The sequence below is a fragment of the Trichoplax adhaerens genome, genomic scaffold, assembly GCF_000150275.1.
Source record: "Trichoplax adhaerens TRIADscaffold_5 genomic scaffold, whole genome shotgun sequence".
Lineage (NCBI taxonomy): Eukaryota > Metazoa > Placozoa > Uniplacotomia > Trichoplacea > Trichoplacidae > Trichoplax > Trichoplax adhaerens.
Window position 1 is genome coordinate 6,675,839 of NW_002060947.1, and position 72,089 is coordinate 6,747,927.

Genomic DNA, 72,089 nt, shown 5'->3' on the forward strand with positions numbered 1-72,089 from the left:
TCAAAGCTAACTTAAAGTACAAAGGAAACTGAATAACACAGTGCCATCTAGCACCTTAAAAACGCGAATTGGCACTCAAAATGAATGATTCTATTTAACACTATGCAATAGGCTGCAAAGAATGGATTAGTTGATGATTTGGAAAGAGGGTTGAAATCCCGATATCATCAAGACAGGATTAATTATCCGGATGAAAATGGATTAACGTTAATGCATATAGCAGCTATCCACAACCATGGCGATATTATCGACTGTTTAGTCATACATGGAGGAGGTAAACTATCACAAATAGCAGTACTAACTAAGGGCGATGAACAAAGAATTTTAAATATAGAATTAATTAGTATCTTGTTAAATTGTTAGCCTATATCACATCCAATATCATTTACTGTAATGCTGAAATTTCGATCATAATTTTATACCTTCATTTGATATCTAATCTAGAAACAAATATTAAAATTGGTGATGGTGAAGAATCACCGCTTCATGTAGCTGCTAAACATAATTCCTGCGATGCTATACGTACTCTTATCCAAAATGATGCTAGTATTGACAGTGTCGACAGAAAAGGTCGTACTCCATTGCATATCTGCTGCAAGAATGGTTGTAATGAAGCAATTGAGGTAAGCTTTTACCCTTAATCTTTAAGCTAAGATAAATAAGATGTCGTATTTATCCCTTAGTCAGGTCTTCTCCCTAATACTAAATTGCCGTCCTAACAGTTTTAGTTACTTTGCATTTTATATAGTGGTTGTTGCCCATTATTATTCCTACTCATTTTACATCTTTCAGGTTATCATGGGTGAATCTAATCCCAACTCAACCATTCCACATATAATAAACTGTCACGATAAAGAACGAACTGTGCCATTGCACTTGGCTGCAATATCATGCACAGTTCGATCGGTAGAATTATTGGTAAGTAGAATGGATTTAAAGTGATTCCAATTTGATTTTTCTAGCAAACCCTAACCTATTTCTTTAATGTAAAATTTCTAATTTTTGTAATACTAATGGAAAATACATTCATCAGCTACATCACGGAGCTAATATTTATAGAAAGGATATCGGAGGACATACTGCACTACATCTTGCAATTAAACGGAAGAGAACTGACATCATACAACTTCTATTGCGTTATGGTATGTTGATAGGCTTGTCAAAATTAAACTCTTAGGTAACGGCACGATAGACACGATTATTTCCATTACTATAGCAATAAAATACGAAATATCGGCTGAATTTTATGTTTAGAAATGCAGTATTAGTCCATATATGTATACTCATATACATGTTAATTACTTATTATTTGCTTTGATCATCTATAATTTAGTGTTTTGGTACATGGAGAAATAGATAAAGGCATCATTAACTATTATATCTTTAACATATGTGTTTATAGAAACTAAATTACTTATCGTATAGCTTATCTATTGAAGAAAAGATTGCAATATTCGACTTTTATTCTATTTTGCGTCGAATTATATAAGTTACTATAATATATTAATCATTACAGCCAAATCGAAGGGGAATAACGATTATGTTAGTATCGCTAACGAAATGGGGTTGACTGCTATTCACTTTGCAGTAGATTCTGGTTCGATTAAGGTAGTAAAAATTTTTATTCTAGGATCAAAGTATAATAGATTTAAAATACTATACATATTTGACATAATGTACCGTAATGTTAATTTATTCTATTCTTTTTCCTTCCTGCTTAAACTGTGGTGATTTAATATATACTTGATTTATATTATACTAGAATACAGAGCTATGTTTGCAATATGATGCCGATATTGAAAATCAATCGGTAAGTTTTTATATTTGCTTCTATCCTTTTAGTTTAATTAATTCATGGTTACAGTCTCAATAAATATTTGAAGCGAATTGGGTTTTAATGAGCTATTTTACTTTAACTGCATTCTAATTTGAGTAACGATATTTTTAAAATTATGCAATTGAAGATATTTTCCATGTTTGCTATTAAACAGAATGATCTCTTGACACCCCTTCACGTGGCTGCATTAAATGGATTCTACGATATTGTAAATCAATTAATTAAACGAGGATCTAAAGTTAATACACCTGATTCCGCATCAAGAACAGGATTACATTATGCCGCTATTAGCAATAATGTGAAAATAATGAAATTACTGCTAGATAACGTAAGATGTTCAATTTTGAATTTTAAAAGTATCTTACTCAAGCTGATCGATTATTAATTGGTCTACCAAGGACGCATATCTAGAAGCAATGGATGGTAGTTTGCAAACACCCCTTATGGTTGCAGTAAGTCATGACTGTAGCGATGCTATAGCCTTTCTGTTGGAACAAAAGGCAGCTATTTCAGGTCAAGATATTCAAGGTAGAACCATCCTGCACATTGTTGCCGATAAAGGCACTTCAAAATCGTTTAAACTTATCATGCAAGTAAGTAGATCTAAAATGAAATATCTACTTCGATTAATATCATTGCATTGCAGTGGCTTTAATTCTGTTATATTTTATCTAACTGTAAATTCGAATATTTAAGAACTCTCATCTCCTTCTAAATATTCAGTCTTTGAATGATATGCTGTAATCACAACAAGAACAATATTAATCTCATCCATTTAAGCATGTTTCGGATATTAAACTTGGAATATTTTAATTTTATTTTGTAATTAATTATTATATAACACTTTTAAGCGAAAATGGTTAATTCTTTGCATCATGCAAGGCATAATTGTAGATTTTGATGGCAGATAATGATAATAATCTTAATTTACTTCGAACATAAACTGATTTTTATCCAACATAACTCGATAGCAATGACTGTAATTTTACATTTCAATTACCGTAATGGCTACTGAAAACGAAATAAAAATTCCTATCTTCGTAATTCAAACTTCTAATAAGAGATTGTAATAACGATATAAATTTTCTTGGATACCATTTTTAAATTTTAGTCATTCTAACATTATTGCAATTGATTCGATTTATTTAAATACACCCGTGTACGTGTTACCTTTTGATAAAAATTAATCGTACTTATCGCAAATATCGAGTAATTTCATCCCATAACTGCTAGCTTTTAAGAGAAACAAACCGCGTCTGCCAGTCTAACTGTAGTCTTCTAGCATACCTATCACAGTAATAACATAAATCTTCTGTAATTTAAGTTTGTTTCATTTGCTGAATATGTAATTTCACCTAAAATGTATTTTTACCCTAGCAAATGGCTTGTAGAATCACCTGTTTACTCGTTTGAATACATACACGATACGATTGTAACAATTAGCGAATATTCATAATACCATGCAGTGTATTAGCATTTTATCAGAGGAGATATTGTGTAGATATTTTAGTAACAAGATTTTGCATCTATTTCTTGCCAGAACGGTGGTATAGAGCTCCTCAATGTTCCTGACAATGGTGGTTTAACTCCACTCTTGCTTGCTGCAGAATCAGGAGCCCTTACAGTTAGTATTAATAGACATCGATCGATACTATATCAAGTTTGAGACCGTATTATGTCTTATAAATATAGTAATTTTATAGCTAGTTAGGCTCATTTATGTTTTAATATTTTGAAATACATCCTAGATACTTTATCAAATTTTAACCATGTATGGCGATCAAATCAAAGTTCACGAAGATAGTAATGGCAATAATATCTATCATTTGGCGGCTAAAAATAATCATCGTGATACCATTAAAGCTCTCACTGTCGAGGGTGAATCGTTTGCAAATGTTAATGCTCGAAATATCTTAGGACAGCGAGCAGTTCATCTTGCCGCTGTTAATGGAAATAATCGTGTCATTATAATGCTAACTAAACGAGGAGCAGATATTAACTGTAGGTAAGTACTTTAAAGGATGCTCTGATGCTACTGGAATCAAAAAAGGATTACATTAAATTTTGTCCGAGTATCGTACTGTATAGAATATGTAGATTTAAAGTATTTTAAATCATAAACATTAATACATGTTTGACTCCTATTGGAAATGTTTTAAAGGGATAACCGCGGTTTTCATCCAATTCATTACGCTGCTAAGTATGGCTATTCAGCGACTGTCAAGTTGTTACTATCGCTCGATGACAAAGTGGATATTTATAATGATGCAAAAGTAAGTTAAGTATCTTTTGGACAATGAAGATTAAGTCTTTGGAATTGACAAGCTACCACTATTTGCCAGAATCTAATTCAAATCCATTCCTTTCTAAAAAGAGTTTCCTATTATGTAATTACCTACCTAAGCACTGTATTGCGACTTTATTATCACGGTTTAGAACAGATAAGAATTTATTTTCAACATTAATATTAAGCCTAAAAATTCAATTCTAGCAGGAATTTTGATTAGACCAATGTCAAGTTTAAGGAATTTTAAGGTGTCTACTTCGCCGAATTAGCTGAAAGCAGCAGTACACTTCTGTCCTTTGTTAGTACTCCAGTAAATGTTAGAATATTAGATTTAGTACGTTGTTATACTGACATAAGTACAGTACATTAGAAAGGATATGAACATCTGTATTTCTAACTTTTAACAGTTAGTAATTCAAAGATAACTTAAATTGATCATAGGGTTAAATATTAGTTATGGATTTATTCAAACCGTACTTGATAGTTTACTTTCATTTCTAATTCTACTAGAAAATTTTATGACAATTTTTATGGCCTAATAATCTTTATGATATAAAACCTATTTTATTCTAACAATCAGCAGCAAATAACGCTCATATCCTCGTGAAGATAATCCCACCAACTTGCCATTAAATCTCCGAGCATATCATTATTCTTTCTCGCTCTTAATAGTGTAATAATAAATACTTATATAGACATAACCAATAAATTACAAATGATTACAGTAATTATTGGTTATTAAATTTAGTTTAATAATCTCGACTCCCGCTATACTATCTATTTTACGTAACTAACATCCGGTACTTTCAAAATAAAATAGAAAACCCCACTACTCATTGCTTGCGAGATGGGGTTTAGTGAAGTGGTTCAGATCTTACTAGATCATGGTGCTGATCCAACTTTACTGAACGACAAAGGGCAAAATTGTCTAGATATAGCTTGCGAATACCGAAGCGAGGACATTGGCCTAAAAATTATTAAAACTAAATTGTAAGTCAAACAGTAAAACTGCTTACTTAGGACATGTTGCGTACTGATTCAATAATGTAACACTCAGCATACTTGGGTAATATGCAAATCTGTAGCGTCAATATAATTTTCATTTACATTTGCTTAAATTTTTGGATCATGTGCTACTAATTAATCAATGATTACGAGTCTAAGGATACTTTAAATATAAGTGTTTTGCTGCTTAATATAACCATTTTTCGTACAGTCACTAAATGCAATTTAAATAAGCACCATAAAGGAATTATCAATGTAGCTCACTAATTTGAGCCTATTTCTATCCATACAGTTGGCAAAGAGTGATGGAAAATAGAGCCTATGATGGCTATAACCCTATGAAAAGGCTAATTGAAAGATTACCTAAAGTGGCTGAGGTAGCTAGGAACAATTATGCTCGAATAAGTAATCGCCATGATAAAATCGAAATTTCAGCTATTATAAATCATAATCAAATTGAAATAGGACTACTTCAAGAGTAACCATAAAGCATTACAATCATCATGTGAATATAAATCTTAAATCCAATAATATCTAGTACTAACTACTTTTGCTAGGCTGTCATGGATAAATCTTTTACTTTTACGAAGAGTAAATACGGAAGAGAAGAATGGAAACAGGTAAGGAAATGTCGCATCGATACAGTATACACACATTCTGGACAGGTAGAAGAAAGAAAATAATGCGGACATACCTCAATATGTGCTTCATCGCACCTATTAAATATAAACAGTTCGGATAAAGCGATATTTTATTCTAATAAAAATAATAGCTAAAATATCTAACTTATGTCGACCAGGTTAATTTTGACCTCAAATTTATCGAATCACCACCTGAAGATGTCCATTTACAAGATGTTCATGATAAATATATAGCAGTTAATGTAAGTAAACTAGGGTTAAAGATTATCTAGAATTAATTTCTGAAACTTTAGCACCCTAATCTGCTCGGTATTTATGTAATTGCGAAAATTTGAAATCTGCTTAGAGTATTAGCCAATATAAAAGGACACGATTAATGAAACATCCTTTAATAAAGGCGTTTATATTCTGGAAATGGTACGCAAACACTTTAAAACTTTCTTTTAAAGTTGAGTTAAAATTAGTTTGCTTCGAATTTTTATAAAGCATGGAAGACTAGTTTTTAGTAAATATCATCGTAAGCTAGACATTAAAGTAACGTTAGATAATTATAATCGATCGTTTGATTTCTATGGATCTATAACCCATGAACTGACCGAAACGGAATGGCATAGCATTAATCTGTAAACTTTTATTGCTATCTTTTTAGGAAATCTGTATTAAATTATTTGTATTTCCTGAAAATATTTACCGACATAATTTATTTATTTGGCTTATCTATCCCAATTGGTTTAAATGCTATAGAATTTCTTAACGCAACGTCTTATAATGGTTCTACAAATAGATATGATATGATTGTAAGAGATTATAATTGTATTTAATAGCATTAGTAAATTTCTGATATTAGTAAGCTTGATAAATATAGAGAAAATTAGCGGTATACTTTACGAACTTTACTCCAGTAAGTCGTTGCTTACAGTTAGCAAGTATAAACCGATAGAGTATTTAGTGCAGTAGAGCGGTTATTTATCACACTCATGTATATTAACAAAATAGAGTTAAAATATTAGCAGAATTACTTCACGGAATAATGTACAAATTTGACTGGAGTTAACTTTACAGTTGATCTCGTAGGCAAATGGCATAGTTAATATGGTTAACAGGTATTTGATAGACTGTTTCTTGAATATTAACGCAATATATACAGGTAGTTTACTAGTCTTTAATTTTAAGATTCGTACCCTCTGTTTTAAACTCTATTCTTCTTTTTGGCTTTAGCAACTTCCTGGATCTTTTGGTAGAAATTTAGCTGTATTTATAACCGTTACAGCGATGCTGACATCACTTCTTTATTACCTTTTTGCTGGAGTAAGTTGATGCAACATGAATGATAAATTTTAGATGATATCTAGTGTCTGCTATTAATAAAGTGCAACCTATTAAAGGAACTATTCAAGCTTTGCTACTATACAAACATACGTGCTTTGAACTGATATTACATAAAATTCACTCAGCCAGCAATATCTAGGCTATAAAAATTAAGAACTTCAGCTAGAATTTTTACTTCCTGGTTAAATAACTTCAATCTAATTTTATTATTGATAATATCATAACACTCCATCAGACATTCAATCAGCTTTAATTTATACTAATTTAAGAAATAGCTACTTGCTTGACTTGTAGTTAATCAATCCAGAATAGTATTATTTTAAGTTTTTCCCTTTTTAAATTATAACAGAAAAGAGTCTTTCTAGATTTAATGAAGCAGAACCTTTTTGAAGTTCTTATTGCCGCTGTGGGTTATGTTTACTGCTTGCCGTTCAATAAGCCAATCGATTATTCTGTAATACGTGTTGGCGCTATTCTGGTGTTTTTACTTTTTGTAAACATTATCCTTGTTCTACGCAAGTAAATTAATCGTTTTAAAATAATGTCGATGATTAATTTTATTTTAGTTCTAATAATAGTGGGAATGAAAGAACGCCAGATTGAAAATTTAAAGCATAATCCTAGAAATAGCCTTGCATAATATAAGAAACAAGTTTAGGAAACTTAAACCTGCTAGAAAATTTCTTATGACCGAATTTTTCTTCTCATTGATTTTAGTTTATACGGCATTGGGCTGTATATTGCCATGTTCCTCAATATCATAAAAACAATCTTTATGACTTCCTTCGTGTTCATGTTATTCGTTGTTGCCTTTGCCCTTTCATTCACCATGATCCTAAACGATTTGGTAATTTCGAAATCGACAGCATAATACGATAAAGGCGATATTGAATTTCAAATTGACTGCGGAACTTCTAATAATTTATCTTTGAAAGAGCTCTTATCTTAGTGTAATATTCAGAAATTGCTTTCATATTTGCTTCTATAGCCATTTTTTAGTAGCCTTGATTATTCGGTTGTCACGGTTATGACGATGATGGTAGGAGAATTAGGCTATTACGAGGCTTTTGAAAGATTAAAAAGTACAGGGCGATTGCAGGGTTTCAAGATTGAGTTACTACTATTTGTTGCCATGATCATCGTTATTAATATAGCGTTCGCCAACTTATTGGTTAGTATTTTTCCTTAAGAAATTTTATGATTTTATTGTAACCAGAAATTATGGTCTAGAACTATGTTATAACAGATTGCATTAGTTTCTGATATTTATGTGTTGAAATACGGTAAATAGTCAATATCCGAATACAAATGGCGATTTTTAAGTGCAGTTAAAGAAGCTAAACTCTTTTTCATTGTGGCATAATTTTTTGATTTTAAGGTGGGTTTAGCTGTGGGTGATATCCATGAAGTTAGAGAAAGTGCAAATTTAGACCAATTAGATGGTCAATTACAAGTTATTATCGGGTCTTATGAAGCCTTTCCATTATTTCTGAAAAAAAAAATGTACAAGTCCACACTTATATTTAGGATAGACCAGAATACTGGCCTATTTAAAAGGGTTAGTCAACTTTGTAATTTAATATTCTTAATATTTCTTGCGTGATTAAAATAATAATATATAAAGGAAACAGCTATAGCTAAAAATACTTTGTAAAGTCAAATTTGAATTGCAAATAAAGTGTTACCTAATTTATACATTTGTATATGTCATATCTATAACGAGACTAGATCACTTCATATGGATTAAAAATAATCATTACAATTTTTATTTAACATGTAGCGGCAATGGAATTTCCTCACCGCTTACATTAAGCCAGTTAAAGAGGATAGTGGAGACACTTGTCAAGAATCGGAACTTACAGAGCTGAAAAATCGTGTAGCTGCGCAGGAAATTGAGTGAGTTTAGATTATCTTATAGATTATTAATTTAGTAATTTCTAACAAGATTTTGACGACACAAAGTATTAAAAGGGAAAAGTGAACTTAGAATTTACAGAGTCTGATAACATATATTGCCTGGTTTATCTTCAGAATGATCAGAATGAAAGAGCTATTAGAGGATGTGAAATCCGACGTCAACTTTCAGGGTACCGTTGCCAGATTTGAAAATAAAGAAATTATGGAGCAACTACAAAAAATTTCTAAATTGCAGAATCAAAATATTACATAGATCTTACATGTTGATTCGGTCATATATTCTTAATGTAAATAAGTTTAATTTGCAGAAATTTTAGCGTAAAACTACCGTAACCTATCCTTTGATGCCATAGCAATGAGATAATAATTAATATTAATACAGATATGCCAAGAATATTTCTATTTAATTTCCGACATAGATTTTGTACTGTTATTCATTTAAAAAAGATTACTTTTCTAAAGACAAAATCCACTTGCGTCATCTAGAGATTACTTTTCCAAAGACAAAATCTGCCTAAGCTACTTAGAAGGTTACTTTTATTCTAAAGATAAAATCTACCTAGGTGACTGCTACATTGCAGTATAGTTTAACAGCTATCGAGCCACTGTAGTTACTAGTATTTCTAACTTAACTTGATTTATTTCTCTTCCCTACCTATACAATTTACGAGGCCCAGTATTAGGTTGCTGATAATGCAAAAATAAAATAGTGGCTAAGAAACGACCGATAATTTAATCTTATAGTATTTGGAAATGGAATTATCTCACGTCGTTGGTATGAGTAGCTCATAGTATTTTAATTAATGCAAGTTGGCGTACAAGTAAATCATTCGATTAAAGGCTTTTCATCTCTACTTAACTTGCAAATATGATTAAAGATCCAAGAACTACAGAAAAAATATATCGATATAACTTTGTATGACACACTATGATTCAGAATTGTTTTACCGCTGGCCAATACGTAAATATAGCATATTAATTTTTGCCATATCTCAGTACAAACGGTTAGATAAAAATAAAGCCTTTTGCTGGAGATCCAATTATACAAAATAAACCATTAATATATTACTGCTCGAAATTTTTCACCAACAAACCATTTCAACCGTGCTCTAGATTCTTCCTTTTCTACTCCAATAACTATATATATCTTCACCTATAAGAATTTTTAGAAAACTAAATAGAGTTTGCCTAAATATTCCATTCGAGAAAGTTTGAGTTATTAATTAAGCACGAGTAAATCTTAATGATTGCTAGAAACTAAGTTAATAAACTTTAAAGTTAATGATTCCTTACTTGTACGTTTATATATATATTATAGCTTAAAAGTATTTTTCTAAAAATTCTATATAGTTCGCTCAAACAGTCAATTCAAGCTAGTCTGAGTTATTAATATGGTGCAAGTAAACCGTAATGATTGTTGTTCCACTTATAATTAATTGTCTTTCACCAACTATATCAGATCTACTAGAGTAATGCTCATAGGCAGGTTACAGAAATTGCTACAGCAAATTTGTGAACTTCTATACTTTAAATTTGCATAATTTTATTTTCAATAGCTATTAAAAATGGATTTGCACATCATTGATGAACAATTAAAAAATAATTATGACATCAATTAGCAGTTAATGGAGTCATAATCATTACAAAAATTAAATTACTAGTCTGGTATGATTATTTCGTTTCCTTTATTAATCGTCAAAATTGTATTTGGATCTGATGCTGGGCAATTATTTTAAATCGTTTTAGTCAGTACTAGTAAGTAGTCCACGTATCTCTATACTATAAGGCTTGAGAATTGCTTGCCAATTTTATCAAGATTTATCGGATCCATATTTACTTACAGGTCACTAAAATCACTGGAACAAAGTCAAGAATTCCTATACAGCAACTCGTTGCTCATCGTTCTCATTTCATTAGACATATCTCTTTCTATTTGTAGCACATTGTGACGGAGTAATTAGCTGTAGAGTTGACGATTGACCGAGTAGTGTACGCGTGTAGTTAGAGTAGCCTTGGATGTCAAGACTACCTTGGTTTAATAAACTATTTTAAAAGACCCAGGTTTCCTTGTCGTGGGCTGATCACGACACACATATAAACTAAGACAATCTGCAAATAGTTTTTATAAACTTCTATTATATTTCTTGCTATTCAGAACAAATTTATGTGACAAACTATGATGAATCCAAAAGTGTATTTATGATAGCGGTTACATGCTAATTAATGCAATATGCCACAGTTCATTTAGTAAGTCTTGGGCGTATTCTATGCGTCGTAAATTTTGCATTATTCTTGTCGATAATGATTTCTTATTTATTAGCCATCTCCCTTTCTATTTCTAGTATACACAAACACTGACAAGCTGCAAATGGTATTTATAAATTTTTGAGCTATTGCTTGCTATTCAGAACGAGTTGATGATATAAACCACGACGAATGAATAAACATATTCATGATGACGATAACATGATAATTTATGCAATATGCTGATGTCACAAACCAGCTTCGTGACAAGGATAACGTAAAACAAATCTCTAAATTACTATAGTCTCCGGGATTCAGTATCCATACTCACAAGAATTTAGACGCCTTTGATTCTACGTTAAACTCAACTAGACAATTGAGAACTGCTTTATTCAACTATCTGACGGGCTTATATACACTTCTACAGCAGCTAACATTCACAAGTCATCTTATAAAAATACTTAGGTGAGATAACTAGTTTTTCACAGTCGGACTACAATATGTCCATTCACAGAATCAGTGCACATTACAGCACAGCATTAAATTTACTGTAACACATTTATAATTAGAGTAATTCCTATAGTAAGTAACTAGTTGTAATATAATATCACTATATTATATTAACCAAATTTAGATAGCTATTTCTTCACGGTAGTTCGTACCGTGACAGCTGAAGTTTATTCGGTACGTCTTGGGCGCGTTATGTTCGTCATAAACTTTACATTATTCTTTGCTGAATACACTCTGCAGGCGTTAATTGTTCTTGATATAAAGAAATTCAATTTCATCCTTGAAGAAATGTTCAAAAAGTGAAGATTTCTGTCAGACAATATGACATGGTATCCATAGCAACCATTGAACTTATTCATCGAGTGATTAGCTCTTTCTTTTCAAATTTAGCCGGAAATAGTTGTTAATCAGTTGCGATTCAATGGAGTAAATGGAGTAAATAGTCAGATGTTGTTTAGAATAGTTTTAAAATAATGTATCATATCTGATGGCAATAGAATTAATAATGACTATTAACTTAATGATAGGATAGGCCAGTTATTTTTTATCCTATTTTTAGTTATAGTATCACTTAATTGTACAGACTTGGATCTATCCGTCACTCAAGTCTAGAAAGCTTCCTTGTTCATCATCAATCAAGTTACTAGTGGATTTATGCTTAGGCTGTAATAGAAATTTTCATTTATTATAATGGCGAAAGTAAATAGGATCAGTATTATGCCTGGTAGTACCGATAATAGTAGTGATGTCGAGGAAGGAACGACCGTATGTTTTCCGCCTTTTAGGAAGAAAAAGACGAATCATGCGAATAAGTTAAATTCAACATCGGAGAAAGTGCATGGAAGGAAAATGTCTGATTTAGTTGCAGGATCTTTCGTAAGCCTTAGCTTAGCTATTGCAAAAATGGGTGGAATAGACGTTTATGATGTAAGTTAAGATATGTACGAGCTTAAACTATGAATAAATGGTAAGGCCTTCTTTTAATGTACAACGTTACTTTACATTGAAAGATAGACAAGGATTTAAAACGTTATGTATTTTTGATAATATTTATTTTGCTATCGATGAAGTTAAATGGTATTAATTACCTATCTTAAATGAAAAGGCCACCTTTCCCTAAGTGATAACATTAGTACTAGAAGCATTATTAATTAAAGAGTTAAAATTTTTTGTTTGGTTTACATGATTGAGGATAAAATTATAAATACGTAGATAGTTTGACAGTCAGAAACAGCCCTTTTTAGTGTATCTGTAGGATTTTCGTATTAGAAATACGACGACAACTTTTCTATTTCTACGCGCTATAGCTTGAAAATTTTCGCCAGAGCCATTACAGAAAAAAATAGTATAAGGAAAATCTTTTCAATTAAAATAAAAATAACAATGCTAATAATGAACTGGCAATTGGAATCGTAATTACAATAATTATGTATCGGGTAGAAATATCAAAATTGTTGTAACCTTACAAGATTAAAAATCGCCAGATGGCCTTCCATTTTCACTTATAAAGTATAAGAATTAGTAATTCTGCTAAATAATCAGGAAAAAATCTAGATGTGATAAACTTTTTAACATATTAGTGAATATGGGTACAGGTAACGTGTGATTAATTCTTCGCCAGTTCGTTCTTGGTATAATTAGCTAAAATTTTACTAAGTATTATTCTATTTCTTATCCCTCTATGTTGTTTATTCTTCATTAAAACTTTGCATTGAGTATAATGTGAAGTGTTTGCTATCTTCTTCCACATATCAGCCGATACATCGGGTTAAAATTTCTATTTGATTATAGTAGCCACTAACACTACTATTAGACCGTCTATCGTTACTCCTAAAGAAACTCTAACTGGTAGATTCGGGTAATAGTAATGTTTATTACATACATCAAAAGGCTTGCACGTAGATCTAAATAAAACAGAAGCAATAAAGCAGGTAATAGACTACTGTCTTAATGTATCATTACACTGGCTCCGAATTTTCTCTCTACATCACATCAAATCATCTAATCTTGCATTATATACCTGTACTGTTCACACCATTGCCATGTAAATATCTCCTGACACGGCAGGCATTTGTCTTCATATTATTTCTACAAAATCGGCTTAGTACTATAATCCAATATAAATCATTGAGTTTTCTATACTATCTCATCTAACTTTAATAGTGATTCCTACATTTATTCAACAATGTCCGATTCTGATTAATTAGTCAACCAAATTTATTTCAGGCAAGTACCATCCAAAGAATGATCTGTAGCTACTTCAAGTATATATGCATTGCACATTGATTTCATACTACATTTAAGCCTATTATAAAAACGCCGCAAATATACTATCACGGATATTTCAAATAAAGTAAATTCATGCAAGATTTGATTGAAAAGCAATCAAGCAGTAGACTGGTTCAATGAATTTCAATAAGAATATAACTTTCCGGTTAAAAGCTTATCCAATGCCAAAGTCTGATTTATTGATTGATGATGACAATCCTTAATTAAACTATTTTCCAGCATGAAACATAACAAATCGCTTACCGGATACCACCTTTCCGGTCTATTAGAAAAAAAAAGCGCTAGCACGTATTTCAGCAAGCTTATTGTACTTTGTGAATCAATCAATATTGACGATCCTGATGAGATATACTGCTAGGCCTAAAAATGTCCCGCATTGCTTTATCTTAATTCTAAAAATTGCCTTGCTAACTTTATTTAAGTTATATTAAATTATTAAATAGCTATTAATATTATTCTATATTACGGATCAATTCGTTACTTTTTTCTTTCATATCTAGGCAGTTAAAAAGGGAAATTTAGATGACTTAAAAAGGGCATTTAAGTCACGATTTTACTTGGATAGAATCAATTATCCAGACGAAAATAGCTTAACTCTTATGCATCATGCAGCTATCCATAATCGCGGTGAAATTATTAACTGCCTAGCAAAACACGAAGCAGGTGCTATTAGCAATCATTACTTCTTAATCGCTGTATCCAATTTATTTTCTATTGCAATCACCGTCATATTGTAAGAAATTAGCTTCTTTTAAAGATCTCTACCTAAACTAAGCGTTTTTACTATTACCTAGCTATTGATGTTACCATCGGAAACGCCGAAGTATCACCATTACATCTAGCTGCAAAACATAATTCATGTGCAGCAGTCAAAGCTCTACTCCAAAATGATGCCATGCTTGATGTCGTCGATAGTACTCTAAGAACACCTTTGCATTATGCCTGCGAAAATGGTAGTAATGAAGCTGTGGAGGTAATATTCAATTTGATATTTCAGAAAGATCTAGGCATAATTTATGGAATCATTCCGCTTTTCTTATTCAAATAAATCATAAAATAATGTAATATTTAACTGTATCTATTTAGACTATTTTATATGAGGCCGACCTCAAGAAAGTGACCCGAACCATTATTAACGCCTATGATAAAGAGCGAGAAACATCGCTACATTTAGCAGTAGCAGCTTGTTCTAAAAATATCGTGCAAAAGCTGGTAAGTGAAATTAGAGTTTATTTAATCTTTAAACTGGAGCCAATAGATATTTTTAGCTGTAAATTTAGCTATAGCGTACTGCATGCAAACATATATATATATATATATATACATATATACATATATATATATACATATATATGTTATACATATATATTCGATTAGACAAGCAAGCAAGATTACTTAAGAATTGTTTTAAATCTTGATTTTTGCATAAAAATATAAAAATATGCAGAATAAATTTACTAATATAGGTGGTAGTCTTCCTTGAGCTGTTAGATATATTTAGCTTTAAATTTAGTTATTACGTACAAGCATAAGTCGATAAGAATTGTTATTAATCTTGATTTGTGCATGAAAATATAAAAATAAGCAAAACGGAGTACTAGTGTATGTAGGTGGTAATCTTCCTTGAGCTGCTAGATAATTTAGCTTTAAACTTAGTTATAGATTACAGCTTAATAATTTAACAGACAAATATGAATCTATGTTGATAATTGCTGTTAATCTTGATCAGTGTATGAAAATATAAAAAAAACGCAGAGTAAATTATCAGTTTCGGTAGTAGTCTTTTTACTAACTATTCTAATAATTAATAATCTCTGAACATCGCCTTAAATTCTGCTAATTTGATCTCTAATTTTGTTAAATCTATAATATTATGCTAAAAATGCTGTATTTAATGTTAGCTTCGAAGTGGAGCAAATATTTATAGAAAAGATGTGCCTGGTCATACAGCATTGCTGTTAGCAGCCAAGCGAAAGAAAACTGAAATAATGAAAATAATACTAGAATTTGGTAAATGCTTAAGCTTTAACCTAACTTACTTTGAGTTGTTTCTGCTAGCCCATACCTTCAGATTGACATACAGGAAGTATTTTACATATATTTTCATTGCTAACTGTCGCGCAAGTCTGGATCTAATTATCAATATAGTTTTACTACTAAATCATAATATTTGATAGATTGTGCAGTTGTTAAATTCTATAAAGGAATGAAACTCTACTTATTTTTTATCTGCCTTGATTAGCCGCTACACAGGGAAAACATGATTATGTACTCGTTCCAAATGAACTTGGAATGACAGCTATTCATTTATCAGTTGATTCAGGATCTGTCGAGGTATCTCTCGCCTTAAAATGTTTCGATATAAAATAGTTTTACTGCTTTAGGCTTAGTTATGTAAGCGGGGCCGTAATAAGATTCTTTTTATAATAATTTTAATAATTAATTGCTTTCATAAATGTGAAATACTAGAAATCATAATATTGGCTATTGCTCAGAATATTTGACATTTCTATCTTTCATCAGAATACAAAATTATGCATTGCTTTTGGAGCAGATATAGAAAGCCAATCGGTAAGTATATAAGAGCTTAAACACAAAATTAAGCCACGATCGGAATAAAATCTTCACTAAAATAGAGTAATACCGTTAATCTTGCATTGCAATGCTAAGGTTATTATATTTTCGTCAAATAACTTGCATAGTCTGAACTTCTAACTCCCTTACATTTGGCTGCATTGAATGGATATTACGAAATTACAGAAGTTTTAATTGCAAGAGGTGCTAAAGTTAATACTCCTGATTCGAAATCCAGAACGGCTTTACATTATGCTGCTTTAAGTAATAATGTCAAATTGATGAATTTCTTAATGAATAATGTAAGATCAAGAAATATTGTGAAGTTAGGCCAAGCCAAATAAATTAAGTTAGAAAAATTAATTATAGTGATCACGCTTTTAATAGGGAGCCTTAGTCGAAGTCAGAGATGCTAAATTGCAAACTCCGTTAATGGCAGCAGCCTATCATGATGCCGCTGATGCAATCGAATTTCTATTACAAAATGGTGCAAGCACTGAAGGACGAGATCAAGAGGGCAGGAACTGCCTTCATTTAATCGCAGAAAAATATTGTAAAGGTGCATTGACGGCTGTTATAGAAGTAAGTTTGGAGATTTTAGATTTATAGCATTATCGATACGTTGCGCAACAAAATTGTAAATATTTTTTTACATTGTAACATTTAGCACAGTAGCATCGATCTCATCAACGTTCGTGATAAACTTGGGCTTACTCCACCACTAACAGCTGCATCCTCTGGATCTGTAGCTGTAAGAGGATAATAATAATTGTAGCTAACATAAGTTCTTGAATATATACTATCAAAATCTATGTTAAAGTTCTTCTGTTAGAGAATACCTGAATGAATGAAATATAAATGATTCGACAGCATCAACTAAGAAACTAAGAATCTTGCAATTATATTTTAAATAATGTACAGATATTATTGCAAATGGCTCAGCGATTTCAAGAATTTGTTATGCAACATGAAGACAGCAATAGCAATAACATCTTGCATTTAGCTGCATTAAATAACCATCGCGACACGGTTAAAATTATCACCGATCACATGCCGTTTATTAATGTTAATTCACGCAACGCAACTGGGCAGAGACCTTTACATTTAGCTGCAAAGAACGGCAATAATCGAGTTATACAATATTTAATTAAACATGGAGCTGATGTTAATACTAGGTAACTGTACATTAAAATAATATGTGTATGATAGCTCATTCAAAGTAGGATATTTGACTAACTGTATGTAATATGTTATTTGGATACGTATTGAATGTGTAATATAAAGCTAAAATTAACGCTTATGAACTTACTTGATTTTAAAACTATGGCAATAGAGGTAGCACTTTGAGGCATCTTATTTTACTTTACTAGGGATAATTGCGGTTGGACTCCTTTGCACTATACTGCAAAATATGGTTTTGCCAGCAGTGTTCAACTGTTACTATCAAAGGAAGCAATTGTTGATGCTTTTAATGAAGGAAAGGTGAGGATTGAATAATTCTGGATTGCGGTACCAATGCAGACCAGATTAATATAATATCAATTAATAATGATAACCAAGAAAGTTATGCTAAATTAAATTATCTAAAATAAGGCAATTCTTTAAGTAATCCAGCACAAGATGAGAAATTCCCACTATAATTCAGTAGAGCAATACTGACTCAATTGTTTTAAATAAGCTATTGCAGGAAATATTTATTAAATTCTATTTACTAAAGTAGTAGTCAGGTGATTACAAAGCTTATTATTCTTATATACTCATATGCAGCTTATAAATTACATTATATCAATTTACAATTTAACTGAACGAAGTTTATTACACAAGAGGGTAGTAATTACTTTAATGTGTTAGTCTGCAATCCTGCTTGAAGAACTCCACATCAACTTTAAATCAAAATTACAGCACAGCTCGAAAAAATAATGTATCAACCATAGCATTATCACATTTATACTTCCTGTTTATCGTTAATTAAATAAAAGTACAGCTTGAAAGAATGCGTCAGTAACAGTATTATCACACTTACATTCCCGTTTTCTTGTTCATTAAAATGATTTCTATACCTTAGAAAACGCCGTTGGTGCTTTCATGCGAGTCAGGGCATATAGAAGCGGCTAAATTGTTGCTGGAAAAAGGTGCAGATCCTTCTGTTAGAAATGATAAGGACCAGAACTGTTTAGATATAGCTTGTGAATTTCGCTACAGTGATATTGGCCTAGCTATAATTGAAACAAGATTGTAAGTTCTCGATTTCTTACACTTATTGAACTATATTATTCTACTCCCAATATATGAACTGTTTTAAAGCTGAAACAATAAATTTCATTTTCTTTAGCTATATGGATATATTTAAAATTAAGAATCATTTCTAAGTTTGTTAATATAACTTCCTTATGAAATGTTAGCTGGGATAGGGTTATGGATAATAGATCATTTGACGGCTATAATCCAATGAAACGATTAATAGAACGATTACCCCTTGTTGCAGAGGTAAGTAACAAACAGTGCTATATCGAGTATACGGTCTATCTTCTAGTGGTGTTGTAGGGTATAAATTTGAGATGCTCCGAAAATGATGTATGAAATTAATCATTTTATTTTCACAATTATGAATTTAAGACCAGTAATCAGCAAAAGATATAAATATTAAGCTATATTAGGAGTCAAGACAAAATAATTAAATCGATTATATCAATACATTAATACTTTTACTTGTGGTTGTTTCCTATGGCTCTACTTCCCATTAATTTCATTTTCTGGTTTATTTATATTCAGGCCGTTATGGACAAATCAATAACATATACGAAAAGCAAATATGGTAAAGATGAATGGAAACAGGTAGAAAGTATTTTCTGAAACGTACTCGTATGATTGTTATATACGAGTATATACCATCTAGTTGCTATTATCACAAGCTAGAAGGATCAGATCAACCGTTTATTTAATTAATTTCTCTGCATTAGTTCTAAATAATAGCGTTTAGATAGCTGTAAATTAGCTACATATAAATTTAGATTTGATGTCAAGCTATTTTATATTCTTAAGGTCGATAAATTGACTTGCATAATTTTAATGGTAAAGATGACAACAATTATTTTAAATTCCTATTTTTCTAAATTTAGGTAGCTTTTGATTTTACACACCTTGAATCATCACCTGAAGATACTCATTTACAAGATGTTAAGGAAAAATATATTGCACTGAATGTAAGAATCTCTTTAAAGGCATTCTACTTTAGATAGACATAATATTATAGAGTTATATTCTGTCACATTGATGAGCTCTTGTCTACCAAACTTAAGTATCTGTTGCACCTCATGAGATATTTTTAGCTTTCAGTTGTGAAACTTGTAGCAGGTAGAGAAAAATCTGTCATTATCTTTAACAATCTTCTCATTGTCTATTGCAGAGTATTTGCGCTCTTGATCGTGTTAGACTGATGAAACATCCTTTAATTAACGCTTATGCATATGCAAAATGGTACATAAGAACATTAACGTTTCATAAAAGAGCTATCTATTCGTATGATATAGTATTTTGAGATAAATCATAAAAATGATACAAAATCTTCTTTATTGCCAGTAATACGAATTAATTAGATTAAACTTCGAGCAGACCTATTTAAATTATTAAATTTAAGTATGATAATCGTTTACGTAGTACAAAAAGAAACATTGATCATTTGTCATTCCTCTGCAATCATAGGAAGGCAGCTCTTCAACTTATATACGTGTGTAAAATAGCGTTAGATATTCTCTATTTATTTGGATTGGGTATTCCTATTAGCATGAATACTATAGATTTCGTGAATTTTGTGCAAAATTCAAGTGTTCCAAATTCCTACGTTTCAATAGTAAGTTTGCGGTAAAATCGGTGATAATCTTTGTAATAAAATGGAAACTTGTTTTATATTCATTTTTCCCCAATTCGATATATAAATTGTCGATATATCTTACCTTAATGATGAGGAAATCAGTTGCATACTAGTCAGTATATTACATCTATTGCGTTTTTTTTTTGTATTAGGCCAAACCCGGAGTTCCTATTCGAAACATTATTGTATTTATTACAGTGATGGTAATTTTATCAACCTTAAGCTACTTTTTCTTGGCTGGAGTGAGTATTGATATCTTCAGGCTAATTCTAACTCTAATAATAACGTTAGGCTTCTTTTCCCATATCAACATTAGCGCTTAGAGTTGTCATGAAAGTCCCAAATAAAACTTGAATTAAAAAGCATTTACGAAGAATTAAAGTGTTTTAATTATAGCATTTTCTTGACAATTTCTTATTTTCAGCGGCGAATTTTCCTCTATTTCTTGAAACAAACTTTATTTGAAGTGCTTATATCAATCTTTGGTCTGCTTTACGCTCTACCATTCGATAAGCCGATTAATTATGGGAGTATTCGTATTGGAACGCTTCTTGTTCTTTGCTTATTTGTCAACATCATATACATATTGAGAAAGTAAGGCTGACTTAGAATTCATATTCTTTATAATACAAATCATTAAAATAGCTTTATGAAAGTAAAGCTATTGTTCAGTGGATGTAAAAAAGTACCTTTACTACAACAGATGCCAGTTAACTTTACTTATTAAAGTACGTATGAAGTGATAGTTTGCTAAATGCACTGTTATGAGACAAATTACTCTACCAATAGAGAAAAAACTGTTTTAAGTGTACTAATAACCATAAAGATATATAGAATATGACGGTTTATTTATTTCTTCAAGTAATGTTTTTCCAATTCTGTATTAAATAGATACATACAGCTGTAATACAGCTTCGTGTATATATACGAGTAGTGTGTACATTTAATTAACGGATGATATTAAGGATTACAATAAAGCAATGATTAGATTGTTACTGTATAGGTTTAATGATGTTAATCTTGCATTCTAGTCTTCCTGGTGTAGGCCTATACATATCAATGTTTTTTGCCACCATGATGACCATTCTTAAAGCTTCAGTGGTCTTTGTACTATTTCTGGTCGCATTTGCTGTTGCTTTTTCAATGATATTAAGCGATATGGTAAGAAAATTGTTAACACGCATTCTCAGCCATGTTTTCCTGTTATAGTAATAGATGCAATATATAAAAGATACCGCTAGCTCAATACATTGAGAAATCAAAACACACTATTGTAGCAGTTTTACTTATTAAATGAATTCTTTATTACTGATACAGACAATATTCCGTGGGTTTGATATCGCAATAGTTACAGTATTAACCATGATGACTGGAGAGATTAATTATGCCGATACCTTCAGCCATTTAAGTAGTACAGGAAGATTGACTGGGTTTAAAGTTGAATTATTACTTTTTGGAATTATGGTTATTGTTATTAACATTGCATTTGCAAACTTGCTGGTGAGATGTAGAAAGATTATATATTCTTTAAAATTATTACCAATGCTAATGGAGCAATTCTATTGATAGAAATAAGAAATTCAGATATTATGCGCGGGTTAATTATCATGTAATTGATTAGATTTAATCTTAAATTTCATAATCATTTTGTATGAGGATATAATATATCCTAGATAACTCTATAGTCTAGTTTATTAGACTTCTATAGGATTATATCAGTATCTATTTTGATATATATGATTTGTTACTAGCAGCCTTTCTTTTAGATAGTCGTAAAGCCGTAATGAGTTATATCCTTTTAGTATTAAGGATTATTTCTTAGATTATAATGTTTGAAAACCTAACAAATTATAAATAAGCTAGCCATTATAAATGCTAATTTCATCGAAAAATGAGTAAGATGTAATACTAATGTGTCGTTGAGCATACTAGTTCATTATAGTAGCTGAATTAACTGAGAAATATGCCCTAAAATCCAATATATAGATTGGTCTTGCCGTCGGTGATATAAATGAAGTCAAAGAAACAGCTAGCTTAAACCAAGCTAAAAATCATTTTCAGTTAATTATTGGATCATACGAATCATATCCGATGTTCATTAAAAAGATTATGCATAGTCCAGGATTAACTATCAGGAAAGATAAACACTCGAGCTATTCGCAAAAGGTAGACATTTTACAGCTTATGTCTTAAAAAAGTTAACAAAATCTTTTAATGTTATCCTTTCTTAAACAATGTAATTTAGCAAATTTGGCATAATTTAACTGCCAAATTAAAATTCATTCAAGAAGATAAAAATGAAGCTGATCAGGAAACTAATTTGAAAGACTTGAAAGCTCTCGTTTTAAGGCAACAAACGGAGTAAGAATTATTATGTTTTAAGCACTTTCAGTAAATCATAATTAATGAAATATAATTTTTTATAATTATCTTCAGAATAAGTCGGTTAAAAGATTTAATTGAAGACGCAAAATCAGATATTAACTTTCATGGCAATATCAACCGCACTGAAACCAAAAAACTGATTGATCAAGTCTTACAAGCAGTTAAAGCCGATGGAAGTGAAAAATATTCCTTCGGCTAATGCTATCTGAAACAGTAATACTTTTATTTTAATCTGCATTAGGGTATGCCTTATAACTTTTTTTACGTAGAGAGAATAAAGATTATTCTAACCGATTTTAATTTAAAATAAGCTGTAAGTATTCTGAGATGGATCAGTTGATCAAAATGTAAAGGTGACTATTAATTTACAAAATGTATAAATATCTGCAACATGCGTGTATACTGGCACAATATATAACATTTATGGAATATATTCAACAAATACATTATTAATGCTGCTAAATACCAGTTTAAATCAATTCTTATTATAACCATCTTTGTAAAATAGATTATCATGCTCTTATTTTAGTATTTCTTTAATACAATATGTGATATTGATCAATATTTCATTTACAACCTATTCTCTCTCAACCACATAATATTAAGTTTCAAATATCATTGTGTTCCGAAATCATCCACTGCAGTGTTATTTTTTTCACATATTGTTATAAACTATCATTTTATCCATTACTATCATGTTTACAAAGTATATAGTCTTGTTACCATGCTGTAGCTCACATTGAACTAATCACGAAGATTCTGGATTAATATTTTGCTTAGTATCACCAAAAGATTAGTCTTACGTTTGATTATTACAGTAAATTTTCGCATATCGCAACCATTTCACCACTAGTGTTTCGATATTGTGTTTGTTTATAATATCTAAAATGTATTCGAAATATGCACGGGTATTGAAACAATAATCTCCTTAACTATAATGCAGCTCGTCTTGTGATGACTTGAGATTCTTTGCCGTAAAATGTCACTGGTTTATATCTATATGCGAATACGTTATAAGAATATTGCTGTTTATTTAAGATGATTTTTCCGAGTAATTATTCTGACTTGTATCAGCCAATGTTAGTAATCAATTTATCTGCATTGCAATTTACTTGAATAAAATGCCATCATATCTAAAAACTATCGTAAATTTTTCTTGTTTCTAAAACACATATAGCAAATAGAAATGATCATTCACCAACGTTATCTAAAGCTTATTTACTAATATTCTGTTGCCGTTAATCGCTAAGCCGAATTTAAAAATTTATATGCAATCACTAATATCTCGTACTTTCCCATTTACAAACTACTCTACAAAATAAAATTCATATAGTTCTATCTGATAAATTAATAAACCAGATACAGGAAACTTAGAGATAGAAGAGCATTTAAAGGCCTTGCAAGTATTTTTTTAACCAGTCGCTAAAAGTGATTCTTTTCGAAATTATCAAATCGAAATTGAGAATTTTAATACAATTTCCAGCAGGGCAAGAGTTTAAAAATATTTTAAATCTTCCTTGCTCGGCTAGTTGATTAAAATAAACAGAACTTCCACTACAACTGTGAAATAATACAGTACCGTCTGTTGCTAGATGGTGCTTAACCTACAATAACTATCTTACACGTCTTCTACAATTTGCAGGGCGTATACTCGAATTATTCCTCGAGAAGGTGTCTTAGTAAGTTGATCGCTCTGAAGGTCTATTTCTGTCACTTTATTGAACCTCCGATCGTAATAACCTCTTATGAATGCTTAAGAACAAACTTGCGAAAGAAAAGTAAGATTTTTCAATATAATTATCAATCGTTAGAAATAACCAATTGCAAACTATTCTCATCATACTTAAGAGAGTCACATACAAGATTTTTCTAATATAGTCCTAAATATGATAGTAAATTCACGGAAGGTATATTACCAATAAACGTTTTTAATATCCACTACGATAGTCAAACAGCTAATTGGCAATAATGAATAATCTCATAATTGCTACAAATAGCTATTAGAATCAAAGTTTGCACGAAATGTAGCAATTAATTGGCTCTATTTCGACTATTTTCACTTCTATTGATTTCTTTGTTTTTTACAGAAAAGCATCATTGTTAGCCGCTGGATAGCTATTTGTAATTATTATAGTTAGTGTTAAGTAATCCATTTGTCTTAATTCTAGTCAGCCTGAGCTTTACATGCCAAATGTATCTAGATCTATGTAAGTAATACCAATTTGCAGCTATCCAAAATCATCAACGCAAAGTCAACGATTTTTATAGTATGCAATGTTTCTTATGTTTTATGCACTAGATAACCTCATCTTATACGACAAGTTACTACTCTCTCGTGGTATAAATAGGAGTAAAACTCATAAAACTAATCTTGCATCAAGCCGCTTATTATACTTGTGAGGAATTTGTTAGTCTTACTTACTGTATCTCTCCATAGTTAGTTGGTGACTAAGTAGCTAGTAAGTTAGTTGATCACTCACATTAGAAGAGAGTAGACAGTGGTATTACTCGTGTGGGTGACAATCCCACTTCTAATCTATATATATAAAAACGTAACCTATAAGCGTACTTTTGCAGTAGGAACCTTATCCAATATTTTTGATCAATTGACCATTTGAAAACTAGTCTATAGCTCATCCATGAACAAACCTACTTACTGCCGTAAGATAATTATACTTGATAGTTCATAGAGCAAAATAAGATTCTCTTTGCTTATAATAATAAATTCTACACCTGTTTTAGTTTTAGAATTGCAGTATTCCTTATTGAATTTATTCAGTGCATAATTATTGATCAATGGTTATGGCACAAAGAAATCCAATTCACTACTTAAAAAGGTAATAAAATCAGTGCAGGTTCTATAGAATGAATGTAGGCTGGTCTCCATAACAACCATCGAACTTATTCATCAAGTAATTACCTACATCGTTATAAATTTAGCTTGATATGCTAATTAAATCTTTGAGTTCCAGAGAGTAAATAGTGTTTATTCGCATCTTCTGAAATGAGATAATTCACTGTAGGCTGGCGAAACAAACGATTGCTCGATAGTTAGAGATAAAGTGAATTGTCGTTTCCTCTAGCTAGTTAGTATTGTAATTGAATTGAGTTGCAAATCCATTTGTAAAAACAGCTTGGAAAGCCAACCTTTATCGATCATCAACTAATCTACAGCTTAATGCTGAGCTTATACTGTAGCTAAAATTTCTTTTTTCAATATGACAAAAATAAAGAAGATCCATACCATGTCTGATAATGCCAATAATGATCAAGAAGAAGAAACAACTATGTGTTATCGGCCCTTTAAAAAGAGAATTACTGATCATTCTAGCAGCTTCAATTCAGTACCTGGCAGAGCTTGTCAAAGAAAAACTTCTAATATTGGTGTAGGATCATCAGTAAGCTTAAACTTAGCCATGGTTAAAATGAGCGGAATTGACGTATATGATGTAAGTCTAGCTGCTCAGACATACTCTAATATGGAATACTGACATTAAAACTAACTTGATATATAGCGGTTATTTTAAATTGAAAGGAGTATAAGGCTTGTCAAAGTTATACAAGTATGCTTTTGTAATATTATTTATTGGACAATCAAATTTTGGGAAATTTTACTTCCAATTGTCCCAAATGGAAGGATTGCCAAATATCCGTAAGATCTTCACCTCTGTATCAAATTAGAGATGCTATGGATTCGAATATTGAATAGTTCTAATTTCAGTTAAGATAACCATAGATGAAGTATGAGATGGATATTGTGGCACAACAAGATCTTCATTTCTCATAATATTGGGGATCTATTCATTCAGATATTGAAGTGTTTTAATTCTAGTTCAGATAAATGTAGATGAAGTATGAGATAGTTATTGTGGTACGAAAATACTTCATCTCTGTGTAATGTTGGAGATGCAAGTGATTCAAATATTGAGTAGCTTTAATTTTAGTTTAGATTACCATAGATGAAGTGTGAAAGGGATTGTGCCGTTACAATGCAATCATCATAACGATGTCTTTAGTATTTCTGCATTAGAAATGTTGTTATGCTAGCCTTTAATTTCTCTTGCAATAATATGAGAATTTTAAATCAACACTCTCTTTAGAATAGCATATATTAGGACCTATTCCATTAGATATTAAATGAATGCAGTCGACTGGAAATTGCCTATAATCAGGCAACAGTCCAAGTTAGTTGAATCATGATTTGTGATTTCAATCCATGCTTTGCCATCTTCACTATCCATCAGTAAATGGTTTGGTTGCAGGATTTTAATTACTTTTATTAATAAATCGACATTCAAAACTTCTTGACGGGCAATAGTATGATTTCTGTAGATGGTTAGGTCACGAAAATTAATGCTCAGGAACATATAATTAATTATCATAATAATTTTATTTTAGCAACGTTTACTACTTTAATAATTTCTATTGACGAGAACCCAAATTAAAAAAGCCGGTCCTATATTTTTTTTCGATACGGTATATAGGCAGCAATAAAGGGGAACTTAAAAGACTTGAACCGGGCATTCAAGTCAAGATTTTATTTGGATAGAATCAATTATCCAGACGAAAATGGCTTAACTCTTATGCATCATGCAGCCATCCATGATCAAGGTGAAATTGTCAACAGCCTAATAAATCACGGAGCAGGTATTCGTTATTACTATTTATTAACAGTATAATTAACTTCTAGCTTTCAAGAACTATCCTATCATGATAAATCAAGATATCATGAATTACAATTAATCGAAAAATGGCAGATAATAATGATGGCGATAGTTTATTTTGCACAATTATAAGACAGCAACATATGCATATGCCATGCCCATAAAAATCGATACTGATGCATACTACCTACAATAATATAGCTATTGATATCAGCATTGAAAATGCCGACGAAACAGCATTGCATTTAGCTGCAAAGTATAATGCATGTGTAGCAATCAAAGCCCTAGTACAAAACGGTGCTATGCTTGATGTTGTTGATAGCAATGCCAGAATGCCTTTGCATTATGCCTGCAAATATGGCTGCAATGAAGCTGTCAAGGTGATTTTTAATTTAACATAGCAAGGTAGCCTATCCCTTTTCGATTTTCCGTAATCGTAAGTACCCTCTAATTAAAAAGAAATAGTCAAGTAATGAGAAATTGAACTACTGCTTTTATAGACAATTTTATTTGAAGCCGATCTCATTAAAGCAACGGAAACTATAATTAACGCCTACGACAAAGAAAGGGCAACTCCGCTGCACTTATCAGTAGTAACTTGTTCAGAAGATACTATTAATAAATTGGTAAGTAAAATTAGAGCGTATTTAAATCTTTAGATATATACTGTGGGTGAATACTTATATCTTATAAATTAAATTATGAGGTTATGGATAGGTCCTTACGAATTGTTATGAATCTCGATCCTAATTAATGTAAAAAAATAAATAGAATATCGTCTGTTATAGTAGTTTATTGCATGGATAATTATTGTATATGTCGTTGCAATAGACTCACTCATACTACGTTACTGCACCGTTTCATCATCAGTCATGGCTCACTAACATACTCTAATCTATGTAAACTATTACAGTCGTTTACCGTATAGATAATTCATAAAGAGTATAGTAAAACAAATTATAATTTAATTTACTATACTTATCTCCAAATATACGGAATGTGTGAATTATTGTAGACAATTGCAATTCTTTATTCAATGTTAGCTTCAATGTGGAGCCAATATTTACAGAAAAGATGCAGTTGGGCATACGCCATTGTTGTTAGCTGTGAAGCGGAGAAAGACTGAAATTATGAAGATAATTCTGGAATTCGGTAAATGCTTAAACCATATCGAACTTGCAGAAATAAGCAGTGTCTAACTCTGAGCATGTCTTAATCAGCTAATTTACAAGGAAAAAAAGATTATGTTAGCGTTCCAAATAAATTTGGTATGACAGCAATCCATTTGTCGGTAGATTTAGGATCTATTGAGGTAAATATTATCTTATGTTTCGATATATCACAGATATTAATTTATCAACAGTGCTATATTGTAATTGATTATTCATGCTGTTATAAGATGCTAGACAGTAAATTTTAATAAGTGCTTCACGATTCTAAAATGGAAGCAATCATGATCGTTTATAATAATCATTATGTTCGCAATTTCTTTCCTCTATCAGAATACTGAACTATGTATCGCTTTTGGGGCAGATATAGAGTGTCAGACGGTAAATATATAAGAGATAAATTGAGCTAATTCGCTGATAGTCATCGCTAAATCTTTTCTGCTATGGAGCATTAAATGTTATAATTAGTGAAAATATGGCATATCGTTCGCAATTTTATCCGTCACCTGCACCTCTTGGTTTGATTGTTATATCATGGTCTGAAATCTTTAATATACGGTATATATACTTTGTCTTATAATTCATATAGCCTGAGCTATTGACACCGTTACATTTGGCGGCTTTAAATGGATATTGCGAAATTGCAGAAATTTTAATCAATAAGGGTGCCAAAGTTAATGTTTCTGATTCGAAAAACAAAACATGTTTACATTACGCTGCTTTAAGTAATAATACAAAACTAATGGATCTATTGCTAAACCACGTAAGACCACGCATAAAGCACTTTTAAATTCGATTCAAACATCCAAATCGAACACGATACGCTTACAATATTTCAAATAGGGAGCCCTGATTGAAGTTAAAGACATAAATTCTCAAACGCCATTAATGGTAGCAGCCAGCCACGATTGCGTTGTTGCATTACAGTCTCTAATACAAAGCGGTGCTAGTACTTCCGAACAAGATAAAGATGGCAAGACATGCCTCCATTTAATTGCAGAAATGGACTATAATGAGTCTGCAGTTATCATTTTAGAAGTAAGTTGCAGGCTTTTAAGTTTATAACATTAATTTTTATATGCTACGAAATAACACCTTAGAAATAACATTTAGCATAGCGGATTAGATCTCATCAATGTTCGTGATACCGCCGGATATACTCCGATATTAACAGCTGCGGTTACAGGACGTGTTCCGGTAAGAGGACAATCCATGATTGTAGCTGCCCTTTACTATAATTTATTTTAATTGATATAGAAGATCTTTAATTGAAGAACATAAATGAAATTAGATAGAGTAGATGCTGTAGACTAGGCTAGAAAACCTAACAAGTGTATGTTGAATAATTTATAGATTTTAAAGCATATGGTGGGACGATTTCAAGAATTCGCCAAGCAGCATCGGGATTGCAATGGCAATAATATCTTACATTTAGCTGCAATGAACAATCATCGTGATATAGTTAAAATAATTATCGATCATATGCCCTTTATAAACGTCAATGCGCGCAATTTTCTGGAGCAAGGACCTTTACATCTAGCGTCAATGAATGGCAATAATCGAGTTATATATATTTTAATTAAACGTGGAGCTAGTGTTAATTCCAGGTAGCTTTAGCTATATCATGAAGTAGATGATAGCTCATCGCAGATTATGCATATCTACTTTATTCAGTCCCGTAGTATTATAGACAGTCGTAATTTATACTATGTAGTTCAAAGGTGTTTGTTAAATTACTTTCTTGGTTTTATGCAGCACTGTACTAGCTACGTCTGCATCTTAGAACATTTTATTCCTCTCTTAGGGATAATTCCGGTTGGACTTCTTTACATTATGCCTCCAGTTGCGACTCTGAGACCAGTGTCAAACTTTTACTATCTAATGAAGCAACTGTTGATGCTTTCAATGAGGCAAAGGTTATAGCTAAATAGTAGTTGCTACAATATGCAGTAGATGTTGGGATGCTTTACTCAATAGAAACTGTAGATATGCGGGTTATCTAAAATCTACCTTATTAATTCCAAATTTGGCTATTATATGAAGCAGTTCATAGAACTTATTACTATCTTTCGTTGAGGCATATACTACTACATCCATATACAAAATGCTACTTGAACAATTATGATATAGTTTTCTAGAAAATTATTAGGCGACAGTATAATCATACCTCTATCTCTGCTTTAATTGAATAATTTGATATTATCTAGAAAACACCATTGCTGGTTGCATGCGAGAAAGGAAATACAGAAGCAGCTAAATTATTATTAGAAAATGGCGCAGATCCATCTAACTTAAACGATAAGGGCCAAAACTGCTTAGATATTGCTTGCGAATTCCGTTACAAAGATATTGGTCTAGCTATCATTGAAACAAAATAGTAAGTTATTTTTTACAATCACATTAGTCTACTCATTTAAAATTAAGATGAAATTATAAGGAAAAATTGACATAAATCAGTCTTATGCTTTAAGCTTGATTTCATTATATGTCTTCCATGCAACTTTACATGAAATGGTAGCTGGGAAAAGGTTATGAGTAATAGGGCATTTGATGGTTACAATCCAATGAAGCGATTAATAGAACGCCTACCCCTTGCTGCAGAGGTGAAGATTCTATATAAAGAGTGCATTCTATATTACTACTTAATGTTACTATGAAGTACGATCCTAAGAAATAGTATAAATGATGATTGAAACTCCCAAATACTTTCATAAATCTCAACTTTTTCAAATCAGTAGAAGATTAGATTGACACGCTTAGTTAATATGAGAAACTAAAAAGTACTCGTAAACAGCTCAATAACAACTAAAAACTTACGATAACATTGTGCATGAATGCTCTTTTCTGATGTTGTTAACTTGTATATTTATACTTAGGCTATTATGGACAGATCAATAACTTATACTAAAAGTAATTATGGAAAAGATGAATGGAAGCAGGTAGGTAGCACTTTGAATTTACCGTAATTTGATAATTGTTGGTGCAGAAGGCTGCAATGATCACGAGTTCAACGAATCAATTCAGCCATTATTTAAATTGATTAAAATTTTCTATAAAAATTCGAGAGGAGATTATTCGAATATAATTAGTGGACAGTTTACGATATATATGGGCTTTCATTGAGTTCTTTTATTATTCTTTAGATAGACTAATGTCCATTCATTTAGATTTATAGCAGAAAATGAATAACTTGTGATGGATGGTTCGAAGAGTCAGTGGCTACGAACTTAGTAGCCATTCACAAAAATTATGCAAGGAGTTTTAATAAAAGTGGATACTTTATTGTAGATAGTGACGGAGGGACAATTTGGTAGTAACCGTAGATCAGCGTGTAAGCTGTCTTGAAGTAACGTGAGGAAGTACTACACTACGACTAGTGCAACTGACAAATATGAGGCAGAAATCATCAGTATTTATAGATTAAGAGATGGAACACATGCAGAGAACAGGATTGTAGAATTGGATGTGGCATTTACCATAAAAAGATAGATTAATAGTAAATGATTATAGAAAACAGCGAAGGCTGTAGGTGCTATAAATAACTAAACATAACAAGCTATATTTGAGTATAGTAGAAATAGACTATAAAGCTGTCTATATTCGGTACAATACAAAATTTCTATCTATATGTAAGAATAAGCTAAAGACTACAGTGAAGTCTGATCATACCACATCACTATATATCAGGATTATGTAATTGAACAGATGATACTTTCAAGCAGCTCCTGAACTATACAAATCACATAAATACTCTAGTTTAGTAGTAGTGAACGAATTCTATTGAACTATACTATTAATTTATCGTAAAGTTGCAATGTAATATTAGATAAACTACATTCCTTATCATGGATTCATACTCTCTGGTACAGAAACGGCTAATGAGGAGAAATTGTAGCATTATACATAGGGGCATAATTATACTGTAGCTTCGATATCTGAATAGGAAATTGCAGTCAGTACACGATAATAATCATACTTGATACACTAATGCTCTCATATGTCGTATAATCCTAAGTATTAAATCGAATCTTTAAATACTAGTATTTTTAAATCTGTTCGAGTGTTAACATCTAATCAGACAATTTAGTCAGTATGCTGTAAGTGATTGTACGTGATAAAATTAAGATATCTAGGCGTTCTACTTGTATTTCTACTATTTAATTAATTTTAAATTAACATTAGCATTATAAATTAATGTCTAATATTTATATTCAAATAAAATCATTTTACGTGTAAATCGTATTTTTATCATACGCATATATCGTGCACATTGCTTAAGCTTCTGTTCTTTTTAATTTAGGTTGCCTTTAAGTTTACATATCTTGAATCGCCACCCGATGATATCCATTTGCAAGATGTTAAAGATAAATACATTGCACTAGATGTAAGAATCTCTTTTATTTAAAAGGCACATCTATGTAGATTGACAAGATGATACAGGATTATATTATGTTGTAACGATATGCTGTATCTTATCGTAGCTAAGCATAAAGAAAAAAAGCTTGACTCTGAATCATAGAATTTTGTTAATACCAAGTTATCACTTTATTATGACTAACAATCATAACGGTTTACGACGCAGACAATAAGTTCTCTCGATCGTGTAAGGCTAATGAAACATCCCCTAATTACCGCATATGTCTACCAAAAGTGGTAATTTGTAAAATAAAAATCTTAAAATTGATCTACTCCTTCGTATGATAATTTGTGCTAAATAATACAGAAAAAGAATATGAACACTTTATACTTTTACTGGTCATGAAAAAAACAAAATATAACCTTATATCGAATATGTATAAATTTCTAGATTAAATCGTTACTTGAAATCTTAATAAGAAATATAGATTCGCAATTATAACACATTCTTTGCAATCGTAGGAAAACAGGTCGTCGAGCTATGTATTTCGGCCAGATTTTTTTGGACATTCTTTACTTAATTGGATTTAGCATTCCTATCGCTATGAATAATGCAGATTTCTTGATTTTAGTGGGTAATACAAATGCTTCTAGTGGTTTCTACGCTAATGTGGTAAGGTTATAATATAATCCAGGTTGTTTTCTCAACAACAAATTAAACAATTATCTCTAGTTTAGCTTTTAATCGGTATTCTCAGTTAATTTATTAAATCACTGACGGACTAGTGTATTATCTTAAAATTAGTAAATTTCTAGATTACTAATATGATCTTATACTTGCTCCGTTAACCATGCTATTGGCTCTCTAGGCCAGACCAGGAGTACCAATTAGAAACATTGTCGTTTTTATTACGGCTATGATTATGCTCTCTACCATTAGCTTCTTTCTTATTGCTGGAGTAAGTATTGATCAGTACACTAAGTCTGATTTAAAACTAAAATGTAAGATTAGACTCATCTCCATAGTTATAGATTGACGTTAAATTTAAAATATGTCATGAAGGCCTTAAGTGAAAAATTTTAATCAAAAAGTATACGCGCTGAAATCATATGTTCTGTCTTATAAGATTCTGTTACTTATTCTTTTAATTATAGAGGCGAATTATTTATTATTTTCTGAAGCAATCTATGTTTGAACTGTTTATAGCAGTTCTTGGATTGCTATACGCTCTACCGTTCAATAAGCCCATCAATTATGAGAGTGTTCGGATTGGAGCATTACTTACTCTTTGCTTATTCATCAACGTCATATTTCTGTTAAGAAGGTAAGACTAACTTAATGATCAAATAGATACGTAAGATTCTTGTGTTATGAGGAATCAGCTACTTTAAACAAGATAAACCTGCTAGAAATCTCTCGATTCATCTAGTACAGCTAGAGTATTAAATTAAAATTTTATTATTAAAGCTATCCCACTGTACAGCTGAACAAAACTATCAGGCTATGAACGTCCTCTTATAAATATCAACTAAGCGATAACATTATTACAAATTAGATCACAGTCGATAAATCATTCCAGGAATGATATATTACAAAAATACATTTAGATAAATACTTTCTCTATAACCTCTTCTATAGACTTATAAATTGCAGAGTTTATACATAACTGAGTATGCTACTTTATTTAAATCAGAATGGATTACTATTTTATTGAGTCTACAACGTAGAAACTGTATTAAAATAACTAACGGAAATCTTATATCTTAATACAGATAGCTATAATAGTAAGTTTCAGATACTGTACTGTAATGACCGAGTTATATTTTCCTGCTGTTACTGTTGGTTTGCCTACGTAACCCAAAATTTGAATCCGTACAAGTGTACCGTCTCATCCTATTAGCTACATACTGTACTGCTACAATTAGCTGAGAGCATTACATGCATTCTTGCGAAATTATGTATAGTATAACATCTATAGTATTATTTGATATGCTATCAATCAGAAACACTGTTATGATTAGAATTGTGAATTAGTCTTTAGAGTGCGAATGATTGAATGGATCGAATTCAGAGTTGTTATATTAGGCTATCATGACATACTGTAAGCCGATTATTAATGACTGTATTCTAGTTTTTCTGGATTAGGTCTGTATATTTCGATGCTTATGGCTACCATTACGACCATCATCAAAGTTTCAGTTGTCTTTTTGCTGTTACTTTTGGCATTTGCTGGAGCTTTTGCAACAATTTTACATGATGAGGTAAAGAGATCTTAACTTGCACCTATATAGGCGTATTTTATAATCATTTTTACGCTTCACTGTAAGTCTTATTGAAGTAATTAATCACGTAGCCTGAAACAAACGCTATCTTGCTCAACCGATCGCATATTGTTTTAGTATTATCCTCTAAATTTATTTAATTTTACAAATACAGGCTACTTTCTATCAATTTGACTCTGCATTAGTTGCTGTGTTGACCATGTCTGTCGGAGAGCTTAATTATGCCAGCTCCTTGCAGCAGTTAATTAATACTGGCAGACTTACGGGATTTAAAATAGAATTAATATTTTTTGCAGCCATGGCTATTATTGTTAATATTGCATTTGCGAATTTATTGGTAAGATTTCAGAGATTAGGAATAGTTTAAGTATCAATAAAATCAATGCAGCAGTTATCCAAGAAGAAATGAAAATACAGATAATACATTCGATTAATTAAGCTATAATGGTAATTTTCGCCGTTGCTTTTTATAAAGATAACCCACGTGAATCTGTATTTAAATTTCCTCATTATAACCGTCAATAAGGTTTATTTACGCTTATTATAATACAATCTGAACGTATTACAGGCTTTAATTTTAGTCTTAAGGATTACTTATTGATTTTAAAATGTTTAATCACTATCATGAATAGCCGTAAGAGTATAAATTTTGACTTAGAAAAAAGTCATTGAATGATCTAGATATTAACCAGATGTACTACACTTTTGGAGGATATTAATTCACTTGAATAGTTGTCTAACTTCATTAAGCGTCTTAAAATTACTTAGATTGGTCTTGCCGTGGGTGATATTAACGAAGTTAGGGAAACAGCTAGTCTAAACCAAGCTAAAACTCAGAATGAGTCAATTATTGGAGCTTATGAATCATTTCCAATGTGTCTTAAGAAGATTATGCACAGTCCAGAATTAACGATCAGAAAAGATAAAAATTCGAGTTATTTGCAAAAGGTAAAATTAACTAGGCGGTATAGATATCATTGCAAGGAAATAATTTTAATTTCTATGATCAAAATTTCAGCCTGCTTTTGTTAGCAATAGGGCGGTCAATAGCACAAAATACGATGAAAATGATAATTGGATACTGTATAGTTACTTAATTAAGATATCGGTAATTTCTTATGCTTGTTCCCAAGTGCAAGTTATAATTATCATCAACACAAAAATACTTGGGTACATGCTAGATCTATATTACTTACAGCTAGTTCAAAAATGTATGCACACTTTGCGTAATATTATGCAAGGAAGGCATAGCATACCTAGGTGAAATAATCAACCGCCTAAGTTTATTAGGCAATGTTTACCTTCCCTAGGGGATATACTATTGGACCTTAAATTAAACTATATTGCCTAATATTACTAGGTTGGGTATAAAATACCTATTGTAAGATGGGTATGCCACACTTGGTTATCATACTTTGTCAGCTACATATATGAAGCATTTATGTCATGTAATATTGAAAAAAATTTTCGAGAAAAATTTTGAAGCACACTATTCTTCTTAACACTATTTAGAAAACTTGGCATTCTTTAACCGATAATATAGCAATGATTCAGGAGGAAAAAGATCAAGTTAATCAAGACTTTGATTGTAAAAGTTTAAAGGCTTTCGTTTTCCGACAACGAACAGAGTAAGAATTACGTTGTTGAACACGCCGATTATATTACAATTAATGTTTGCAATTATTTTGTAGAATAAGTCAGTTAAGAGAATTGATCGAAGATATGAAGTCAGATATTAAAATTATCAGCCATTCGAATCATTTTGAAACTAATAAATTGACTAAGCAAGTCTTGCATAAGTTGCAAGCCAATGGCAATGAAACGGTTACTACCACTGTTGCTGACTGAAAGATTTGTACTGCTTTAACCAACATTATAAGTCAAATTTGATAGCAGCTATAAATATTTGCGAAGATACATGTATTGGTTATTTTTATGGCTAGAGGACGGCTATTTATCAAACTACAAACGTCTACCGTTACAAAACATGAGAAGACATCTAACATGCACGGTGGAATTTATAATGGCATGAATGATATATATTAACATATAAGTAGCTTAAAGAAAAATATATAACGAGGCTAATCTAACAATCTACATGTTTGCTACATGCATTACAAATCCAAATGTTATATTAGATAGACGATTACAAATAAAATGATATTCGTATATATCGCCTATAAAATTAATTTGTACCTATATATAGTCAGTATGTGTTGTGCTTATAATATGTCTCAAGATGTACAGTGCACACTTTCATGTCTATTTCGCGTGTAGAAATCTCCATAGACGTGATTTAGTACCTTTACTTTAAGTACTTCCCAGTTTACTATGTATCTTACCGATCAGGCTTACTGTTGCAGTATTTTCCTTCATAACTATATAATAATTTGCTTCAAAACTATTGTATCAAAATCTCTTCCATACGCTATAGTACTGGTACTACAATTTACTAAATGTTCCACTCATCTAACTGGTATGCAAAATATCACAATCAGTAGATTCTACTAAATATAACTAATATTTGAGCAAATGATGATAGCTTCAAATGTACAAGATATTAAAGACATATCTATCGTATTAAACGTAAAAATCTCTTTGAAGGTATTTTGCTGCAGACATATAAAATAATACAAAGTTATGTTCTACTGGTTTGACGAGCTGCAGTATATTAGAGCTAAATATCAGCTGCGCTTAAAGAGATATTCTTCGGTTTCAATCATGCAATTTATGGCGAATTGAGGGAAATCTAATGTTGCCTTGAACTGCGTTTGCTTTTTCTATTATAAAGTATCTACACTCTTCATCGTATTAGACTGATGAAATATCGGTATTAAATCTACGACAGAGTGCAAGTCCGATAAGCTTTTCAAGTATACACTGCTCAAACAGTAGATTAGCAACAATAAATACATTCATAATTGTAGCTAGTAAGTATTGGAAACTAGAAATTACATGCAATCTAATAACTAATTGGCTATGTTAAGACTATTTTACTTATATTGATTTTCTTTTGTGCATTATAGAAATGCTACCTTATCAGCTCCTGTTTGATTATTTGTAGTTATTTCAGTCGATGTTGGTAAACCATACGTTTTCATTCTAAGTTACTTGACCTTTAATCCTAAATACATCTATTCCTGCTTGCATAATGCTAAATTACAGCTTCTCATAATCAGTCCAGAGTTAAAAATTTCTACAGAATGCAATAATTCATCATTTCTCATGTCTCATATTCTAGATATTCTCATTCTATCGTACATGTCCTCTAATATATATTAAATAAATGCATATTCTACAGGTGTGTACCGCTACTAGAAGCCCTCTCAATATTTCTTGATTATTAACCATTTGGAAACTAGTCTATAACTTTACAATAAACAACATACTTGCTATATTAGGATAATTCTTACTTTGACAATTCATGAAATACATTTGTATTCTCTTTTTCATATACGTACTTAGTGAGTTCAAAACGTATTTTTAGAATTACATTATTTGTTATTGAATTTTCTCAATGCGTAATTAACGGCTATACCACAAAGAAATCCAATTCATTCCCAGAAAAAGGGCTAAAATCAGTGAAGATTCTATATGAACAGATTTAGGTTTGTTTCCATAGCAACCGTCGAACTTATTCATCAAGTAATTGCTCAATCTCTTCGAATTTATTTTGATATGCTAATGAATCCATTGAGTTCCATAGAGTAAATAGTATTTATTTGCATAGTCCAAAATAAGATAATTCAATATATGCCGACGAAAAGAACGATATCTTAATAGTTAGAGATAAAGTGAGTTGTCTCTCCTATAGCTAGTTAGCGTTAAATTAAATCGGAAGGCTCGAATCTAACCTGTTATAAAAGCAGCTTAGAAAACCAAACTTAATCCATCATCAACTAATTTAATGCTGTGCTTACACCGTAGCAAAACTTCCTGTTTTCAATATGGCGACAATAAATAAAATCCATACTGTGTCTGATAATGCCATTAATGATCTAGATGAAGAAACAGCTACATGTTATCGGCCCTTTCGGAAGAGAACTGTTGACCATTCCAACAGGCATAATTCAGTAGCAGGAAGAACTCGTCAAAGGAAAACCTCTGATTTAGCTATAGGATCTTTTGTAAGCTTAAGCTTAGCAATGGCTAAAATGGGCGGAATCGACGTATACGATGTAAGTCGGCTTATCTAGGTATAATCTGACACGGAACACAGACACTAACACTAATTTAATATACAACGATTATTTTAAATGAAAAGGCGTATAGAGCCTGCCAAAGTTATAGGAGTATGCTTTAATAATGCCGTTTTGTTGCACAGTCATATTTTTGAAAATTTTACTTCTGATTATCCCAAATGGAGTGATTGAATCATGACTATAAGATCTAAATTTCTGCGTAATATTAGGGATGCTATGTATTCAAAAATTGAGTAGTTCTAATTCTAGACAAGATGACTATAGATGAAGTGAGGGATGGATATTGTGGCAAGACAAGATCTTCATCTCTGTTCATATTGAAGATGCAGTTATTTAAATATTGAGTAGTTTTAATTTCAGTTTACATAATCATAAATGAAGTGTGATAAGGATATTATGGCACGAAAAGATCTTTATCTTTGTTTAATATTGGAGATCTATTGATTCAAATAGTAAGTAGTTGTAAATTTTAATTTAGATAACCATAGACGAAGTGTGAGGAAGATACTGCAGTGCAACGAAGCAGTCATCATAACGATATCTTATGGCATTTCTGCGTTAGCAACATTTTTATGGTAGCACGTAATTTCTCTTTCAATAACCTAAGAACTTTACACCAAAATTATCCCTAGAATAGCGTATATTAGGACCTATTTCATTAAAAATTAAATGAATTCAGTCGACCAGTAATAACTAACAATCAGGCAAAAGTAAAGTAAGTTGAATGTTCTTTACAGAACATAGTGAGAATAGTTTACCATCTTCCCTCTCCATCGGCCTATAGTTTGGTTGGAGGATCTTAATCATCATTCCTATTGATAAATTGATATTTGGAACTACTTGATCAACAACAATATAACTTCTGTAGATATCTAGATCATGAAAATAAATGCTCAGGAACAAATAAATTATCATAATAATTTCAATTTAACTAGACTTAATTCCTTATTAAATTCTTTTTCGAGAACCTGCATTAAAAGCCAGTCTTTCTTTCACTTTACTTCAATACTTTATATAGGCAGCAGTAAACGGAGATTTAGAAGAGTTGAGCCGGGCATTCAAGTCAAGATTTTATTTAGATAGAATCGATTATCCAGACGAAAACGGGTTAACCCTTATGCATCATGCAGCTATCCATGATCATGGTGAAATTGTCAACAGCCTAATTAAACACGGAGCGGGTATTCGTAGTTGCTATTTATTAACAGTATAATTAATTTTAGCTTTCAAGCTCTATCTCATCATAATAAATTTAGATATCATGGATTACTATTAATCGACATGTGATAGACAATAATGATAGCAATAGATATTCTGCACAATTCTAATACAGTAACAACACATTTATATAATCTGCTATGGCCATATAAACATCGATACTAATGCATACCGTCTGAAAAACATAGCTATTGATAGTATTGAAATTGCGGACAAAACACCATTGCATTTAGCTGCAAGGCATAATGCATGTGTAGCAATTAAAGCTCTGGTCCAAAACGGTGCTATGCTTGATATTGTCGATAGTAATTCAAGAATGCCTTTGCATTATGCCTGCGAATATGGCTGCAATGAAGCTGTCGAGGTAATTTAAATTTAATATATCTAGGCAGTCTACTCCTTATGCACTTTCTGCTATCGTAAGCACTCTCTAATAGAAAAAAATTGTGAAGTAATAAGAAACTAAACTATATTTTTAGACGATTTTATATGAAGCCGATGTTATGAAAACGACCAAAACTATAATTAACGCTTATGATAAAGAAAGAGCAACTCCGCTGCACTTAGCAGTAGTAACTTGTTCTGAAGATACTATTCATAAATTGGTAAGTGAAAATTAAAATCTATTTAAATCTTTAGATATATGATATAGATGAATATTTATATCTTACAAAATTTAACTATGAAGTTATGGATATGTCCATGCAAATTGCTATGAATCTTTATTCTAATTAATGAAGAAAAAATATACAGAATGTCGTCTGTTTTAGTGGTTTACTGCTGATAGAATTATTATATATTCAGTATATAATTCGTAAAAAGTATAGAAAATATTTTATAATTAAATATAATATACCTACTAACTTACCTTCAAACCTACGGAATTTTCGTATATGCATTATTGTGGACAAATACAATTCTATATCCAATGTTAGCTGCAACGTGGAGCCAATATTTACCGAAAAGATGTAGTTGGACATACGCCACTACTATTTGCTGTGAAGCGGATAAGAACTGAAATTATAAAGATAATTCTAGAATTTGGTAAATGCTTAAAATTTGTCAAACTTGCAAAAATAAGTAGTGTCTAACTCTAAACCATCTTAATCAGCCAATTCACAAGGAAAACATGATTATGTACGCGTTCCAAATGAATTTGGTATGACAGCAATTCACTTGTCGGTTGATTCTGGGTCTGTTGAGGTAAATATTATCATATGGTTCGATAAATTATTGATATTATTTTATCTATAGCGCTATATTCAAATTGATTTGTTACACTGTTATAAGATTCTAGACAGCATATTTTAAGAATGCCTTTACAATTATGAAGTGGAAGCAATCATGGTTATTCATTATTATATTTTTCGCAATTTCTTTACTACTATCAGAATACAGAGCTATGTATCGCATTTGGAGCAGATATAGAGAGCCAGTCGGTAAATATATATGAGATAAATTACGCTAATTTACTGATAGCCATAGCTAAATCTTTGCTATTGTGGAGCCCTAATTGCTTTGAATAAGAAAAATATGTTATACTGAATGAAATTTTGTGTCATACCACACGGTTTAGAACGTTAGATAATGGTCTGAAATCCGTAACATATAGGATATATTTTATATATTTACATAGTCTGAGCTATTGACACCGTTGCATTTGGCGGCATTAAATGGGTATTACGAAATTGCAGAAATTCTAATCAATAAGGGTGCTAAAGTTAATACTCCTGATTCGAAAAACAAGACATGTTTACACTATGCTGCTTTAAGTAATAATGCAAAACTGATGGATCTATTACTAAGCCACGTAAGACTACACTTAAATCACTTTTAAATTCGATTCAATATATCGAAATTGGATACATTATACTTACTGTATTTCAAATAGGGAGCCCTGATTGAAGCTAAAGACATAAATTCTCAAACACCATTAATGGCAGCAGCCTGTCATGATTGCGTGGCCGCATTACAGTTTCTGATACAAAACGGTGCTAGCACTTCCGGACAAGATAAAGATGGCAAGACATGCCTCCATTTAATTGCAGAAAAGGACTGCAAGGAGACTGTGGCTATCATTTTAGAAGTAAGTGACAGGCTTTAAGTTTATTACTTTAATTTTAATATGCTATGAAATAATAACGTAAACATCAATAATATTCAGCATAGCGGATTGGATCTCATCAATGTTCGTGATACCGCAGGATATACTCCGATATTAGCAGCTGCGGTTACAGGGCGTATTAGAGTAAGAAGATAATCTATGATTACAGCTGCCCTTTAATATAATTTATTTAAATTGATATCATAAATCTTTAATAGACAGTTATGAATGGAATTAGACAGAGCAGATATCTCAGACTAGGCTAGAAAACCTAACGAGCGTATCTTTAAATAATTTACAGATTTTAGGGCGTATGATGGCACGATTTCAAGAATCCATCAGGCAGCATCAGGATTGTGATGGCAATAATATCTTACATTTAGCAGCATTGAATAATCATCGTGATACAGTTGCAGTTATTAACGATCATATGCCATTTGTAAACGTCAATGCACGCAATTTCCTTGGGCAGAGACCTTTACACTTAGCAGCATTGAATGGCAATAATCGAGTTATACATGCTTTAATTAAACGTGGAGCTAGCGTTGACTCCAGGTACCTTCAGCTAAATTATAAAGTAAATGATAGTTCACCGTAGATCGTACATGTCCACTTTATTCTATTCCATAGTTTTGTAAATAGGTGCAAGATAGACTATCTATTACAAAAATTTTTGTTAATTTACTTTCTTGATTTATTGTAGCTTTAGCTATAACTGTGCTTTGAATAGTTTTATTTCTTTCCTAGGGATAATTCTGGTTGGACTCCCTTACATTATGCCTCTAATTATGGCTTTGAGACTAGTGTCGAATTTTTACTATCTAATGAAGCAGCTGTTGATGCTTTTAACGAGGCAAAGGTTATTGCTGAATAGTGATCACTACAATATGCTGTAGATGTAGAGATGCTTTACTCGATATTGACTATAGATAAGCGAGCTTAGCTAAAATCTACCTATTAATTCAGAATTTGGCTATTAGAGTCGGCTATTAGAGTGCTTATTATTAATATCTTAAGTTGAGGCATATACTACTATAAGTATATGTACATAATAATATTTTATACAATTGTAACATATAAAATTTATTGCCTTCTAGAAAATATTAGATGTAAACATAATTATACAGCTGTATTCCATTTAATCAAATAACTTAATCTCACCTAGAAAACACCATTGCTGTTAGCATGCGAGAAAGGAAATACAGAAGTAACTAAATTGTTATTGGAAAATGGCGCAGATCCATCTATTAGAAACGATAGGGGCCAAAACTGCTTAGATATCGCCTGTGAATTCCGTTATAACGATATCGGACTAGCTATCATAGAAACAAAATAGTAAGTTTTTTCTTACAATTTATATAGTTAAATTAATCTCTTCATTTAAAACTAAGACGAAAATTATGCGAATAGATTGGTATAAATCAATCTTGTGGTGTTACTCTGACTTTATTAAATATTTCATTCAATTATGCATGAAATATTAGCTGGGAAAGAGTTATGAATAATAGAGCATTTGATGGTTACAATCCGATGAAACGATTAATAGAACGACTACCCCATGTTGCAGAGGTGAAGATTCTACAATAAAAGCGAATCCTATTTTAATGCTTAAAGTTGCCATGAATTGCGATTTTAATTAGAAGTATAAACGATGAATGAAGGTCATCAATACTTTCATTAATGCAAAACTATTTCAAATCAGCAAAAGATTCCTCTGTCATGCTTCGATAATATGAGAAATAATTGATACTCGCAGATAGCACTAACAGCTAAAAATTTGTAATACCGTTGTGGATAAATGTTCTCTTCTGATGTTGTTGAGTTGTAAATTTATTCTTAGGCCGTTATGGACAGGTCAATAACTCATACTAAAAGTAAATATGGCAAAGAAGAATGGGAACAGGTAGGCAGCTTTTTAAAAATAACTTGATAACTGTTGGTACAGAAGGCTACAATGATCACGAACCCAACGAATCAGCTCAATCATTACTTTTTTCAATTTCCGATAAAAATCTGAGATGAGGTTATTCAGGCATAACCGGTGGATAGTTTACTAGATATGAATTTGTATTAAGTTCGTTTATTATTCTTTAGGCTGACAAATATCCGTTCATTTTAGATTACTCCAACTTTAGTATCTAAATAGGAAATTGTAGTCAGTATACAGTAATAATCAAATGCCAAGCCACAAAATAATCCTCTTGAATGTCGCGTAGTCCGAAGTATTAAAGCCTATCTATAAAAACTTGTATATTTAATGCTACTTAAGCGTGAACATCCAATCGAGCAATTTAGTCAGTCTATCATAAATGATTATGCGTGATAAAATCAAAGTTTCTAGGCATTCTATTTATATCTCTAATATCTATTTTAAATTAATATTGGCACTATGTTTACCAATTATATTCAAATGAAATCATTTGCGTATAAATCGTATTTTTATCATATTTATATATCATCATGTATGTTGTTTAAACTTCATTCTTTTTAATTTAGGTTGCCTTTAACTTTACATATCTTGAAACATCACCCGAAGATACCCATTCACAAGATGTTAAAGATAAATATGTTGCACTAAAAGTAAGAATCTCTTTAATTTAAAGGCATCTTAATGTAGATTGACATAATAATATAAAATTATATTATATTGTAATGATGGGCTGTAGTTTATCGTAACTAAGCGTAAAGAAAAAGCTAAACTGTGAATTATAGAATTTGTCGATACCAGGTTGTCACTTCATTTTGACTAACTATCACTACGATTTACTACGCAGACGATAAGTTCTCTTGATCGTGTAAGGCTAATGAAGCATTCCCTAGTTACCGCATATGCATACCAAAAATGGTAATTTGTTAAATCAAATCTTAAAATAGATCTCTTCCTTCGTAAGCTACTTTGTACTAAGATATATAGAAAAAGAACATAAATGTTTTATATATTTACTGGAAATGAAAAAAACAAAATATAACCCTATCTCAAATATATGTAAATTTCTGAATTAAAGTATTATTTAAAGCTAAATAAGAAATATAGATTCGCAATTATGATATATTCCTTGCAATTTTAGGAAAGCAGGTCATCGAGCTATGTATTTAGGTAAAATTTTTTTGGACTTTATATACTTAATTGGATTGAGTATTCCTATCGTTATGGATACTTTGGATTTCATAAGTTTAGCGCGTAATACGAATGCTTCTAGTAACTCCTACTCTAATTTGGTAAGATTATAATAAAATCGATGTTGTTTTCTTAAAAACAAACAGGCAATTATTTCTAGTTTGGTTTCGAATCGATATTATCAGCTTATTTATTAAAATCGCCAAAAGCTGAGTATATTGTCCTAAAATTAATAAATTTTAAGATTGCTAATATGATCTTATATTTGCTACATTGACCTTATTGTCGGATCTCTAGACCGCACCAGGAGTACCGATCAGAAATATTTTCGTTTTCATTACGGTTATGATTATGATTTGTGGTTTTAGCTATATTCTTGCATCCGGGGTAAGTACCGTATTGACCAATATACTAGGTCTGATTTATACTGAACTATAACATCAGACACATTTCCATTGTTGTAGATTGATGTTAATGTTAGTAATTGTGACGAAGACCTAAATAAAGAATTTAAAAAACGAAAACGCTGAAACCAATTGTTCTAATAACATATGTTGATGAGATCCTGTTGCTAATCCTTTTAACTATAGAGGCGAATCATTCTCCATTTCCTGAAGCAAACTGTGTTTGAACTGTTTGTAGCAGTTCTTGGATTGCTTTACGCTCTACCGTTCAATAAGCCCATCGGTTACGAAAATCTTCGGATTGGAGCACTTCTTATTCTTTGCTTATTTATCAACGTTATATTCATAATGAGAAGGCAAGACTAAATTAAGGATCACATAGATATATAAGATTGTTGCATTATGGAAACTCTTTTACTTTAAACAAGGAAGAACTGCTAGAAATCTCTCAGCGTATCCAGCACAGCTAGAGTATTAAAATAAAATTTTGTTGTTCTTACCACTGTACAGCTGAACAGAAATATCGATCTTGTAACGGCATCTTACAAATATCAACTTACGCGATAACATTTTCACAAATTAGATAACGATCGATAAGTTATAATCGGTCATAATATATCACAAAATACATTTAGATAAATATTTTATTTATAACCTGTTCTATAGACTTATATACTGCAAAGCTTATGCATAACTGAGTGTACTACTTTTGTCAAATCAAGATGGATTACTGTTTTAATTAGACTCCAATATGAAAACAGAACTAAAATACTAATGAAAGCCTCATATCATGACAAAGATAGTTAGGATGGTATATTTTAAATGCTGCACTGTTAGAAATTATGTGTAGTATAATAGCATAACCTATTTACATAATCGAAAATATAGATAAAAGCAGTTTATATATTCCAATTTCTTTAGAAAAGCTCTCTATCATAATCCAATTATAATTAAAATGGTAAATCAATTTTGCGGGCACGAACGATTTAATAGATTGAATCAAGAGATATCATATATCAGATTATCATGACATACCGTAAGCTAATAATTAAATACATTTTACTAGTTTTTCCAGATTAGGTCTGTATATTTCGATGCTTATTACTACCATTACGACCATCATCAGAGTTTCAGTTGTTTTTATACTGTTACTTGTGGCATTTGCTGGTGCTTTTGCAATAATATTAAATGATGAGGTAAGGAGATCTTAACTAGCACCCATATATGTATTAAAATCATTTTTTAGCTTTATTGTATTTCTTATTGAAGTAGTTAATCACATAGTTTAAAAAATACTACTTTGCTTAACCGATCGCGTATTGTCTTAGTTTTATCTTCTAAGTTTATCTAATTTTAAAAATACAGGCAACATTCAGACAATTTGATGCTGCATTAGTCACTATATTGACCATGTCTGCCGGAGAACTTAATTATGCCAACACCTTCCATCATTTAATTAATACTGGAAGACTCACGGGATTTAAAATAGAACTAATATTATTTGCAGCCATGGTTGTTATTATTAATATCGCCTTTTCAAATTTACTGGTAAGATTTTAAAGATTAGGTATAGTTTAATTAATTATTAACAGAGTTATTACAGCAGTTATCGAGAAAGAAATGAAAAATGCAGATAATACATTCGATTAATTAAGTTATAATGGTAATTTTTCGGCATTGCTTGCTAATAGATATCCTACATGAATCTTTATTCAAAACTTTCAAATAATTATATCGCTACGTTATAGCCGTAACCATGAATTATTCATATTTACCATAAAATAATTTAAATTTATAACGGGTTTTAACTTTCAGTCTTAAAGATTACTATTTGATTTGAAATGTTTAATTGCTTTTATGAATAGCCCTAGAGTTATTGATTTTGACTTGGCAGAAAAGTTGTCGGCTGATTTAGATATTAAGTAAATGCACCATACTTTTGGAGTATATTATTTAATTTGAACACTTCTAATGTAACAAAACATATTGGAAATGACTTAGATTGGCCTTGCGGTAGGTGATATTAACGAAGTCAGGGAAACTGCTAGTTTAAACCTAGCTAAAAGTCAATATGAGTCAATTATTGGAATTTACGAATCATATCCAATATATCTGAAGAAGATTTTGTATAGTCCAGGATTAATCGTCAGAAAAGATAAAAATTCGAGTTATTTGCAAAAGGTAAAATAAACTAGGCGATATAGATATCTTCATACAGAAGCAAAGGAAATCATTTTCATTTTCAGTCCGATTAATTTCGATGGCACCCTGAAAAAATATAATTGTGTAAGTTAAATCAGGCCCAAACTGTTTGGAGATATCCTTTTACGGGTGTAAATAAATATTATAGAGGAATTTGAACGGAATATAACTTCGATTTTCTAAGGAAGGGGTACCATCGAAAATAATCAGATTGTGCATGAAGCATAAAAGAGCCGTATGCTATTGAAAGCAATCTTCTAGTAAAGTTTTAAAGCAAAATTTATTCTTCTTAACACTATTTAGCAAACTTGGCATTCTTTAACCGATAATATAGCAATGATTCAAGAAGAAAAAGATCAAGTTAATCCAGAATTTGATTGGAGAAGTTTAAATGCTTTCGTTCTAAGGCAACAAACTGAGTAAGAATTATGCTGTTAAACATCACGCTAATTATATTACAATTAATGTTTTAAAATTATTTTGTAGAATACGTCTATTAAAAGAATCAATCGAAGATGTAAAGTCAGACATTAAAATGATTAGCTATTCGAGCCATTCTGAAACTAATAAATTGATTAAGCAAGTTTTGCATACGGTACAAGCCAATGGTAATGAAAAGGTTACTACCACCAGTGCTAACTGAAAGATTTATATTATTTAACTGAAACTATGCAGCAGTATTCTGTCTGTATTTTTTTGTGAAGACGGATATCGAGGATTGTTGTACATAAGCCTAATTTGAGAGCAGCTGTAAATATGCACAAAGATATTGTTGATTATTTTTCAGAGTTAGAGTACGGCTACTGATGAAGCTATGAATGTCTACCGTTAACAAAACAGAATAGGACATCAACATACACGGCAGAATATACAAATATCTAAGAATATATTAGCATACGGATAGCTTATAGTAAAATATTTATCGAGACTGATCTAACAAAGTCCGTGTTTGCTATATAAGTTACGAATCTAAAGGTTATGTTAGATAGGTATTTACAAATAAATTGATATTCGTATATATCGCCAATAAAATTAATTTGTAGTAATATATATATATATAATAATATAAGATGTCCAAGTTCATATTTATTTTGTTTATAAAAATCTCTGCACATGTGATATTATACCGAAATTTTTAGTTTCTCTTTTGGCAATATATATTACTGATCACGTTTACGCTTGCGTTATTTTCTCTTCATAGCAAATAATGCTTTCTTTCAAAAGCACTGTATCAGAAAATATTCATCATATATTATAATCCTGTAGTTTACTGAAATATTTTACTCAGCTAACAAGTATTCAGAGCTAACAAGTAGTGGATTCTAATAGCTGTAATTAATGATTAAGCAAATGATAATAGTTTCAAACGTACAAGATACTTAAGACAGATCAATTGCATTAGATCCAGAAATCTCCTATGGCACTTTACCACAGACAGGTATAGTAACGTATAAAGGTATATCCCACTGCATTAGGGAGCTGTTGTGCATCAGAGCTAAACGCCGGCTGCACTCGAAGAGACATTCTTTGCTTTTAATCGTGCAATTAATGGTAGGTTGAGAGTAACCTGTTATTGCCTTGAACCAAGCTTGCATTTTCTATTATGGAGTATCTGCATTTATGATCATATTATACTAGTCAAACATCCACGAAAGAGTGCAGTACCAATAAACTTTTCGGATATATTCGACTCAAGCGATGAATTGACAATATTGAATATTTTTATAATTATCGCAAGTAAATGATAGGAACTAAAACCTATATAAAACCTAATAATGAACTGATCATGAAAAGACTATTTTCCTTTATATTAATTTTCTTTTGTTCGTTATAGAAAAACTGTAATGTCAGTACTTAAATGGTTATTCGTAGTTATTTCAATCGATGCTAGTAATCTACCTGTCTTTATTCTAGTATACTTGAGCATTAATCGTTCAATTTTTTACAGCTATGCGTAAGTAATACCAAATTACATCTACTCAATGTCAATATATAGTTAACAATTTCTATAATGTGCAATGATTCATCGCTCTTCATGTCTCATGTTCTAGATATTCTCACCTCATCATATGCATATCTCTCCTCTTATATATACATAAAAAATCCGTATCCTACAGCTATATCTTTGCGGTGTACGTAAAACTTTTCAATTTATTTGATCATTGACTAAATCTACCCAGTTCTGCCTGAGGTAATGCCAAATTACAGCTTCTCAAAATCAAGTGCAAAGTTTACGATTTCTATAGTATACAAATATTCATCGCTCTTCAAATCTTATGCTGTAGATATTCTAATTTATCATATGCTTATCTCTCCTCTAATATACATAAAATTACGGAACCTACAAGTCTGCTTTAGCAGTCTAAGTTTTTACAATATTTTATGATTATTTACCATTTGAAAGCTAGCTTATGACTCAATCATCAATAACTTATTTCCATTCTTAGGGTAATACTTTGACAATTGAAGATACATATTCGCATTTAGTAGGCTCAGCACGTACTTTGTTTTAGAATTGTATTATTCCTTATTGAATTCACTCAGCGGGTAATCAACGGTTATGACGCAAAGAAATCCAATGTATTTCATAAAAAGTGATAAAATCAACGCGGATTCTATAGGGTTGTCTCCATAACAACCATCGAACTTATTCATTAAGTGATTGCCTTTATTGCTTTAGATTTAGCCTGATATGCTAATTAATCCATTGAGTTACATGGAGTAAATAGTGCTTAATTGAATAGTCTGTAATGAGGTAATTCGTTATATAATTATGGGGCGATGGAGCGAACGAAAACTCGATAGTTTACGAACAAAGTAAATCGCCTCGTCTTGTAGCTTGTAGCTTGTAGCTATTTAACGTTGAATTAAATCGAAAAAGTCAAATCTAACCCTTATAAAAAGAACTTAGATCATTCATCATCAACTAATCCACAACTTGATATTGTATATATATATATATACACCGTAGCGAAGATTCCTATTTTCGATATGGCAAAAGTAAATAGGATCGACATTATGTCCAATAATGCCAACAATGATCTAGAAGAAGAAACAACGATATGTTATCGGCCTTTTAGGAAGAGAACTACAGATCATTCTAACAGGTTAAATTCAGTACCTGGAAGAGCTCGTGGTAGGAAAGGCTCCGATTTAGTAGCAGGATCATTTTTAAGCTTAAGCTTAGCCATGGCTAAAATGGGTGGAATTGATGTTCATGATGTGAGTCTAGGCATCTTCTAAATTGAATGATGACGTTAGTACTAATTCGTTATATAGCGGTTATTTTAAAATTGAAAGATGTATAGATCTTGTTAAAGTTATGCCAGTATACCTTTTATGTTATTATTTATTGTGTAATTCAATTTTGGAAACTTAGCTGCTAATTATTCAAAATGGAGAGATTACGTTTATAAAGAGCAAGTTCTACATCTCCGCATAATATTGGAGATAATATTGTCTCAAGGATTGAGTGCTTTTAATTTAGTTAGCACGCGTATAATTCCAAGATGAAGTATGTCATATGTTTTAAGACACTATATAGCAATCATCATGACGATATCTGTAATGTGAGACGGATGCTGTAACATTACAAAGCAATTAGTACGATTATATCTATAGCGAAACTTTAGATTAGGAATATAGCTGTAATAACACTTAATTTATCTCTCACAAACCTGAAAAATTCTTATCAACGCCATCTCTAAAGTGAATAACATTTGAAGACCTTTTCCTGATTATAAATGAATTCAGCCGATCAGAAATAAGCAATAATTATTATACATAAATTACCATATAGATGATCCGCCGTTTTAAAAAACTTCCGTTCATTTTGCAAAATCACATATTACACGATCATAATTATTTCGAACAGTGTTTTGAAAATGACCTATTACGTAAGCGTTTTGTATCTATAAACGAACAAATGCCAGTGCTAGCAGAATCATGATTCATGATATTTATCCATCATTATACACCATTAGTGAAATAATTTACCTCTTTTTATATCAATAAGTAGCTTTTGACTAGAGAATTTTTAATTATTCTTTGTAATGAATGATATTCACAACTTCTTATAAGACAAGAATATGACCTCTACAGGTAGTCAAGTCCTAAAAGCAACTGTTTAAGAACATATAAAAGATTAAAATAATTTCGCTAAAATTAGGCTTACTTCTTTGTCGATTTCTATCGATGTGTCGCAACCCTCACTTGTGGCAATGGAAAGTAAAGAACTCTAGTGTAGTTACTTAAAACTTGGGCTATTTCTCCCAGTACTTTCAGTTTCTATGAGAGAAGTATTTGAGAACTCGATTTCTCGGCTGATCTCCACAGACAACTGACTAATTATTACACTATTCTTCACGATGTGAGTCTTGCCGTTTCTTGAGCAATTACTAACTTTATTCTACAAACACACGCGCTTAAATAGGTTTCTACAGTGAATTCCAATATTAACGAGTGAGAATTCATACTTTACAAGTTACATTAATTAGTATAATACCATTACTAAATATACATGTCGATATTCTCAGACTTAGATAGCTACAAGCTATCAGGTGTTAAGACGCTTAACCTTTGTCCATATACGGCTCAATTTTTAGAGATTAACACACCTTACAAACCTACAGTAAATTAACTGTTAACAACTTCTATTTCTATCTCATTTCTACCATCCTATTATCAGCTACAAGTGCATTAAACATAGCACATAACCTTATCTTATCTATTCAAAAGCATTCATTAATTTACAGTTACTTAATTAGTAACGGCGTACCGTGACACGATGATGCCCATATTAAAACCAATATTTAATTTATATATCACCAATACGGTATGTAGGCAGCAATAAAAGGAAACATAGATGATATAAATCGGGCATTTAAGTCACGATTTTACTTAGATAGAATCAATTATCCAGACGAAAATGGTTTAACTCTTATGCATCATGCAGCTATCCATGATCATGGTGACGTTATCAACTGCTTAATGAGATATGGAGCAGGTATTATCAGAAATTACTATTTATTAACTGTGCAGTTAATTTTTAGGCTCCAAGCATTATTATATCGCTAGAAATTAAGATACAGTAATATGTCTCGTATTTAATCCAGAAAACATAGACAATAACGATAGCTATTGACGGTGATGTATAAATAATTTTAACGACGCTATATTCGTTTGTTCATAACTTGTGATTCCCATATTAAAATCTATACTTATGCATATCCTATGCAATAACGTAGTCATTGATATCAGCATTGGGAATACCCATGAAACACCATTGCATTTAGCTGCAAAGCATAATGCATGTGATGCAATCAAAGCTCTAGTCCAAAATGGTTCCATCCTTGATGTTGTCGATCATACTTCAAGAACACCTTTGCATTATGCCTGCAACCACGGCTGCAATGAAGCTGTTGAGGTAATTATCAAGATACTCTATTCCTTACAGTCTTTCCGTATTTTGCTCTCCTACAATTTACACGAACAGCGAAGCAATGGGAACTTTACATTTTTTAGACGATTTTGCATGAAGCCGACCTTATGAAAGCATCTCACACTATTATTAATGCATACGATACAGAAAGGGCAACTCCGCTACATTTATCAGTATTAACTTGTTCTGAGGATGTCAACCATAAATTGGTGAGAGAGATTGGAGTCTATTTAAATGTTCAGATATGTGCTTTAGATGAATATTTATATTCTATAAATTTAACTGTGAGGCTATGATATGTATTTACGAATTGTTATGAATCTTGATGCTAGATAATATAGTAAAAATACTTTTAAAGAATATTATTTACTCTTGAGATTTCCTGTATACTGTTTAACTGTGTGTAATTCACATAGAGCGTAGAAAAATAATTTACAATTCAACCTACTAATTTGCCTCTTACTCTACGGAATATATGTATATGAATTATTAAGTAACAATTACAATTTTATGTCGAACATTAGCTTCATTATGGAGCTAATATATACAGAAAAGATGTAGCTGGTAACACACCTTTACTGTTAGCTGCGAAGCGGCACAAGACTGGAATTATGAAGCTATTACTCAAATTTGGTAAATGCTCAAATTTTGTCGAACTCATCTGCCACGAAACCAAGATTTACCAAATTAGTTGTGAATTGTATTTATGTCTAATACCTTGAAATTCCTTTCTTAATCTTTCGCTTAATAATCCTTGTTGCAGCTTTCGTAGCGGCAGCTATACTTTCATAAGCAATTTTTGAAATTAATTAAATAACATTTCTTAGATATTATAAAATTAGTAGTTATCTAATATAAGTAATAGTACAATTATTAACAAGATAGGTGCAAAGACGATTCATAAATAGGGCAATTTGAGAGTAAAATGTTGTTTTTATTAATTGCAATACAAATGATATCATCCTACCGGTACTACTCGAAATTATTTAAGAATAATGATTTAACCGTCTTGTGTTATTTCTATTCATTCATACCACTAAATTGATTCTAGTGCAATAATTTTACCAGGGAACTAATCAAGATTGGAATATTAGAGCCAATAGACTGTTTATTTTTACAGCGTAGTAATATCAAGATAATGTTGGTCTTTTATAAGTACTAATGTTTAACTCCAACCGCATTAGTTAGCCAACCAATCATGCCGCTATTTCCACTATAATATCACCGTACTTTTCTGCTAACAAAAATTCTAATTTTTGTTAAGAAACAAGTATTGTCTAATTCTAAACTATATTAATTAGCTAGCTCACATGGGAAACACGAATATGTACTTGTTCCAAATGAATTTGGTATGACAGCTATTCACTTGTCAGTAGCTTCTGGATGTATTGAGGTAAGCATTACCTTATGTTTGTATATATACATGGGCTTATTATTGATCGCGTTAAATTTAAAATTTACTTGCCATTCTGTTATCAGATTCTTCTTATCATGCTTTCATAAATATTTAATAAATAAGGAATAGAATGATAATCGTTCATTATTGCCTTATTTGTGACTTCTCTTCTTCCGTCAGAATATAGAATTATGCCTTGCTTTTGGAGCAGATGTAGAGTGCCAATCGGTAAATACGGAGATAAACTAGGTTAAACCACTAGTAATCACTACTAAATCTTCGCTATGTTAGTGATTAATAATAAGTTCTATTATGTAGAACAATTTTGCGGCATGCTTCACGTTTACAGTGCAAAACCTTGTTCAAGAATCATTAATATGACGTATAGACTTTTCCCTATAATTCATATAGTCTGAGCTATTAACACCGTTGCATTTGGCGGCATTGAGTGGATATTACGAAGTTTCTGAAGTTTTAATCAATAATGGAGCCAAGGTCAATACTCCTGATTCGAAAAATAGAACATGTTTACATTATGCTGCTCTTAGTAATAATGTAGAACTGATGAATCTATTAATAAGCAACGTAAGATGATGCATAAATCAATTTAAAATTAGATTTAATATATCCGAATCGGACACAAATATTTACCATATTTCAAATAGGGAGCTTTAATAGAAGTGATAGATATCGATTTACGAACACCATTAATGGCCGCAGCCAGCCATGATTGCCTTGCCGCATTAGAATTCCTGATAAAAAATGGTGCTAGCACTTCTGGACAAGATAAAGATGGCAAGACTTGCCTCCATTTAATAGCACAAAAGGAGTGTGTAATGACTGCGAATGTCATTTTAGAAGTTAGTTAGAGACTTAATTTATGATGTTAATTGTTATATACTAATGCAGTCGATAATAACTACGAAATATTTAGCATAGTGGAATTGATCTTGTCAACCTTCGTGATGCTGCCGGATGCACCCCGGCATTAACAGCGGCTGCCGCAGGAAGTATTGTAGTAAGAAGATAAATCATGATTGGAACTGCTTTTTACGATAATTTTTAAATTTTTCTCTATCTATATTGATTTCAAATATCTTAAAATTGAGAGTGCAAATTAAATCAGATTGAGTATATAACGCTAATTAGGCTCAAACGGTTAAGGATAGTATATTAAAATCATTTATAGATTTTGGGGAAATTGGTGAACCGGTTTTACGAGTTTGTCAAGCGCCATGAGGATTACAACGGCAATAATATCTTACATTTAGCTGCAATGAATAATCATCGTGACACCGTTAAAATTATTATCGATCATGTCTCATTTATTGCTACCAATGCACGCAATTTTCAAGGGCAGCAAGCTTTACATTTAGCTGCTATGACCGGCAATAATCGAGTTATGCATATTTTAATTAAACGTGGAGCTGGTATTAATTCCAGGTAGTTTTATCTAAATTAAATTATGATATAAAGTCGATGATAGTATATCGTAGGTTTTAGATATCAAATTTTATTTCTTCCCATGTTATTATAGATAAGAGTAAGATATACAATCTACTTCATAAAATATTTATTAATTTACTTTCCTGATTTTATTCCGCATGAATCATTGTAACATCTTGAGTCGTTCATTTTCTTTCCTAGGGATAATTCCGGTTGGACTCCGTTGCATTATGCTGCACAGAATGGCTTTGAGACCAGTGTCAAATTTTTAATATCTAATGAAGCAACTGTTGATACTTTCAACGAAGCAAAGGTTATTGTTAAGTAACGGTTGCTATAATACTTTACACAGTAGATGTAGAGATACTTTAATCAGCTTCAATAGTGGGTAAGCAAATCTAGTATAAATCTTCCCTTATCAATCGCAAAATTGGTTAAGACAGGAGAGAGGTCTTAAAATACTTATTACTCTCCTTAGCAATGGCTTACACTACCATATATACAAGTTAATTTAACAGTTATGACTCATGAAAATTAAAATTTCTAGTTTAAGTTCTTACAAATCTTTGTATCATGGGTAAGTAAAAGTATAGCTTTAGATAAAATATTAGGTGATAGCAAATTATACTCAGATCCTTCACTTAATTTAATAACGCAATATTATCTAGAAAACGCCATTGCTGATTGCATGTGAGAAAGGAAATGTGGAAGTAGCTAAATTATTGTTAGACAACAATGCAGATCCATCTGTTAGAAACGATAAAGGCCAAAATTGCTTAGACATTGCCTGTGAATACCGTTATAGTGATATCGGTCTGGCTATAATTGAAACAAAATAGTATGTTATATCTTACCAATTTGAATATAACACGGAGATCACAGGCTTCTCTGTAAATAGATTGGTATATGTAGGTCTTATGCTTCAGTTCTGTTTTGCCAAATACATTTTATGTATGCTACATGAAATGATAGCTGGGAAAAAGTTATGGCTAATAGAGCATTTGATTGCTACAATCCGATGAAGCGATTATTGGAACGTTTGCCTCTTGTTGCAGAGGTAAAGACTCTACATAAGGAGTATACTCTATTTAGTCACCTAAATCTACTATGTAGTATGGTCTTAAGTAATTATATGAATAAAGCATAAAGTACTTGGTACATTCTTTAGCGTAGAATTTAAAACCAAGCAAAGATTAGACTGCCGAATTTTGATGATATAAGAAAGAAATGATCGGTAACATTGACGAATTCATAATCTTCTTTTTCTTTGTTGAAATAATTATCTGGCATATTTAAAACAGGCCGTTATGGACAGATCAATATCTTATACTAAAAGTAAATATGGCAAGGATGAATGGAAACAGGTAAGTAGTATTTTGAAAGTTATTTGATAAAGAATGATACAGTAAACTATAATGACTACGAGTTCAACAAACCAATTGGGCCATTACCTGTATTTAAATTTATGTTAATCTGAGACGGCGTTATTGAGGTAATCATTGAATAGTTCGCTTTTTACAAATCTTAATATCTCCCGAAGAAAAATTAAAACTAGTACAGAGAACTAACACTACGAATCTACTGCCAGTTTTGTCCTCCCTGATATTTACCTGCAATGAAGTAGTTCTAAATACCGACGATCTCCTATAATGAGGAGAAACAGTAACATCGTTAGTTTCTATGGGACAAAACTGAACCGAAATTTTATTGTAAAATTAGTCAATTTATAGTAAATCTACATAGACATTAGTTGTTAGTACGTCATACATAAATTAATATTGACACATTCCAAATAAGTTATGTTAAGAACATTTGCCTACAGTACGACTCTAAATATTGATGATCTCCGATAGCCACAGTAGTAGGAAATCACTAGTCTCTCTTAGACAACACTTAACCCAAACTTTATAGGAACATTAGTCAATTTATATTCAATCTACATAAATATTAGTTATCAGTACTTAGATATTATTATAAAACTATGCACTAATCTATTACAAACCTGCTAACTGTTATCGATAAAGCATTATTAATATATTTTTGATAAGTGATCTTGAAAAAACTATGTCACATATTGTGCGTCCATTTTAGATTTCTAGATATACATCAATAATCTTTCATCAGGCTTATGAAATCAGAAAATAATACTCCTACATAATTTCTAAACTACATTATTTGCGGAAAATATTGTTTTCTAGTAACGTAAGAAACAGCATAGCCGAGCAGTATAGCACTATTAATTTCGATTAAAAGAGACCATATGAGATCGAATTATAGTACACAGTCGTAGCATTCGCATTTTTTGGTGCATTAATGTCTCATAATAAGAATTTTAGTTTATCCGCGCATATATTGTACTTTTATTTTAAATCAAACTGCATATCGTTTGAACATCCATTATATTAAATTTAGGTGGCCTTCAACTTTACCTATCTTGAATCATCACCCGAAGATAAACATTTACAAGATGTTACAGATAAATACATCGCATTGGAGGTAAAAATGTCTTACAGGATACCTAAATATAGATTTTCATTTTGACCAATAACTACTGATATATTGTAAAAATGGACTATAGTTTATCATAATCGAAAACAAGAAAATTACAACTTTAAATCATACAATTTGTCAATATCAGGTTATGATTTCATGATTTTTAACAATGTTTACAATTTGCTACACAGACAATAAGTTCTCTTAATCGTGTAAGACTAATGAAACATCCCCTAATCACTGCATATGTACACACTAAATGGTAATTAAAAGAAATTGGAATCTTAAAATTAATCTGCTCATTTGGATAATAGTTCGTGCTAAAATCCAAATATGGATATGAACATTTAATATTTTAGTGGTTTAAAAAGTCATATAATTTAACTATATGCTACATTAATGTTAATTTCTGAACTAAAATGCTGTTTAAAAATTAAAATAAGATTTACAGATTCATGCATAATTATATATTCTTTGCGATTACAGGAAAGCAGCTATTCGATTTATATATTACAGTAAAGTTATATTGGACATTATTTACTTATTTGGATTGGGTTTTCCTATTGCCTTGAATGCTTGGGATTTCTTGGATTTAGCAACCAAAACAAATACTTCTAGTTCTTCTTACTCCACGTTGGTGAGTTTGTAACGATGTCAACGTTGTTTTTACTGATAAGACTATGCCTAATCAACCACGAAATAGTCAATTATCTTTAATATTGTTTTAAATTATTTCTATTAGCTAATTTAACAGAAGATAACAGTACATCTTAACCTAAAATTTAAATATTTCAGGATTGCTAATATTATCTTGTATTTGCTTCTATAATTTATTGGTTCTCTAGGTCTTACCAGGAGTTCCATACCGAAACATTATAGTTTTCACCACGGTTTTAATTATGTTATCTACTATTGGCTATTTTGGTATTGCTGGAGTAAGTATTAGTCAATATGTTTACTCTAATTTTAACCTAAACTATAAAATTAAGCATATTTTTCATTTGTGTTGGCGCTAATGTTAAAAAAGCTGTGACGAAATTTGAAACAAAATTTCGACTGGAAAAATGAACATTATGATTTAAGCTACTCTGATGACGAGATCATGTTGTATTTCTTCAATTATAGCGACGAGTCTTTCTTTATTTCTTGAAGCAAACGTTGTATGAACTGTTTATAGTAGTGGCTGGCTTGTTATATGCTCTACCACTCACCAAGCCAATCACTTTTCAGAGTACTAGGATTGGGGCATTTGTTGTTTTTTGCTTATTTATCAACTTTATATTCATATTAAGAAAGTAAGTTGAAATCAAATAGATCTATAGGATGTGCGTTACAGCTTACTTTAAATATTGCACTTTTAGGAATAACTTTTGCATTGTGTAACCTATCTGGACATATCATATAGAATCTAAAATGTACTTCTATTATATAGTCTGCATGTACTAGTTTCATTAGAAAAGGAACCAATCAGAAAGTCACACATAATTAGAACGGTGGATTCACCTTGAGAGCCATATTGAATAAATAGATTCTATCAAGAGTTATAATGCAGCTATTATTAGATTATCAAGGCATAAGCTGATTATCAAATACGGTATTCTATTTCTACGTAGTCTTTCTGGATTAGGTCTGTATGTTTCTATGCTAATAGCCACCATGACTACCATCATCAAAGTTTCCATTGTTTTTCTACTGTTTATTTTGGCATTTTCTACCGCTTTTATGATGATACTAAGCGATATGGTAAGAGGATTATAACTAGCATGGAATTTTTACACTTCGTTGCATGTTTTAATAATGTAATTATGTGGACAATATAAAATAGATGCTACCCTACTCGATCGATCTTATATACATATATTTATTAAGCCGAAATATGCAATTGCCTTAGTTTTACCACCTAAAGTGATCTTTTTTCAAATGCAGACAGTTTTCAAACAATTTGATGCCACATTAGCCACTGTATTGACAATGACTGCAGGAGAACTTAATTATGCCAGCACTTTCAATCATTTAAATAGTACTGGCAGACTAACGGGATTTAAAGTAGAATTATTATTTTTTGGAGCTATGGTTGTTCTTATTAATATCGCGTTTGCAAATTTACTGGTAAGCTTCGTAAAAGTAGGAGTATTTCAAAGTATTATTAAAGCTGATACAGTAATTATATAGATGAAAGTAAGAAATTTAGATAATACGTTGTTTAAATTAAGTTATAATGATGATTTTCTACGTGTAGTTGTTATAAAGGTATCTCATGTGAATCTGTACCCAAATTTTTTAGATATTTGTAGCTCTGTACTACAACTGTAACTTTGATTTATGATGCTTATTACAATGCATCTAAATGTATTATAGGTATGACTTTTAATTTTTAGCAATGCATCTTGATGTAAAAGGTTCAAACTATCATTATAAGCCCCAAAATTATACATTTTGATTTTGGTAGAAAAATTTGTCTGATGGCATAGATATAGTGTAGAAGAACTGAATATTTTGGTGAACATGGCAGTCAGTTATAGTTTTAATTATCTTAACACATTAATGCATCTTAAAATCATTTAGATTGGTCTTGCTGTGGGCGACATTAACGAAGTCAAGGAAACTGCAAATTTAAACCGAGCTAAAAATCATTTTCAGTTAATTATTGGAGCTTACGAATCATATCCATTGTATGTTCGGAAGATTATGCATAGTCCAGGACTAACTATCAGGGAAGATAAAAATTCCAGTTTTTTGCAGAGGGTAAAATAAACCATTCAATATCTATATTTGTCGCATACTATTTGGAAAAAAATACAAAAAATTTCAAGCTAAAGTTGTATTTCTAAATATTATTTAGCAAACTTGGCATCTTTTAACAGAAAATTTAACAATGATCCACTATGATAAAGATGAAGTTAATCAAGAGTTTGATTATAAGGATTTAAAGGCTTCGGTTTCTAAACAGCAAACAGAGTGAGTGTTAGCAGCTGAATATTGCATCGACTACATTAATAGTAATCATTTTTAAATCATTTTTAGAATAAGTCGGCTAAAGGAATTAATCGAAGATACAAAATCAGACATTAGCATTACTTCCCATGCAAACCATATTGAAACAAAAAAATTGTTCGAACGAATTTTACATGCGGTGGAAGCCAATGGAAATGGAAAGGTTACCACCACAAACGTTACTACAAATACAATTTTTAATGAAGCCATGCACTAGTATTCCATGAATGTTTTATGTTCGATATTAAGGTGGTTCTGCCTAGTTCAAGATTGAGAGAAGCTGTAAATAATGCAAAAATATCGTAATTGATTAATTCAGACTATAGTGCATTCAGATTGTACTACAACTTTAGCATATTTTTAATCTATTTTTCAATATAAGCATTTTAATTTTACTTAAAATTAGCTACCTTTACAGTTTGATTGCATTATATTCAACTCTATCTTTTTATGTTTCGTTATTTATAGCACTTGCAGTCTTTGCTAAATTCTACAATCTTTTGCGATTGCATAGATTATTATGGTATATGTGGTATTTAATTTTACAATCTCATTTTCTGTAAATGTACCATAAATCTTATTAAATTCTGCCTCCTATTTTGTGCGTTGCAATAGTTGCAGTATTAGCGTTTCTTAGATTGTTACTTCACGACAAATTGCACGCTACTTTACAGTAACTACTATATTGTGTGTAATTATTATCCACCATAAAATATCTATCTTCTACTGAAATCTACGTGTAATTCTGTGAATGATAATCAAGTCTTCCATCACTGATTCACCGAAGCCTCCATCATAGTCTTGCATAGGTCTAGCATAGGTCTAGGTTGAGAGAAGCTGTAACTATTTGCGAAAATACCGTTATTAATTAGTTTGCGTGGTTCGAGGACTTCTACTGATTATGTTATCATCATTTATCATTTCTAAAACATGGTAAAACATACATTTATACAATTTAATCCACTAATAAAAGTAGTTTAGCAAAAGGTATTGTCACAATTTCACTTCTGCGACAAGGTAATGTACAGTAAAAGTCTATAAGTAGCTGCTGACGTAAACGCCCTTTAACTTAACGTTAAACACACACAGCAAAAGACTGTAAAGATGAAACTTTTATTAGAAAAGATACGTCTACAACTTTTTACTACACCACTCAACTCAAATGTTCCCGTTTATATAGGTACCGTTTAATTTATAAACAACAACAGTATTATTATTATGCCTTATTAGGAGAAACATCTCGAACTGAGATGTTATTTACATAGCTTTCCTATCAGTAAATATTTTGAATCTCTTACTCATATTTTTAATCTTAATCTAAGCTCGTAGGTTGTCTGATTCAACTATCATCAACTAGAACTTAAACCATCTTACTGCTATCTATCGCACAATAACAATCAATATCAAGTATGTAATGAACCATTACAAACAACATCCACGTTAAGGCATTACTTATCTTACCTAGCACTACAAATATGGACATTCTCCATACTAGCTACTACTGTACTTATTAAACTATTCTAATGACAAGGCAACACCGTAACAGGTATATCTTTACTCATATTTGTATATTCCAACATAGATAGCGGAAACAAAAGTATCGAATTAAGCCGATCGATAAAAGGTCATTTTAGTTACATATGTACCAGCCTGAATTTTATAGTAGACAAGCTATAACAAATGAAAATAGTATTCGCTCATGTCGCCTCAAAAATGAATTGATATACGAGAATTTAATGTAGCAATAGTACTAGTCTAAAGTCCAATGATGCAAATTGTATATCATTACACATATTTGTATATTGTAACACAATGAATATTTCTATTAGCTGATATTGACGAAAAATTAACTAGTGCTATTAGAAATTTTTTTACTGTTTCATAGAACCAACAATTCGTTACACTACTGCACTTACTGTAAGGTATGTCTATGAGAGAATTTATCACGATGGAAATTCTGATGGGATGTAATGAAACGTAAAATGTAGAGATCAAGCTACAAAGCTTGTAACAAACTTTGACTCTACTTTCGTGGTGCTCTTGTCGAGATAACGAAACTTTAGCAGCAAATAAAAATTGGGGAAATAACCGAACAGCAATTTATTAAAAATATGAGATAGATAGATCAAATTCCCTTTCAGATACTTAATTCTAAGTATTGTAAGTGAAGAAATAAAAAAACAATACAGACTAAAACTGTCAACAACTCAACAACCTAATAAAAAGAACGTTTTCACTTACTACAATTCGACCTAGAAGACCTTTAAAATTAAAGAAATTCATCAAAAGAATCATTTTTTACTCTTTACTCTAAATTTTCTTATCGCACCATCATTTATAAGCTTCGCAGAGACCTCAAAGGTATTTAAAAATAATTATTTACCAACCAATCACTCATAAAATCAATTTTAAAAAATACTTTGTATTGCTTTAGAAAACAAAAATCATTCAAAGTTTAGACCCAATTTACCTTATGATTCCCGTCCAAAACATTATAAAACCAATCAACTAATTATAAAATGCATCAAGCTTCACTTTGAACATGACTTCTAGCCATCAAACATTATAAAAGTCGAAGAAATGAACCTCTAAACGCGAAGATCTAGTCGTAACAATTACAATCTAACTACTTAATAATCAACACAACCCCTGCCATTTGCCACCTTATTTATTACTTTCTCAACTAAACTTTCCTAATGTAACTTTTATGTCACGTCATAAAATTCCAAAGTTTCAAATTCTTAATTAAAAAAAAATCCAAATTTCGATAATCAATTCTCGCACATTTTCCAAAAAATATATCAGATAGTCCAAAATATATATCACATCAAAAAATTTTATTTGACAACTATGACTACTTTTTTTACCTTAGTATTGACAGGTGGTGTTTAGCACGAAGTTGTATGGTAACTGTAAGATTGTCCCCATACCTTACAGTACTTTACTGTCTCGTTATATATCCCCTTTCTTTATGGATAGGGCTTTGTTACAGAGTGAAATCCATTTACAATCTCAATAGACTATCAAATGCCCTTGCTTTAGATTAGGCGATTTCTCTAAGATCATTGTTTATAGTAATCTATATAAAACCTTGTAAATTAGTCAAGAAGAAAGGATGGCGATATTGTGATTTGTCAGGGCAAAACTTAAAGAAACTGTCACTTTCTAGGCATTTTCTACAGTAAAGTAGTAATAGTTTCATACTAAAAGCTATAAAGGACTTCGCTTTTAGTCCTTTACTATACCGAACAAAATCGTAATTAATCAGTTTTTATTATAAAAGCTATAAAAGACTGCCCTTTTAGTCCTTTACTACATTGAACTAAATCTTAATGAATCAGTTTTTATTATAAAAGCTATAAAAGACTGCGCTTTTAGTCCTTTACTACACTGAACAAAATCGTAATTAATCAGTTTTTATTATTCGGTGATTATAACGTCAGTCGCTTCTACTCAAATAATTGCATTATGCTTCATGGATAATTCTCTAGTCATTTATCGTAGCAAAGTCTACGTTAACGAATAGCAGAAGACGCATAGAGAAGGATTGACTTGTTTCTCTATACTCTTACTTGCCCGTTTAAAATATGCTAATGTACTTTCTAAAATTCACATTAGTTAGATAATATTGGCTCTGCCAGTAGAATGAAAACGATTAATGAAGAAATTATGATCAAAATTGCCGTTGTTTGCAGTATCACTAAAGTGCTAGATAGAGTAAATGATGTACACAGAATGAAATGATTTCCCTTTAACGACATTCGATTACATAAATCTTGACTAGGCGTGTCTTAGCTATTGTCGAATTAAATGGTCGATTTTCTGCGATTGGCAGACAAATTGATTATAATGTTTCCATGGCCGCTATCAAAGAATATCATTGGCTGGTTGTAGAGAGCGTAATATTTATCGTGCAGTGCATACACTACTGTTATTATTATAGGATAGAGTATTTATTTGAATAACAATTTCATTACGTGTATTGTTAATGGCTTGCATCTGTTCTAAACTAAACATCGAGTGTTAATTGATCGTTTGGTACTGGTGATATGCAATCCTCTGAACTCTATTTTTAATTTTAATTAGTGGTAAATCATAGCCTTCTCTCACCTGATAAATTAGTAATCTTACAATTATGGCTAAAATAAGATAAATAGACTTACAATCTCAATCGGAGCATCAAACTAATGATGAAGATAGCAGTAGCCACTCCTATTCTTTTCGACCATTAGGGGATGAAACTAAAAATGATTCTTCTGGCGCAGGAAATATAGCATCAGGAATACCTTGTAGAAAAAAAACAACAGAATCAGTTCAAGGTTCTTTCGTTAGCTTGTCTTTAGCAATAGCAAGAATGGGCGAAATTAATATCTACAATGTAAGTATGCCGGTAGAATAATATCTATGTTATGAAACTGAAGCTCCGTAAATAGAGTTAAAAAGAAGTAATAGTTTGAATTACTATACTATTTTCTCATCAGATTACTAAAAATAACGATAATCCTACTCAAATGGGTATAACACTACTGCTATTACGGTTCTTGACGAGTTAATACTTTTAAATAAAATGACAAAGTCTCAAGATGTGGATAAGGAAAGCTTTGATATCGCTTGTCTTAATATTTCCGTTCATAAATTGGATATGAGTTGATACTAGAATTGCAGTGATTGAATTCAACTTAGCACACGAAGATCAATTTTGATTGTAAAAAGGAAAAGCCTCTTGAGAATAAAAGCTATCCGATTGTGATATATACCAATCACGAAATTCCAAATTTTAGAAAAATAAGGGCTTTATTGAATCTTATACAAAGATTAACTACACACAGCTCTACTTTAGCCGAATACTACTACTAAAGACTTCTAGAATGAACTAACAGAATAATCTAAAGTTGCATGCTTTTATACTTTTCGTAGCATTCGCAGCTACAATCCGCATGGCAACCTTTTACCTTATTTTACACATAGTTAAATTATTCTTAGTAACACTATTCTACTGCGAACCATCATTAATCCAATATGGATACGACTACAGTACTTACGTAGACATTATTTACACCAGCCAAAGTACAATGAATTAACCATATCCTAATATATGATTTATAGTTCTATTTTTACCTATAGCCTTATTAGTAACCAAAAACCTTACTATATATAGTCATCTACACTATAACATAGAGTCTATACCACTACAGTCTAATAGTTATGGCTACCAAATATCTACCGTACATTATACTAAACATGGCTAACAGTCTACAATCACAACACTAGTTACATTACACAGCTCTATTGTATCATAGATTCTTCTATCAACTTGTACTTTAAAAAGAAAATCATAGTCTGCAGTCTATAGTTATAGCTATCAAATATATCTTAGGATAATATCTACCGTACATTATACTAAACATGGTTAGCAGTCTACAATCACAATACTAGTTACATTACACCGATATAACAAAATTGTGCTTCGTTGCGGCGGTTTATAAATCTTGATAGCAATAATCAAAGTCTATTAAGACAGTCGTCATGGATCCTTTAAGTAAATGAAGCATTCTTCAAAGACAGATATCCATCAAACAGTTTTTAATAGCTGATATTCGTGATAATCTAGTATAGAATAATGACGCCATGAATGGCCAAGTATTTCTGGATTCGGCAATCCTTATTCTAATAACTAAACTAAGATACTTAGACTGTTATAGCATGGCAATTAGTTCCCTTCAACAAATTGCTGCAGTGCTAAAAAAGAAGACGATCCACAACAAATCTAATTACGCAATCTATAAGTCATCCGATATAATGCACTAACTGATCTATTTATCTTCAATTAATAGAACGCTAGCTAATGGATACTTTCTATACATTATGATTTCTTAGATTCATTTTAACAATATAGTAATAATGATGCAAACAGTTCGATCGATGATGAAGAGATCTCATATCAGTGCTTAATTATTGCCTAATATCATCAATCATGATTTGTCTGTACAATACTTAAGAATGATCTAAATGACGTCTTTAATGTACTAGCTTTTGGAATATCATGAATGTGTTTAATGAGTTCTATTTAAAATTTTAACTTGCATTGTAAGCAAATCTTGATATGAGATAAGGAGAAGAAATGTTCATTTTATTTTCTAGTTCAATCCGCAGACCTATGTTTGTATCCTTTGTTGGATATATTCTATCCATTTCGGTATACGTATTACCACCTACTGTTCATTTCTTGATGTAATTTAATACTATAGTAATCAAAATGACGGTTCTGATTCACCTGAACTTGATTATATCTCCAATAGGTCGTTAAAAGGGGTGTATTGGAAGATGTGAAAAAAGCACTGCAATCAAAATACCATCAAGATAGGATCAATTATCCAGATGAAAATAATTTAACCTTGATGCATCATGCTGCTATTCATAATCATAGCGAAATTATTAACTTCTTAATTAATCATGGAGCAGGTAATAGGCGAATGATTTAATGCGCTAATGTTCAGCTTTAATGCTTGTAATCGTGTCAATGCCATTCAAAGTGTAGGAAAGTTGTGCAGTTTGAGCTAAATATTATAAATCCTTTCCTTTAACAGAAATTAATATCATGATTGGCGATTTCGAAGCTTCACCATTACATCTAGCAGCAAAGCACAATTCATGCATGGCTGTGAAAGTCCTAATAGAAAATGATGCGATGTTAGAAATAACCGATCACCATGGTAGGATACCGTTGCATTATGCATGTGAAAGCGGAAGTAATCAAGCTATTGAGGTGATGAATGTAGAAGTACTGTAGTAATTCTTTCTTATATTTTAATTATATACTGAGAAATAGACAGACAATGTTTGTTATAATTAAAATGACATACGTACACCGAGTTGGTGGATCTAAAGCTATTATTTCATTTAATAAACTAGACTATTCTACGCGAAGCTGAAGCTAAGAAAGCTATCCATACGATAATAGATAATTGTGATAAAAGCAGATTAACACCGCTGCATATAGCCGTAGCGACTTGCTCTCTACACGCGATTAGGCTTTTGGTAAGTCAGTAAATAAGGGTAATTACTAAAGCTAGACTTTGAATCTAGTGACTTATCTTCATAACTAAATCAGTGATAGTAATAAATAGCTTCTTAGCCTTGAGTTTCAGGTCTGTGATAAAAACTTTCGTGAAATTTCAAAATCTGTAAATAAAAAAAATCCTTTTAAATCTTTATTCAAAGATAATTTCCATGTAGTTCTACTCTAGCAAAATAAAACTGTTAGAAAGGCTTCTAGAAAGAACTACCGGTACTAATTAATCTGAGTTACTTACTTATAAATCTTATGTAGCATTTACTGCTATAATTAATGTAGCAGCATTCTACTTCATCTTATAATTGATCAGATTATTATTATTAGCAACATTTTATAGCAGATAGTCTATGATCCAATATGGTGACAGCTACAGCTTTTATGTAGACACAATTTCAACCAACCAGTATATGATGCACTAGCTATATCCTATGATAGGAGTTACATAGCTATTGATACCAATAGCATCGATTGTGACTCAATACCTTACCTTACTATATAAGTGTATATTGTCATCTGGATTTGAACATCGAAATTTTAATTATAACCCATGGCTATCAGCTACTAAATGTGCCTTTAGATAAATATAGAAAGATAAACTATAGTATATCATAATAATCATAGCTAATAATATAATGTAATTAATCTATTATTCAATACTAAGTTACGTTATAAGAGATAAATAAATCGGCAAGATGGTTAACCTAAAGAAAAATAGAACTAAATGATCGAGATTTGTAGAGAAGGTGCAGATGTACTTGAATGTTAGTATAGGTTGCAATCCTCTCTTAGATATGATCTTACTACATATTTCATTGTTTTAGTATGCCATCATAACAGTGATACCTCTAGAAGGTTGCTTCTAAGTTATTGGTTAGATAACTTATTGTCGTGCATCGTAGGCGTTAATTTATATATTAGCAAATTTAAAAACAGGATATCATTCATTATTCTACAGCTGCAATATGGATCTGATATTTTGAAGAAAGACCTCGCTGGAAATACAGCTCTGCTTAAAGCAACAAAACGGAAAAGGACTCAAATTATGAAGTTATTATTAGACCACGGTAATAAAATAAAGAGTATTGATATAAAATATGCTTGCCAGCGCAAGAGTTTTCGATGGTAAATGTTTTCTAGATGGCATTATGGGGTGTAAAGTTTTTTGGATTTCAACCAATTATGCAGCTAACCTGTAAATTTTAATTACACATTATAGAGATTTAGTAGAATTAAATTTAATGCTTTATTTTTTCAATTCATTATTGGAAAATATCTTAGCTACTTTCCAAGGAAAAAAGGATTATGTTTGTTTTCCAAACGATAATCGATTTACTGCTCTTCATTTAGCTGTGGATTCAGGATCCTTAGAGGTATCTCTTTAAAAGCATTGATAACATATTATTTAGAGTCAATCTGGGTCCAATTTTATTTTACGCTACAGAATACTGAATTATGTCTCAAATTTGGAGCTAATATAGAAAGTCAATCGGTAGGATCAGAATTTGAAATGGATTTGATAAGAATTCAAGAATAATCTAAAGATAAAATCCTATTCTAAATATCATTTAAATTTAGACTGGACTCCTAACACCATTACATTTGGCTGCCTTGAATGGATGTTATGATATCGCTAAGATTTTAATAGTTAATGGAGCGATTGTTAATGCACCGGATCTCAAATCAAAAACATGTTTACACTATGCCTCTATCAGTAACAACACAAAACTCATAGAACTCTTATTAAATCATGTATGAAGTGGTTAATGTGTTAACTGGATCAAAATTCTATTTCTTCTTTACACTAATATACCTGGACGTATATTAACTAGTCTAGATTATCTTGCATGATTAATAATTTTAACAATTTTGAAAACTATATGAAAATTCTCCAATTAGGGAGCTTCAATTGAATCTAAAGATAAAAAATTGCAAACCCCAATTATGGTCGCTGCTAGTCATAATAACGTCGATACTTTACGATTTTTACTGCAAAATGATGCTAATGTATTCACACAAGATCAAGATGGCAAGACATGCCTCCATCTGATAGCTGAAAGAGATTGCATCGACGCTTTCAATATTTTTGGAAAGGTTGGTTAAAAGGCATAGCACTATGCAAAAAGTGTTTTGTCACGACTGTTTGGCAGAATAACATTTTTAGTAACAAAATTACGAATGATTTATAGCAATATGGTCGTGATCTTATTCAAATTCATGATTATGCTGGATTTACGTCTACCTTGGCAGCAGCAGCAGCAGGATCTAATTCGGTACCAAATTTTTGACATGAATGATGATAATCTTGTTGCAATTAAGAATAAAGCTATCCTTTACAGCAAAGATGAGTGTACAAATACAAGTTTAACAGTGTAAGGATCATCTTTATTTTATAGATTTTAACAGAAATAGCTGCTCAGTTTGGAGATACTATTATCAACCATCAAGATAATCACGGCAACAATGCTTTACATTTAGCAGCAATTCATCATCATCGTGATACCGTTAGAACGATTATCGATCAAATGCCATTTATGAATGTGAATATGTGTTGATATGTCTTACAGTATTTCTATATATGTATTTTGTAATGCTACGCTTAAGATGGATGGATGATAACTACGTTATTATCTACAGTC

At 31.1% G+C, this 72,089-nt stretch overlaps 4 protein-coding genes across 4 annotated transcripts; all 4 read left to right on the top strand.

Moving 5' to 3' along the window:
* Positions 1 to 1,973: 1,973 nt before the first annotated feature.
* TRIADDRAFT_25626 (uncharacterized protein) lies at positions 1,974 to 18,130 on the top strand (the record flags this gene model as incomplete). The annotated part of the gene is made up of 7 exons (XM_002112565.1): positions 1,974 to 2,165; positions 2,236 to 2,430; positions 3,715 to 3,842; positions 3,999 to 4,110; positions 16,762 to 16,958; positions 17,611 to 17,808; positions 18,004 to 18,130. 7 exons carry the CDS (start codon positions 1,974 to 1,976, stop codon positions 18,128 to 18,130), a joined length of 1,149 nt encoding a protein of 382 aa, XP_002112601.1.
* A 3,451-nt stretch (positions 18,131 to 21,581) lies between these two features.
* TRIADDRAFT_56791 (uncharacterized protein) lies at positions 21,582 to 23,088 on the top strand (the record flags this gene model as incomplete). Its single annotated transcript, XM_002112566.1, has 5 exons — positions 21,582 to 21,665; positions 21,822 to 22,004; positions 22,491 to 22,670; positions 22,750 to 22,865; positions 22,941 to 23,088. The coding sequence occupies 5 exons, from the start codon at positions 21,582 to 21,584 to the stop codon at positions 23,086 to 23,088; spliced, it is 711 nt and encodes a 236-aa protein (XP_002112602.1).
* A 17,868-nt stretch (positions 23,089 to 40,956) lies between these two features.
* Positions 40,957 to 44,472, top strand: TRIADDRAFT_25305 (uncharacterized protein; the record flags this gene model as incomplete). The annotated part of the gene is made up of 9 exons (XM_002112567.1): positions 40,957 to 41,145; positions 41,261 to 41,390; positions 42,180 to 42,220; positions 42,418 to 42,591; positions 42,673 to 42,867; positions 43,124 to 43,440; positions 43,633 to 43,744; positions 44,051 to 44,220; positions 44,370 to 44,472. Coding segments are annotated over 9 exons (1,431 nt in total), but the record flags the coding sequence as incomplete, so codon positions are not given.
* Positions 44,473 to 47,817: 3,345 nt separating this feature from the next.
* On the top strand, positions 47,818 to 49,252 carry TRIADDRAFT_56794 (uncharacterized protein; the record flags this gene model as incomplete). The annotated part of the gene is made up of 4 exons (XM_002112568.1): positions 47,818 to 47,955; positions 48,409 to 48,588; positions 48,913 to 49,028; positions 49,096 to 49,252. 4 exons carry the CDS (start codon positions 47,818 to 47,820, stop codon positions 49,250 to 49,252), a joined length of 591 nt encoding a protein of 196 aa, XP_002112604.1.
* Between the last annotated feature and the right edge of the window lie 22,837 nt (positions 49,253 to 72,089).